Consider the following 51,673-nt stretch of genomic DNA (forward strand, 5'->3'; position numbering starts at 1 on the left):
CCCCAAAACATTTTCCACGCCTATTTCAAATTTTCTTTTGATTTTTAAGCTTCTCATAATCTACACTTCAGCTTTTCTGATTTGGATTTGTACCAAATTTAGCTTCAACCGCAAAACTGACTTTTCTGCTTCTTAATATTTTTGATATTCATCTTCATAATGAAGATTATTACTCTTCACGTATTTTCTTCTTTAATCCAGTGCCCTTAGAAATTCAAACAAAAACAAACATCAATGTCAGTCACAATTTTATTCTATCAATTGCAAGAGAAGACTTGCATTACAATGACATAATAATGCAAAAACAAACATAACCCTACAAATACCAATACATATAATAAAAGAAAAAAACTGACCTACTTAAAATAGTAGTTACAAAATTAATCACTTGAGTGGTTTACATTTCACGAAATGAAAAAATTACTTATGGACATGAAGCATATTTACAGCTTCACTGCTTTGGACATCAACGTGAAAAATCACAAAGTCAATTAAAAATATACAAGTGAAAGAGTGCTAAGGAAATGGAAAATGTTCATTAATTGAAGCGTTCCCTCTTAGCCTATCTGTAAGCTAAAGGATTATTAAGACATAATGCATAATCAGTGATATAGACGTTCTCCCATCCATCAGTAGTACCCGTACTTACGGGGAGAATAGGAGCGGGATCTTGATCGGGAATATCGATGTTTGCTGTAATAAGGAGAAGGAGAATGGCCTCTGTAACCTCCATCTCTATGGCCTCCAAATTTTGGACTGCAAAAAATAAGCTAATGTAAGTAAAAAAAAAAAGTATTTAGCAAAAAATAGTGTGTTAATTACATTTAGGTACAGTTATAGTTACATAAGTTAAACGAAATATTTGACACAAAATAATTATATGCAAATCAAATGTCTGAAATATTTTCTGAAACTCTACCCCATGATTCTGATATCAAATTAAAACCAGCAACCTGTTTTTAACAGACGCTTTACTTCCAAACTCAAAATTTTCCAGTCATACAATTATAAATATGCAATAAATGCAGAGGATATTCAGATAAGTGACTGCACAGAAAAATAACTAAAATCTTACCAAAAGAAAATTCGCTGAAAAAATTAACAGAGAATGAAATACTTAACAGGATAAAATACAAATGTTCAAGTTCATCTCCTTCCCAACATGGAGTTAACATGAAATGGCAATAAATTAATGAAGATCCAAATACTCACATCATGTAAGAAGAAAAGGCTAATAAATGATTAAGAAAAATTAACCGATACTGTCAAAAATCCACTACCTATCTGGAAATTAAATAAAACAATTCTATTACAGCAGCTTCTTACAAACTGCTCCATATTCAAACACTATTATTTAATCAATTAGTAAGTGCTAATGATGCTCATCTTTTTTACTGCTTATTATATCAAACAGATGGACATCAAGTTGGTTCATTCTAAAACTAGTAGAAAAGTATAGCACTGATATAAATCTACAATCTGAATATACAATATCAAGATTTCATATAAAATGCTTTATTACAAAACTAAAGCAAATAAACTGTTCAAAGTACTTTTAGTTAAACACCAACGTACATTTTTGTTTGTTTTAATTAGTAAAATAGAAAGGACAAATACATATATGCCTAGTGCCTTTCCAAAAAATAAAACACATATCGGCATCAAATAAATACAAAGCAGTACCTGTCAACCATCTAGACCACTGTTATATTTATGCTAACTATATGAGACATATATAAGCAGATCTAAAACAGAATGCTTGTGGAAAGTGGTAACACGCAAAGATACGAGTTGCTATGGGATTTGAAAATTAATTTTGTTGCGCCCGTTGCACTGAAGGTTACCTTATACACACTAAGATTCTGAAAGCTCTCTGTAAATTAAAATATAAAAATTCATTTTTCTAGAAGTAAAATTATTTCTGACTAACTTCAAAACTTCATGGGAACCTAATACACAAGTAACGAATACAAATAAATTAAACGATATATAAGCTGTGTTCTAAATAACAGCTTATTTTCTTCAATTAAGACATACAGATATTACAGTAAAAGACCCGACTATCCAGCATTCAACTACATGAAATATTTAAAAAATTATTATTCCCTCAAAAAAAAAAAGGGGGGGAAGAGGTAAATGAGAGATCTGGAACACCATTTACGCTTTCATTCTGGCAAGACGCTGCTGCAATCATCTATGCTCTCTTCTATCACCATAGTATAAAAAATTTAAATGTTATGGAAATAGGCATGATTGCAGTGCCAGGTGAATTGTGGCCACAAATGTGAATTTAAATTAAAAAAATCTGATGTATACACCACATGACTTCCTTGTACTGAATATTAAATTATATGCATTTTTTTTTGCATTTCATTTAAACTTATTGGATTGAATTAAATCTACTTCGCCGACAGCGCATAAACCACAATAGAATAAATGCATTCTTTAAAATTCACTCCAGTATTTGTTTAGCATAGCGACACTCTGGCGCTAGATTCACTTAACAGTACCATATTTTGTTCATATTATAACTCATAATGCACAAAATTTATATCATTTAAAGAATAGAATTATCTAATCGTTGTCACATGTTCTAATCAAATACTATAATAAAGCCAGAATAATGTATAAAAGAAATTAAGCAAACAAAACAAAAAAGAAACAGTTTTTCACAGATGATTGAATATTTCTCATTTAATTAATTCAGTTCTCACTTCGCGAGAAGGCAAAAATACATACAAACTAAAAACATCTATATTAAAAATTACGAAGTAAATCTAATCTCAAATACTTATTTCCTCGATAAAAAAGAAAAAATTAAGCATGATTTAATTGGCAATAATAAATGAATGCGTTATCTTTGTTGTTGCGAAGCAAGGTTTCTCTAGATTGGCAACAAATCCAATAATCCGCTTTTTCAAAAGTAAATAATGCCCGCCATCAGGAAAAAGGCTTAGTGGCACTTAACCCCTTCGCACCGACTGTCACGTATACGTGCCAGCAACGAACACACTTATCTACCAGCCGACACGCAGGCGGGCCAGAGCACTGTTGCGTTTTCTACCGACTGTCACGTATTTGTGCCAGTATCTTGGAACGTTTTTCAAACTATAATTTCTGCCACAAGATGGCACTGTATGCCCATATGGTTTCAGATACATGTACATCAGACCTTCTACTCGAAATGAGAGAAGCATGACTCACATACACGTGTTTTTGATTATACAAACAAACAGGGAACTAAATGTTTCCGAATGGCGTGATTTATGATGTCTCTTTAAATCGCACTTTATTCGCACGTGGTAGTTGTTTATTGTAAGTAGAAGTTTTATATGTGCTAAAGCGTTGAGTATTTCGGTTTACAGTTCAGTTTTTAGAAAATAATTAGATCTTGTTAGACGTGAATTCTTTCTGTTTTTACCATTTCAATGTCGAAGCATCGAAAATGTTTAACAGAGCATGAAATAGCAGAAATGATGCAAAATATTTCAGATATTGATTCTGAAAGATTAACTGAAAGACATTTTCCAAAACTTTGTTCAGAAGAGACTGATAAGAAAATGAGACGACGATGCTTCGTTTGTTCACATTCCCGGAAAAATCCTCCAAAACGGCAAATGAGTTATTACGAGTTCAAGGAATGTAACGTAGGACTGTGTGTAGATCCCTGTTTTAAAATTTTTCATACGAAAAGAGAATTTTAAGTAATATATTTAGTTTTCATATGTATAATGTTAAAAGTCATAAAATGGTGAGTAATTAAAATAAAATGTGTAAAATATGCATTTAAACAAGAAATAAGGTAATTAAAGTATATATATAAAAATATCTATAAAGCATAAGCCATTTAAATACTCTATAGAGCATTATTAAACAATGCGTTGTTACTTCGGAAATTTCATGGATTTAGGCTTAGTAGCAAAAAAGCCCCCGACCCTGGAGAGACGCTCGCGGAAGACACTGCCGGCCTCCGCGATAAGCGCGCGTTTTCGCTACCTGGCTCAAAGGGGTTAAACAACTTTAAAACTGTTGATAATTCTAAAAATATTGCACACAGATTTACTAAAGGCATAAAAACCTTATCCGGAAGATAAAAACAACATAATTCAATCATTTTTTAAAGCAAAAAATGTACAATTTACAAATATATAAGAGTTAAGAAACTGAGATCACTGAGCCGGATAACAGAGTGAATATATATATATAAATATATTTATACACGTTTGGTGTGGCCGATTGCAACCAAAATACGAGGTGCACATCTACATGTTATAGTAATCCTATATATAAAATTTCAACGTTCTGAGGCTACTCGTCTTGGAGTAATACGAGATACGTACATACGTTTATACAGATGCCACGGAAAATTCTCAAGCAGTTTTACACTTTTTTTTGGAGGAAACAAGTCTTTTATTCTGTCCTTACGTAAAGATATCAGGCAAAAACATTGTTAAATTGCATTCGATAGCGGTCAAAATGGATACTTTCATTGAAATATGCGGCCTGAAACTTTTTGCGATTACAATACTTCCTTTTTACTTCGTACGAGGAAGTAAAAAAGGAAATTAACGTGGCTCGACTTTACCCTCTTTAACATGGATCAAGTATCTACGCTAGACAACACTATGTCTCAGTGTTCTTCTTAGATCAGTGCTTTCAAAATTGTGCTATCACAGGGTTTGTAGCCACATTTTAGTTAAAAAAATAAGCACCTAAAAGCACTTTTCAAGCACATTTTAAGGAAAAAATAAGCATCTGTCTAATTACATTATATACAACTGCATAACCTCAAAAGAAAAATTAGACTTGTAATTTAAAATATGAGCAATGCAATATTTATTAAGAAAATAAGCATTACCTCAACCATGGAAAACAATTAACTTTTTTTTTTTTAATTTTAAATAACAGTTCAATTTACAGAATAAATTTACAATGAGAGAAAAAAAAAACTATGCAGAACTAAACTATACTACAAGATTTAATGATGAAATTTCAGTTCAAAATACAGAAAATAAATAATAATAAGCCATATTAATTGTATTCGCTTTGCACCTAATAATAAATATATTTTATTTTTCCACTCCTATTAATATTTAAATAATTTAACTTAAATCAAAATTCTGAACATTTTCTAAATTTTCATTGCATAACAGTTTTTTTTTCCCCCTTAACATATATTCCAAGCAAAGTAATTTAAATAAAAAAGAGGCACATTTCTGAAATCATAAGACGGGAAATTGCTTCATGCAGTCATCCTTTAACAGTAAAAGCTTAACTAACCCGCATACTCGGAAATTGCCAAATATTCCGTATAGTCGAGTGTAACTGGAAAAAGAGGAGGAGGGGAGATAGTAGCCGTTTTTTAGATTGCTCGGCTAAATAAATGATTTTGACATTTCCATATGTGCATCATATAAAAATAGACCAACGGAACTGAGAAATATTCTGCTTAGAAAGCACAGTAAAACTCTTTTAAGTGTTCATAAACAAATCTCGGACTGAACATCAAAATTAATTATCTCTGCCAAATACCGCAAACATTATGGCGCAATACGTGCGGCGTAATTCTTCCACACATGATATTACACAATCGGAATCAACAGCTGCCAGTATTCGGAGAATAAAGAACTAAATAAAATAAAAGAAAGAGACTTACTAATCTGGGGTGTTTCTAATTTTCAACAGACTGCGTTAAATTTCCGGAATAAAATCAATCTTCGCTTGGGTTGCGTAGATCGCAAAAACGTTTAGTCCTATTCAATCCAGGCTGGACAGTGACAAACAAACAAACAAAAAAAAAAAAAAAAAAAAAAGTCTGCTGCTTGGAGAACCTCTCAACCTCCGTACTGTATACAGTCAAAAGTCGTTAATTCGGACACCCATCATCCGGACCACAAAGCTACAAACTTTCTGTGCATGCGTTGCGGCATTTTTAATTTGAAGATTTCTCCTGAAGTTGCCTTTGTGGGAGACAGAATTTATATTTTTTCAATGTGCACACACACAAAAAGGGAGACATTTTAGACATTTTCATTTTTGTCTATATTCTTTCATTTATCCCTCAGATCTGTTTGCATAACCCTAATTTAGGAACACTAAGTCAACCTGCATTTTAAAAAGCACCAAGGCCAATTTATACGAACATTTTTTAAATTAGATTAGCATATACAGTCAAAAGTCTTTAATCCGGACTTGTCGGGACTTCAGCAATTCCGGATTATCGGTTTTTCCTGATTATAGATCGTCAATTTAAATCTGTTAAGATGGCATGCAGAAATTATAAAATTAAAAATATGAAACCGTAATTTATGAAATAAGGAACAATTTGATCTAAAGGGTATCAAAATTTACAAAAAAAAAAAGCTTAATATTTATTTGTTTACTTTATTAAATATTTCTTTCAATGTGCGCATGCATAAAGCATATATTGCGCATAGTCGAAATTAGAAAATTGCAACCAGAAAACTATTTGATGTGTATTCGTGATATTTATAATGACGAGGAATTTGATTTAAATCATGTCAAAGATGGAATAGATCCAGATGAAATACTACATTTAGTAAGGAATTATAAGCCAGATAAAATGAAAACATCTCCCTGGGACGTCGCAGTGCGCAGTGAACTGGAAGTTGATCTGTTAGCACTATCCTTATCTTCAGGGCAGATGTTTTTATTTTATTTGGCTTATAATTCGTTACTAAATGTAGTTTTCATCTCGATGTACTCCGTCTTTGATATGATTTAAACCAAATTCCTCGTCATTATAATTCGCTCCCGATAGTGAAGAAAGTGACACAGAGGTTATTGAAAACGAAAAAATTTCGATTGACAAATTTAGTCGGTATTATCGACACAGCAATTATAGGACTTTAACAGCGGAACTTTGTAACTGAACAAGAAATTATGTCTGTTTATAGAATTAAAGAGAAAGTATTATCACATAAAACGAAGCAACTTAAACAACTTATATTGAAAGAAATGTTTAATAAAGTAAACAAATAAATATTAAGCTTTTTTTTTCTGAATTTTGATACCCTTTAGATCATAATTGATCTTTATTTCATAAATTACGGTTTCATATTTTTAATTTTATAATTTCTGCATGCCATCTTACCAGATCTAAACTGATGATCTATAATCCGGAATCGCCAAAGTCCCGAGGAGTCCGGATTAACAACTTTTTACTGTAATGTATTGGCCAAAGGAAAAAAAAAAAAAAAAGAAAAAGAAAAAAAGAAAAAAATATTTTGACTATTTGATTACTTTCCTTTTATTTAAGCTATTCCGAATATTATTCCTTAGAAAGCTAATCTGTGTAAAAACACACCCATTTTTGGAAGTTTATCTATCCTTCAGCAGTTACTGCAACTATATTATTATAAACATTCATGCATATGCTCATAATATAAGCATGACGATCATAATAAACACGAATATGAACCGACCACGCAGAACGAGAATGCAAATTATTAAAATCTTGATAGAAATCCAAACATTTGTAGTACTTGGGTGGGAGGAAAAGAATGTGGAATTTTCTACCGTTTTCGCAATTCTTTGACCAATAGAACGACGTGCACCTGTCTGTACTCTCGCGCGCACTATAGGTTACGTTAATACAGAGAAAGGGGGAAAAGCAATTTCCGGGAGTATGATTCACCATCTGACATTGCATATAAGGAAGAAAAGTTGTTTATTTAGATTCGGCTTTGGTACGGGGAAAAAATGAGCGTTCATTAAAAAAAAAAGCACTAAAAACAAAAAAATAAGGGCTTTAAAGAAAAAGTAAGCACTTATAAGGGCCTTTATATTTTATTTTCAAACATAAGGACTTATAAGCACTTGTAAGGACCACTACAAACCCTGTATCAATATAATTTAGCCTCAAATAACTTTGTCATCACAGTACAATTTAGCCTCAAAATGGATAAACATGATATAAGAAAAAAATCAAAAGAATTTCGCTTTGGTTTTATGTAAACCCAAATACTTCTCAATAAGGCAGTTTAATTTTTGCAAAGAAGGATATAAGTTGTGTTTTTCATTGCATTTTGGAAAAAAAAAAAAAAAAAAAAAAAAAATTAATATTTGGAGCTTGCCTTTCATGAGACAGCGTGCAATAGGGTTCCTTCTACAGTAACTAAAACCTCAGTGTCGTAACAGCCCTAATGAAGACACAATAACACGCCGAATAAATACTAATTCAGAAGTTAAACAACAAAAATCAGCGTTAATTTACAAAATTTTCACAGGACTAGTTTCGATGGTTTTACCGAACCATCATCTTCAGCTGCAAAACCGCAAATGAACAAGATAGGAAATAATGTTTAGATAAGATAAGAAAGCCTGGACAAGAATAAGCAAGTGGCGCCATCTGTTGGCGAAACCAGAACTAAAACATAATTTCTCTAAAAGCCGAAGGCAAATTTGGATTGGAATTAGGATCGTTAACTAGAACAGAAAGATTTTTATGAATGTGAAATGCCTCTAGAAAATCCAGTTCTCCAATGGAAGATGTTCCATTGGGCACCGTGGGCCCCGGGGTGCGTAAGCATATGCTCTGCACAAGTGGACAGCTTGGTCGCAGAACCCCCAGTGTTTAGTCCCCAAGCGAACTTGGTATTCATTTTATCGATACAAGCCATGGAAATTCAGGGATGAAACACTGAGTCGACCTCGCCCAGCCCGAGAATCAAACCCCGCACCTGTGGTGGTGTTACTGCATGATGCGCTAGCCACTGCGCCACCGGGCCTCATATTAACCAAAACCTGACACAAAAAAGGCATGATGTGTGACCTTTTGGCAATGGATTTTTAAGAGAAATGAAATGTAAAAAATTTCAGTACGCAATTAATGTTTTTATATGCTATATCATAGCTACCAACCTTGAAATCTTAAAAACCGTCAGATATTTTGTTAGAAACAGGAGGGTTTGACACTGCACACCACTTCAAAGAAAACTGAAACTCACTTTAATTCAGTCATAATAATGATTTATGTTTATTCCACTATTTGTAATACAATTCTGATTTAATAATATATATTAGTATTTAATAAAATATTCTGAATTTTATGATCTCTGGTTAATGCTTTACTTATCAAAACTGATGTGTACGCCACATGACTTCCTTGTACGGGATACTAAATTATACGCATTTTTTCTAGCATTTCATTTAAGCTTATTGGATAGAATTTAATCTACTTTGTCGATAACACATAAATCACAATAAAAAAATGAACTCTCTAAAATTCACTATATTTATTTATCATAGTGACACTCTGGTGCTAGGTTTATTTAACAACTTTACATTTCATTCAGTTTATAACTCAGAATACACAAATTTTATATCATCTGAAGAATTATCTAATCGTTGCCACATGTTCTATTCAAACACTATAATAAATCTAAAATGATGTATAAAAGAAATTAAACAAATAAAATAAGCAGTTTTTCACGGATGATTCAGAATTTCTCATTCAATTAATTCAGTTTGCACTTTGCGACAAGGCAAAAATACATAAAAACTCAAAATATCTAAATTAAAAATTACAAAGTAAATCTTAAACACTTATTTCCTCAAATAAATTCCAGAATGGATTAAGCATGATTTAATTCGCGATAATAAATGAACGCATTAGCTTAGTTTCTCCCCTATTCTGCAAAACAAACAAGGCCACCATGGTAATCAACAAGGCTTAGCCGCACTTAAAAACTTTTCTATTGTTGATAATTTTACAATTATTGCATGCAGGTTAATTAAAGACATAAAAATCTTAAACAGAACAACATAATTTAACAATTTTTAAAGCAAAAAATGCACAATTTACAAAGATAGAATAAACTGCGCTCACTGAGCCGAGTAACAGGGTGGATGTATATATATATAAAATACGAGGTGTACATCTACATGTTACAGAAGTCCTACATACAAAATTTAAACGTTCCAAGACTATAAATTTTTGAGTTATGCAAGATAAATACGTGCGCACAGACGTCACGAAAAATTATCTTTAGAATTCATTTTAAATCAGTTTTATAATTTTTTAGGTGGGGTAGGAAAGAGTCCTTTAATGTCTTTACGTGCAGATGTCACGCAAAAACATCGTTAAAATTACATTCGATAGCCGTCAAAATGGATAATTTCGTTGAAGAAATTCAAATTGCGGTTTTCATGTCTTGAAAGCGTGACTTAGGATATATATTAGATTTATATATAGCATTATTATAACATAGGTATTTTGAAAAGAAAAAAAAAATCACGACTTTTTCTGAAATAACATAAATTCTTTTCCATATTTCGATTCTATGACTCAAATTATATTTAGACATTATATTTTTTGGTGATAAATTTAAGCGGGGAAAAAGTAACATTGTTCCTACTTTTAAATAATTTCAACAAAATGCTTAAACCACATCAGATTCCACCCCCCCCCCACTTTCAACAAATATGGCAAATTTCAAAAAATGCCAATTGGAAATTTTGAATAAAAAACTAATTTTCTGCAGGTATGCTTAGAAATATATCTACTTTAAGATGACGGCAAAAATTTTATAGATTATAATTCAAATTTTTATTCAAAAAATTTATAAAAATTATTTTAAAATAAATCAGGAAAAATGGGTGAATTTAATTTAGAATGAACTTAATTTTGAAATGCTAAAGGAAGAATCAAATACGTTTAATAAAAAAAAAAAAGATTAATAAATTTCCTTAACTTTAAAGATTTTCCTTAAAAGGTTTTTAACCTTTTAAGGAAAATCTTTAAGGAAAACTTTTTGGAAAAAAAAAGAAATGATTAAATTTGATTTGATTTAAAAGAGATTTGGTGATCGAGCAGGCGACGTGATGAAAAATGGAATAAGGTTGCTAGTTATGTTAAATGTACAACTATTATTTTGTTTATGTAAAGAGCAATCTGAACTTCTGCCATAATGACTTATAAGTTTCACAACATCTCCACAAAATTTAACCTTTGGTGGGAACTGGATAAGATACTTATCTTTCATGTTTAAGGCATATGAACTACAATGGCTTACATATGATACACACTCCCGTTGCCTCCCCCAATCTTGTATAGTTTTAAATGTAGGCTTTTGATATTCAAGTTGATAGAAAACAAATAAGATGACATATAATTTTGGACCAGAAATTTATTCCACTCATTTAGCTTTTCTTCTTTGAATTAGAGTTTTTATATGCTGAACTGTACAGAATTTCACTGCATCCAGTATATCCCAGGCTTTCCAATCTTTTACTGCATTATGTATTTAATAAGCAAAGAAAAAAATGTAACATGCTACTTACTAGGTTGGTTTCCCCATATATATTCCAGGCGTTGGAGTATGAGCTCGTTTAGTAATTGAATAGTCAACACGTATCTTACGTCCATCAATTTCTTGTCCATTGCATCTTTCTTTGGCCTAAAAAAGTAAAATAAAATATTGACTTTTCCAGGCTTGTGTACTGTTTTGCTTCCCCTTGAAACAAAAATCAAAATAAATTTCAATTACAAGAATTTTCTTATTCTACCACGTGATATTTCGAAATTAAGGAGCAAATTTTACTATTTGTAAAAAAAAAAAAAAAAAGGTTTGCTGCGTGAAAAACTATGTATACATCTTCTATAAATCAATGCATAAAATAAAGGAGGGGGAACAAAGGCAATCTATGTTATGCTAGAACCCCAGAAGCTACAGAGGGTCTTGCTGTACAAATCAGGGATGAATTTGGGCAGCAAGACTTTCTGTAGCTATACAGCTGAATGGAACAATGGATACAAAAATATATTCTTTTCTTTATCAGGGTATGCACACACACTATATAAAACAAAAAAATATAAATAAGTTTTCCTCTTAAACACCCTGTAAAAATTATCAATGCGAACCACTTTCAGTAAAATTAACCTTTTCCTTACCAATGCATACCTGCCAACCTCTAAAGATAAAAATTCATATTTCTCCCCCATATTCAGAAGAACACAAAGAATTAATATCATGCTTTAATATTAAAAAAATAACTATTTATACAAATAGAAAAAAGAAAATTGTACTTACGTTAGTAAATCTCAATTAAGTAGTAGCTAAAAAATTTATTAGGAAACATAAAACAGGAACTTAATGTTACACAAAAAAATTATTGCAATGAATTTAGAGTGCATTTTTTGGCTTTAGCCAAAAACTCTTTGGAAAATTTCCTGTCATAACAATTAGTTTCCTCATAACATTTAGCAATTAAAATGTTTTCTAGAGTTTTTGGTGAAATTGAAGAACGAAACATAGTTTTGTTTTTCTTCACAACACTGAAGACTCTCGCACTCAGCATTACTCTGTGGAATTACGAGAATAGCACATAAAACTCTTGCTAGTCTATCATATTTTGGTGTTCCATCAGCTCTTTTTATTCTTTTTAAGGTACCAACGAGGACATCAAGTCTATCTTCTCCAGACCTGGCAAAGTCTTCAAACTGTGCAGCAGAAAATTGGTTCTGTAGTTCATCTAAAGCATCATTATGGCATTCATTTTCTTTAATTGTTAACAAAAATGGAAATTTATCAAAAAAAAAAAAAAATCTTTTTAAAAGATGAATTTTCAATTTGTTTCAAATTTGCCACTTCAGCATTTAAAAGAACTTCATTTTGCAAAGGAAATTTCCTTACAATGTAATCACAGGCTGAGGAAAAGTACTTTCTAACACACTGAAAAAATTCTTTTTTCTCATGATCTTTCAAAGAATTTACAAGTTCCCTGGTTTGATTTCCAATTATAAGATCATTGTCATCCTTTTGATTTACCAAACTATTATAGGCAACACGAATCAACACACAGTTTTTCACAACGGACGGTTTTACAAACTTAGTATAAAGTTCTTCGAAAAGATCATTAAGAATTTGGATTGTAGAAGAGTAATTTACACTTTCAAAAATCTTAATGGTACTTAACACAAAACTAAAATATGCTTTGTTCAAATCCGAAGAAAGAAGGTAGAAAATCCTTTCCTCCCGGCTAATAGAAGATTGTTTCTTCTTCCCTTCAACTTCTTTAACAAAGTTGACCTTTGAGGAGCCTTCTAAGCATTTTCTTTTTAAAGGATTTGATTCTGTGTAAAGCATTTTGATTAGAAGCAAAGTTGGTTTTAGGAATCTTATATGCCGACAAATTTGATAAGATCTGTGGTTTCGTTTTGGTCTCTTCGTGGAAATATTTTAGCAATGCATCCCACTGTTCAATAAACCTTCCTAGCACTCTGCCTAAGGATAACCATCTCGTGCATACATGTTTCAGAATTTTTCTCGTTTCACCAGAAAACAGTTCTTGGAAATCCTTTAGGTTTTCTTTTGTTTTCACACTTTTTTCCAGATAGAAAAACACATCAATCAGAAGCTGGTCAATATTTAATGGTAAAGTAGCTGCAGCTTTTTCTGCTGCCAAATTAATTAAGTGGCATGGGCATCCAATAACAATTAATTCATTTTGTTCTTTTTTGAGGAAAGAGGCTAACACCCTTTTTGTCACCCACCATGACGTGAGCATTATCTGCACCAAATGAAATGCAGTTTGATAGAGAGATGTTAAGTTGTTTCAACTCATTAATTACCAAGGAGGCAATATTTTCCCCCGTAGCATCTCCATTTAACAATAGAAGACAGAAAAGATGAGTTTTCATTTCATTAGAAACATAACAGAAATATGTGACAACGATGGGGTAAGGCTTCCAATCGCTGTCGTTGCTGCCATTGATTGACACCGAAAATGCTGAATTCTGGAGTGCAGCTATCGTTTTACTTTGTGCATCGCAAGCAATTTCGTTCACAATAGAAGATGTTTTCGTGCGAGCACAAGCATAATTCTGAGCAATCTTGAGTCGGGAAACATCCATCTGAAAAGTTGACCGGCGTGATCGGCAGCGCTTAGCGGCACGTTGTGTTCGATGAGGAATGCACTAAACAAACACTCTGCCAAAATGACATCGGCATCCGAATTCCTAAAAAAATCATCCACTTTCTTTGACGTTATCGAAGCCGAAGAAGCATTAATTCAAGCTTTTTAGACTTAACATGCTTCACAATGTCGCTTCTTCCACCGTGACTTATTATGAAGCCACACACGCACACGTTGCAAAAGGCATAGTTATTTCCTTTGAAAGATTCTTTAATTGTTGGAAATTCGGCTTAGTAGGCAGGCCGAAAATATTGAGAATACGTGTTTTTTTTTAAACTCATTTCGTAACGACGATGCATTAAGAGAATTCATATCATGTGGAGGAAAAAAAAAAGAATGTGACAATCCACTCTCGCTGAGTAATTCCCTTGCTGCTGAAGCGAACGTGAAAAAAATAATCTCGTGCCCACAAAGAAAAGAGTGGGAGAAACAAAACAAGTTCAGCGCATTGGATTGGCTGGTTAAGCGGTGAGTTGGGAGAAACCGCAGCTTACTGGATTCGAAGTAGTCGGTAAAACACGATGCAATTGGCGAAAAATTCTAAAATTTTGACAAAAATCACTAAAAACACTTGAAAAAGGAAAAAAAGGATTACAATCGTAAAATCGTAAAGACAAATGCATTTTCACAAAAATTACGAAAAATTCATACACACCGTACAGGGCGTCGTGCAAACAGACCACCACCGTGCAGTCTTCTGGCCACGGTAAAACGTGATATCGGTCGTCCAGTCGCCTGTGTCTAGAGATTTCTCCCGCCTGTTTCTTCTGGCCTGTAAGGCAATATACCGGTCATCTGTGGGTGTGGTTCCTCGTGGACGACCACTACTAAACCCCCGGATAGCTGTTCCTGTAGTTTGAAATTGTCTCCAAAGTCATGAAACGATGCTGTGAGCAATTCCGAACTCTGCAGCCACACTTGTCACACTGCGGCCTTTTTCCAACTTCCCAATGATTCGACCTCAGGTAAAAGCATCCAGATGTCATCTAACAGATTGATTATTCACCATTTCTCGCTGAGACAGCAACTCGGTGTGATTTTAACTGCTATACGGCATGCAATCTCTTTGCCAGAAATACTGATCTTACACCGACAACATGCTTTATACTACTCAGACACTCCCCCATTACGTCTACCTGCATATCTGCGCATGTGCTACCGTACATCATTTTACTTAATCTCCTGATTGGTCTTCCTGTCTGCTTTGCCTCTTCGTTCAGCTGATATGCTAATTTTTCGACTTCGTCCTTAATTTTTGCACACCAGTGGTACATATAAGCTCTATAACAAAAAAATCGGCGGGCCAAAAAGATGGAATCATTCGATTGCTTTGAAATTTTGTATGCAGAAATGTTTTGACCAAATATGCAAATGATTAAAATTTGGTGTCCAGTGAATAAATAGTGGGATCTCCAGCGCATCGGAACTGAGCATAAAACAGATGTATATAAGGAGCTTTTCTTGAACTGTTGTTAAAATTTTTTGTTTAATTGCAATTTGGATACCTTTCACAGACTGAAAAAAATGCCTCACTGCAGATTTCGAGCTTATTACGAGCAACTATCAGAGTCTGAAATAGGTCGCATCATTGGATTGGAAGAAGCAGGTTGATCAAATCTGAGAATCGCTCGTCATATGAGTCGAATCGATGCAGCGATTAGAAAATGCTGGCAAGAATGTGTGGACAATGGCAGATTTGAGCGTCATAATGGTAGCGGTCAACCTAGGGCCACATTAGATCTGGAGGATAAAATGAATGTCGGATCAGCTGTCACATCGCCTGGTTCATCGTAATCAACCATCAGACGTGCGACCCACACACGAGTGTCCATCATATCCGTTCACAGACGGCTGATAAAGCGAAATCTACGCTCATACCGACTGTTACGCCACCAGCCACTCCCGCCTGCACACTGTCGAGTTAGATTACAGCTGTTCTTGGCTCGATCAAGTTGGAATGATGCTTACTGAGGACGTATAGTCTTTACCGACAAATCCCGCTTCCAACAGTGTCGTGACGATCATCGAAGACGTATCTGGAGACGCACAGAGAAACGTGCTGATCCTCCTTTCACAATTGCACGACACACAGGCCCTGGACCGGGAATTCCTATAATAGTAAAAGCTAAACTAACTGGCATACTTGGAAATTGTCGAATATCTGAAAATTCCGTATAGTCGAGCGTAACTGGTAAAAGATGAAGGGGGTGTAGATTGTAGCCGTTCTTTAGATTTTTCAGCTAAATAAATTTGACATTTTGATATGTGCATCACATAAAAAATAACCCAATGGAACTGAAAAATAATCTGCTTAGCAAGCACAGCAAAACTCTTTTTATCTCTGCGAAATATCGCAAATGCTATTGCACAAAAAGTGCTCCTTAATTCTTCTGCACGCAACATTACGTAATCGGAATCAACAGCTGCCGGTATTCGGAGAAAAAATAACTAAATAAAGGAAAACACCCCTTTGCTTTGTCCAGTTTTATCCGTCATGCGGCCATGTGGCATATTTATCATTAAGCAGGATGCATCACGCGCAATCTGGGGTCTTTTTCATTCTAATTTTGAACAGACTCCGTTAAATTTCTGGAATAGAATCATTCTTTGCTTGGGTTGGTAGACTGCAGAACTTTTAGTTCTATTCAGTCCAGGTTGGAAAGTGACCCCTTCCAAAAAACGTCCGTTGCTTGCTTTGCTGCAAACTGTAACGGTTTCAATATTCGGGATTTTGCAGAGAAAGGGGAGAACCCTCCCCAACTTTCATACTGTATAATGCATTGAAATTATTTCGACTATTCGATAACTTTCACTTTAGTTATACCATTCCGAATACTATTCCTTAGAAAACTGTGTTAAAACACAGTTCCCCATTTTTATGTTTATCTATACTTTAGCAGTTACTGCAAATATATTATTATGAATATTCATACATATGCTCATATAAGAATACCGATCATAATAAATGAGAATATGAACACGCGGAACAAGAATGTTAATTATTAAAATCTTGATAAAAATTTGAACATGTGTAGTATTGGGTGGGAGCAAAAGAAGAATACGGAATTTTCTACCACGTTCGCAATTTTTTGACCAATAGAAAGACATGCACCTGTCTGTACTTGCACGCACCAAAGGTTATGTTAATGCAGAGAAAGCGGCGAAAAGCTATTTCTGGGAGTATGATTCACCATATGATGTTCCATACAAAGAAGAAAAGTTATTTAGTTTAACAAATAAATAAATAAATGCTTTAGAGAAAAGTAAGCACCTACAAGGGCTTTTATATTTTATTTTCAAATATAAGGAATTATAAGGACCACTATGAACCATGCAGGAGTCAGCAACCTTTTCATCATCTAGGGCACGAAATAAAATTTTAAATTCTTAGCGAGCACCTCCCATTCAGGTTTCACATAATCAAACATCACACTTCAAATTTGTTTTGTTGTGAAATTTGTACGCTAACTATTTATAATAGATGGACAAAAATATGGAAACACCTTGTGAAATGCATGTTTGAAAAGAAAGATTGATTTTAATGAAATATGTAGGTGGTGCTGGCGTTTTTGACTACTGACGCCACCTATACAACTTCGTAAATGTGCTAAACAGTTCAGTTGTTGTCGGAGTACTGTTATGTGAGGTTGTCATTGCATTATGTCAGAGTTAACAGACTTCGAACGTGGGCAAATTGTTGGAGCACGTATGGTAGGTGCTTCCATAAGCAAGGTAGCTGAGGTGTTTAGTGTTTCAAGAGGTACTGTATCAAAGATTTATTCCGCATATTTGAAAAGCGGAAAAACATCATCTGCTAAATCACAGCGCGGACGAAAGTGTGTCCTGAGTGATCGTGACAGACGATCATTAAGGGCAATTGTGACGAAAAATAAGAAGACCACAGCTGCAAAAGTTACTGCTGAAATGAATGTTGTGTTACCGAACCCTGTGAGTACCAAAACAATTAGAAGGGAGCTTCATAAACAGGGAATTGCTGGCCGTGCTGCAATTGAGAAGCCACTCATCAGTGATGCTAATGCCCGTAACAGGAAAAAGTGGAGTTTAAGTCATAAAGCCTGGACTATAGAGCAGTGGAAGCGAGTAATATGGTCTGACAAGTCTTCTTTCACATTGTTTCCCACTTTTGGCCGAGTTTACGCCTGGAGAACGCCATCTCAAGCCTATAATACAGACTGCTTGTAGCCAAGAGTGAAACATAGCGGGGGTTCTGTTATGGTTTGGGCAGCCATATCGTGGTTCTCTGCTAGCCCCATGATAACTGTGTCAGGGCACATGACTGCCAAGACTTATGTGAACATTTTGGCCGATCAAGTTCATCCCATGGTACAAACTTTGTTGCCCGATGGTGATGGTGTCTTCCAAGACGACAAAGCCCCTGTTCACACAGCTCACATTGTCCAGGACTGGTTTTCTGAGCACGAGGATGAGTTGTCCCATCTCCCCTGGCCACCACAGTCCTGGCCTTACCTGAATATTATCGAACCTTTGTGGTCTGCATTGGAACAGAAAGTGCGTTCTCGTTATCCACCGCCAACATAGTTATCTGAACTTGCCACCGTTTTGCAGGAAGAATGGTATAATATTTCTTTGGCAAACATACAGGAACTCTATTTATCCATTCCGAGAAGACTGCAATCTGTTTTGGATGCCAACGGGTTTCCTACACCATATTAAGCAAAGAAACATGTTTTTTTAAAGGTGTTTCCATATTTTTGTCCAACCCCTGTAATTTGAGTAACATGCTCTTAAACAATTATCTAAGTGCAAATCAGTAGTTTTGAAGGATACTTATAAATAAATCATATTAAAAAATGTCTCACAATTATAGATATTTGAGCAATAAGAATGAATCTTTACCACACGTGACTTTAAAACAGGACATTGATTTCTGTTTACCAAGCTCCTAAATATCTTAGTTTCATTAAGATTTAAAAATAATATTCTTTTGCATGCTTACTACGTTTTCCATAGTTAAAATAACCTATAACCTTGTTTCTACGTTAGCAATAATAAAAGGATCTATAAAGAATTTTAAAATAGGCTCTAAATTTGAAAAGTCAACAAATCTAGAATCAAACTTAAGTTTGCAATGCAGATAGAATTTTGAAGATATGAGTCTGTATTAATTATGCTCTTTTAGACTTTCTGCCATTTATTGGTAGTGGGGGAAAGCATTAATGATTTTCTTTAGAGATTTATTATTGGTCAGAAGAGCCAAATTTGTTAACCAGTTTTTGTCTCACAGCTGTTCACAGTTTTTTCCTTGGGATGTTTTAAAAACTCTTTTACTTGTGGTGACAAATTGAAAGCATGTCTCTTTTGCTCAGCCAACTAACCTCAGTATGCAAAAGATTGGTAAACTGGGTATTTGTGTGTATTTAATACTTTCCCTACTAGTCATATGAGGTTGTGTTGATAGTTAATGCTATGTCACAGAAATAGGTTTTACCCATATGCATATTTAAAAAATGCCTAATGAATCCTTGAAATTTGATGGAATTCTTGATACGGGCACTGTCTTTTAATTGAACCAAAAATGCAATGAATATTTTAATATTAAAAAATTTTATATACGAAAACACTACAGGTTTTTTTAAAATAAAATAATTTCATAAACTCCAAATAAAATAAAAATTTAACATGAAATTCTTAGGATTTTTGGTTCACAGTAGTTTACAAATGCTTTAAAAGCTATATATTAAATACGAAATTAAATTATGCAACATAATGTTTTTAAACTGCGCACAAGGTAGAAACATAGCCTGAATGCATAAAATATTTTGTCACAAAGCAGATTAAATTATTAAAACATCTGTGGCAACATAAACTTTCTGGTAACTAGTTCTCAAAGCAGCTATATTATATAGTCAGCTGTAAAACATTGGAAGTAATTGATTTTAAAATAAATAAAATATCTCAATTCTTGCAGCAGTCACATATTTGAATATCTTAAGGGTTTTAAGGTTATGAGTCCCATTAGTAAACTTTTCTTTATACACAGTCAATAAAAATTTAATTTTAAGAAGTAACCAATCAACACATATACATCATTCATTGAGCAAGTCATGTTAAGTAGTTAATGTTGTATGTAAAGAAAGAAAGGATTTTAACTGAAAGTTGCAGTAAACAGAGAAATTAAAATTTTAATAAGTGTCTTCCCAACCTCCATAGTGATAACCAGATGTATCTAGTAAGAACACAGAATTACAGATGTTCACAAAGGCTCAAAGATGCTTCACATTTTTTAATTTCAACTACTTACATATAAAAAAGCTACATTTATTTTCATATTTAACAACATTTTCGAAACTTTTTGTTGCATAATTTATAAAAATATGTTAAAAATTGAAATAAATGTATATGTATTTTTCAAGTTTGAGAAAGGAGGGAATAATCTAGCAATAGTGAAAGGGGTGCACGAAGCAACACTGGTTGAGAATCAATGGCCTTAGGGAAAGGATGCTCTTCTACTAGAAACTGTCTTACATTACAAATGGGAAAACTACAAAAACCAAACATGCAGTTAGCTTGTCTGCTTGATTTCGATTCCAGGTCAAACTGCCAGCATTCCAGTCTTAATTACTTAGCCACTTGTGCAGAAAAAGCTTATTGAGATTAATACCACTTTAAATGAGTTCTAGAGAATGCCAATGTTTACCTGAACTATTATGGCATATCTGCAGCAAAATGGATATTTTAGTTTTAAATCCTTCAAACAGAATCTTCACTATTAATAAGAACATCATGAAAGGCAATATTAGAAAATGAATACATCCCTTCATTAAACTGGATAAAAATTACACAATGATATAATTTTTTATATTCATACAGCTACTTATCACAAGAAAAAGAACAACACATACTAATGATAGAATATTTTACACAGTAAGGTAGAAAAGAACAAATAAAACATGTACCATTTTAGCATCTTCGGTATCTTCAAAATACACAAAAGCAAATCCCCTAGATCTTCCACTCTGAAAATGAACAGCAAATTATATAATAAATTACCATCACAATCTTTAAGACACCAATATTTTCCATAGACTCTAACATACAGCAAAATGCAGCAGTAGACAATGGACGAATTTCATTTTTACAACTTTGAATTGGAAATGTGCTCATTAGGGCCAATTTTTTAAAAATTAACTGTTAAATAAAAATTTATTATGCATATTATATAATTTAAATCCATAAATATGAAAACCTGAATAAGTAAAAATACTTTTTGTACATTATGTGTATTTAATTACATACTTTCATTTTATTACTAAAGCAGAAATATCTTTAAATCTTCCAGCATATTATTGAAGCAAATATTTTAAATCACAAATAATCATAGAAATCAGAATGCATAAAGTATATAGCTTTGATGATTTAGGATCCCTAATTTCTACAGGGAAATAAAATATTTTTTTAAAATTTAAATGCTAGATAAAGACAAGAAATATAGGTACTACTATCACAACCATCTTAGTAGAACTAGACAAATTTTTAGAAATTGCCAAACTCTGGCAACCATGTGCATTACCATTCTTCCTGCAACCATGCTCATAACAATCGTTTCAGTCAAGCAATACCACCATTTTCGTATACATTCTAATTTGTTGCATTCCAAGTTCAAGGGTTTTTTTACCACAAATGATACTTTTAGCCTTAAACTTAGTATTAAAATAGAAGCTTGTGGAATTCACCAGCAATGGTCTTGGTTTCGGTTTATTAAGATTACGGCAAAGCACACTAGGGTTATCTGCCTAAAAGGAGGGATGCCTTCGTGGAGGACTTTGTAAGGGAAACTGGCTCGTATACACATTACACATGAGGAAAACCACAAAAACGCCCATGCAATCAGCCCGTTCGCGGGATTCGAACCTCGGACCAAACTACCAGTGTTCAGCGACTTTACCGCTCGGCCGCTGGTGGGCCTAACCAGCAATGGAAAAAACTGTGGTTTAATTTTGACAGTAATATAGAATTTTGCTGAAAATTTTCTAAAGGGAACAATGAGGAAATGCATTTTCCAGAGAGCCACTGTTCCCAAAGATTAAACGAAGCTGAGTCTCAACAAATCTATGATTTTTTTAAGTGAAAACAGATCGCTGTGTACTTTGGTAAAAGAATTTGTATTTTAATTACTAAAGTATGTTTTCTTTTCCTATGTTGATATTGTTTACCAAACTTACTATAAATATCAATAGTTTGGGAATCTTTCTAAAAAAGAAGGTGCGAAAACCCCCAACTTGCACATGCTAAGTAACTGACATTTTCATCCGTTAAAAAAAAAAAAAAAAAAAAAAGGCCTAATTCAGCCAAGATGGTTGTGACAGTATGAAAGCACTGAAATATGCATATAATCATCAATAAAAGTATTTATAATTCATTTATATACACGGCAGCTCACAAAAATAAGCAACAAAAGGAAAATATGGTGTGGCATTACTATACCACATAGCAAACCAGTTCAGCAAAGATATATAAAAACACATGTACTACGATCATCCTATCACAAACGACCAAATGGGTCAGAAAATATGTGCAATGGAAACATGCTAATAATACAGGGTTCATAGCCACATTTTAGTTAAAAAAATAAGCACCTATCTAATTACATTATACACAACTGCATAACCTTAAAAGAAAAATAAGACCCTTAATTTAAAATATGAGAAATTCAGTATTTATTAAGAGAGAATGACTATCATTACTCAGCCATGGAAAACAATTACGTACTTTTTTTTTAAATTTTAAATAACAGGCCGAACATCAAAATTAATTATCTCTACAAAATATCGCAAATGTTATTGTGCAATACGTGCACCGTAATTTTTCCCTACCTGCTATTACGCAATTGGAATCAACAGCTGCCGGTATTGAGAGAATAAAGAACTAAATAAAGAAAAAGAAAGAGACTTACTAATCTGAGGAGTTTTTCATTTTAATTTTCAACAGACTGCGTTAAAATTGCGGAATAGAATCATTTTTTGCTTGGGTTGGTAGATCGCAGAACTTTTAGTCCTATTCAATCCAGATTGGAAAAAAAAAAAAAAAAGAGAGAGAGAGAGAGAGAAAGGGTCCGTTGCTTGCTTTGCAGCAAACTGTAACAGTTTCAATGTTTGAGATTTTGCGGAGAAAGGGGAGAACCTCCCAACCTTCGTACTGTATAATGTATTGGCCAAAAAAATGAAATTATTTTGACTATTTGATTACTTTCCCTTTATTTAAGCCATTCCGAATATTATTCCTTAGAAAGCTAATCTGTGTTAAAACACATGGAAGTTTACTTATACTTCAGCAGTTACTGCAACTATGTTATTATAAAACATTCATACATATAATATAAGGATAACGATCATAATAAACATGAATATGAACTGACCAAGCAGAACGATAATGCAAATTATTAAGATCTTGACAGAAATTCAAACGTGTGTAGTATTTGGGTGGGAGGAAAAGAATGCTGAATGTACCGGAAATTTCTACTGCTTTCGCAATTCTTTGACCAACAGAATGACGGGCACCTGTTTGTACTCTCCGCACACACCAAAGGTTATGTTAATGCAGAGGAAAGGGGGAAAAGCTATTTCCAGGAGTATGATTCACCATCTGACATTCCATATTAGGAAGAAAAGTTGTTTATTTAGTTTCGGCTTTGGTACGGGGAAAAATTGAGTGTTCATTAAAAAAAAAAAAGCACTAAAAGCAAAAAATAAGCACTTAAAAAAAAAAAAAAAAAAAAAAAAAAAAAAAAAAAAAAAAAGAAAGGGCTTTAAAGAAAAAGTAAGCTCCTATAAGGGCCTTTATATTTTATTTTCAAATATAAGGACCGTTACGAACCCTGTAATAGGTATGGCATAGTTCGACCGTCTCAAGTGCAAACCTGGCTGGCATTCTGCCAAAACACATAGACTCATCTAAAAGGGACAGCATTAATTGCTGCAACGTGAAAGGTCTTCTCTTCCCCGGAAAGAGGTATGCTGGAGGGAAATAAAATATCCATCCTCCCACCCTATTTTGAGAATAATTCGGTCTGAATGGCACATGCGTGTTAACATAACATTTCTCTTGTGTCCCCCTTCAATAAAATCAGTATTATATTTTGTATTTTCTGCAGCTCGTAGTTTTTAAGTTTCCACAGAAACTACAGAGAATGCATAGTATGTGGAGTCTGTGTATTTCTCAAGTTTCACAACTTGTGCATTTTATTTACCTGAGCGTCGTATACTACTTGAACGTCTTCAATAGGACCATATTTTCCAAATACATCTCTTAACTCTCGTTCCTGTGTGTACAGACTTAAACCAAAAACACCCAAACATCTGCTAGGTTCAGGATTGTCCTAAAAAGAAAATAATTTAAAAAAAAAATTCAGAAATACCTCAATTATTTTCAAAACAGGTGAAATGCAAAATATTTACAGCATTTCACTAGCTGATATATCTACTAAATACTAAGAATAATGAGAATAATAATTTAAATATCTAAATATCTGAATCAAAGATAAAAGAAATAAAATGTTTTTGTAATATAATAAAAAAATATTTTGTATCAAGGCATATAACAAATATTGTTTTATTTATAAAAATTATCATTTAGATATAGAATAAAATTACAGTAATCAAGTGTTATTAAGAAATAAATCAATAACAAGGAAGCTTATCAAGCGCATACATTACTTTTAAATCTTTTCTTTAATTAAGCAATGTATTTTTTTGATTACATATATAAAAATTTAATAGGCACATTAAACAGCAACACCTCATAAAACTAGAAATCTGTCAAACTACATAAATAGCATATGCTCTGCAAGCAATACTTTTCATGTATTCAAGCAATGCAAAGGTAACAACAAATTGAAAGCCCAAAACAACACACAATTGTCTTTTGTCCATTAAAGTTGCCATTACAAAGAATTTTGAAGAATGGTTAGTCTGACTGAGGGTATTTGAAATTTAAATTAAAACTATAAAAATGATAAATGCTTTTCAGTACAAAAATGCATGAAATCCGAACACTTTAAAATTACATTTCCTTTGCACTGAATACAAGTATCCCTTTTGAATAAACTTTTATTCTTATGGCCTAAATCTCTGACAGCTTTAAATGTACTTAAGAAGATGGCCTTTAATATATTTATGTTTAGCTAGACAGCCTTCTATTTGCAAACAGACCTATTTCTAAAGGACAGCATTTGCCAACTGATAACAATGAGTTATCTATTATAAAAAGGATAAAGACAGTCGGTGCATCTGTCTTTTAAATGGAAAATGCAACCACCATTAATTATTCTGCCCATTCTTGGGTTCAAATGGCTCTTCTCTCATAATCAAAATTTTGACCAAATATACTACACAAGTACTTTCTTTCTATGCAACATATGCATGAATTATTCACACATACATGAACAAATTAATCAGTCATCAGTGGCCTTTATTTTAGCTGAATATAAAATTTTTATGGCCCTTTTAACAATGCTGTTACTCTTCACACTTACTGTTTGTCAGCAGTAACTGCTATCATTTACTTATTAATGGTAATACATTAGCCAACAAATCAAAGGAAACCAATATGCACAGTTGCAAACTCTGCAACAGGAAAACGCTGGAGGTTTTTTTTTATTGCACAGAGATGCAACTTCAAAAGATCATAAAAATTAATTTAAGCTAAGTTCATAAGTCAGGTTATTAATTTATTCAACAGATGGTTTTTCTGTAAAATAAAATTAAAATTTAGAATAATGATTTTTCGCTGATTTTATTTAAAGTTGTGATTTTTAATAATTTCATACTGATAAAAACCAAACTGGAAGGGGACTAAATGCTTTTAACCCAATGAAAATTCAATAATTAATGTGCATATAATCAAGCAGACAACTTTAATAACATATAACTTATGAACTTAAAAGCATAACTAACCCTTCATAAAACACTACAAATTTCTTAATATATTAAAAACAATCAATAAAAATTAGAAAATGACTTAAATGAATTTTGGGCAATGTAAATTTTATTAAAAGATGACAAAATTGTTGTTCATTATTGCCTAATGTTTTTTCATCAAAAGTTCCTTTTTCTTTGACACTCAGTAGCATTTTTTCTAGATTTACATTTCATAGGTATGACCTAAATAAAATCGGGTGATTTAGCAGATGTCATGAAAAATTGGGCGTCTCCTGATTTTATTGGAAGGCTGGAAGTTATGAACAATGATTAATTTTAAAATGTTAAATGACTAGCATAATATTTCTACTGAAGAATTCTACTACAGATCTTTCCAACATCAAAACTTGGGACAATGAAACACAAAATTTAAGATTTAGACATACCCTGTTTCCAATATGCCGTCTTCGGCTGGACATTGGAGAACGGTTGTACCTGGAAGAATATCGACTTTTACCCCCATACCTATAGTAACGATCATCATAGTATGAATGGCGTGGGCTATATTGAGGAGAATATGAACGCCTTGGAGAATAGGAACGGCTATAGGATAAGCATTCAAATATTAAGCAAAAAGGAAGAACATGGTTACTTCTACTAAACACAATTAAAATTACTGGAACGTATAAAAAAATTTACACTTTACAATATCAATCATAAAAAAAATTATATAAAAAATATGCATGCAATAAAATTATACATAAATTTAAACCTACCTCCTGCTTCGGCTTCTGGAACTGAAAATAAACACATGCAGTTATAAATTGGTCAAGCAACAAACTTATTCACATTTTAAAAACTACAACATTATAAATAAGAAAGTTATACAATGAATCGTAAGAAGAAGGCAATTTAGAAACACAACAGCAATATTATATAACCAAATGATTACATAAAACCCTCAGTAGACAGAGCTTAATAAATCTACATAATGCAAGTGTAAATTTCAATAATTCCAGAAATTTCTCTAAATTATCATTTTTTTATTATTAACATTAAGACATTTTATCATTAAAGACAGTAATTTAGCTATATAAGAAAAATTCCTCCATTCTCATTCATACTAGCAAAAGACCAGGTAGATCTTGAGAGTCATGTGAGATAGAATTCAACTTCTGACTGGTTGAACAAGGTACAATACAGCATAAAATGCTGTGCGATAAAATTTCACAAATAACTAAATATTAAAAGCTATTATTATGGATTTTAATCTGTTTAATCATCAACATTTTGTTACTAGGTTGCTTTAGAGATTTTTTTTTTTTACATTGTGAATGGAAGTTTAACTGGTTAAAGATTTTATTTAATTCCATAAAATCACAATAAATGAATTAAGACATGAAGTAAGAAATATAGAACTAATTTTTCACAAAGACCAAAAACTAAAATTCACGATTAATAAATTTCAAATAATCCTATAAATGCAATAAAGAATTTAAAAAATGTTAAAACCAAAATTTAGAGAAAAACAAACATAATAGAAGGGGAATTCAATCAACTTCAATGACACTTCGTCAGGAGGAGGGACATTGAAATAAAAATCCTTGCTTTTCTGTATCCAGAATTAGCCTAGAAACCATTTCAAAGTATTTTAATTATTAGTTCACTCGAAAGTTCGGTGGCTTGGCAAATGCGGTCAAGAGCAAGAGACTGACATTAATTACGAAAGGGGAAAGTAAACGGCTGTGTCAGGGATCATAATGGGAGCTATATTTTTTTAAAAAAGTGTTTTTAGGTCTCATTCAGTATCAGTATATCATTAACGTAATTAATGAAAGTCACTTGAAACCAAAATAGGATTTGCATTAGTAAATTATAGTTAAGAATAATGGCCCCCATTGTTCTGATTATTACTGGAATAATTTAAAGATTAAATCTGATTGTATCTTAAGATGTGATTTTGATTCACCTTTCTTTTCTTTATGAATGACGAATATCTGTTTGCCATACACGTGATCAAATAGGGAATAAGTGTTTAATCCGTAAGATTATAAGTATTGATTAACATTTCCTATAACTACTTCTAATTGAGGCTTTCTAAGAGCAACCCCCTTAATTTTGACTCACAACTTTTAATTTTAGACTAAAATATGAGCATAGAATCTACCTTTAAACAATGGGATTTTTTTTTTAAACATTATGGCATGAGAGTGCCTAGTAATAATAGTTTTAGCGTCGCTAAGAATCATTTTCTGGATTCTCATATATATATTTTTCAAAAAAATATCTATATGAGCAATTGACATAGCAAAGCTGCAATTGACGAGTATGAGCAATGCATAATACAGTATATAACGTAAGCATACCATAAAGAAAAATGAACCCCCAACAAAAGCTGATGGACTGCTATTGAACTCTAAAGAGGGGTTTATCAGAGGGAAAATGGCAATTAAAATCAATTAAAATTCCATTTATTTTAATTATTTACTGTATCGATTTATTACTTATTGTAATGGATTGGAATATTTGAATATGAATTAGCTGAATATTTAAGAAAAATATTATGACTGCGAGAATAGGAAAAAAACATTTTTTGAATATCTGCTTTCTTAAAGAATGCAGATGAATTCCTTTTTACTCAAAGAAAATCAAAATTTAGTAGCTAATTAATCTGTCCTGTATCGACCACTTTAGTTCAGTGATTCGTATTAATGTGTGCTTTTTTTAAAAAAATTTAAATGCTTCAAGAATAATTAATTAGACAAAGGCATAATTCTCTTCTTACCCTTAAATTCTTCAATAAAAAACCTGCATTTTGAGCTATAACCAAGTGAAATAATTTTCTAAATATAATTCAGTGTAGAAAAAAATAAGATACATAAAGGGCTAGGAAATGGAATCAGCGTTGCGATTCTCTTTAAGAAATATGGTGAAGCTTAGCAAAAAGTCTACGAAGTGAAGTAATTCCGTAGAATATTTTCTCTTTATGATTAAATTGCACTCAATTATACTTTATAAACGACATGTAAATACTATTTAATGTATATGTGTGGATGTGTGTGTGTGGCTCACTAGCGGCTGAGCTGTAAAATCGTTGAACTCTGGCAGGTCGATCCGGGGTTCGAATCCGGATCGACGGGGATGGCTGTATTGGCGTTTTCGAGGTTTTCCCCACGTGTAACGTGCATAAGAGTCAGTTTTGCTTCGAAAGTTGTCCACGAGGCACCCTTACCCTTACCCTTAGGCAAATAACCGTCGAATGCTTTGATATAATCAAACAAATAAGACCAAACAATAGATATATAAATAAGTAGCTTAAAAAACTGCTATATTTTATGTATACTTATCAAGTAGTATTTCAATATATATAATGATTAAAAGAAAGGAAAAGTCGGATCCTAACTGATTGTATTTAATGTAATCCCTATGAAGGCCCTAACAATTCTTTCTCACTTAAAGTCGTAACCCAAAAAGAGAATAAATTAAACTTCAGATACGTATACAATACTGAATCTAATACAAAAAATACAAAATATAAAAATAAATTATATATGTACGAAACCTAACTAACTATTTATATTGATATTACGTAAATATATGTATGGTAATGAACATTGTATAATAAAGATATTTTATACCTTGTTCTATAGTGGTTCCATTTATATATACCTATGCATAGATATATATAATTTAAGGATTATAGTAGTAGTTAATAATACTACTACATATAAAACACAAAAGTGCATCCATAATGTATCTTTTAGTATTATTTAACTTAATTCTTAAGGATTTTCTGTAGTCTAGTTTGCGTTATTTTATTCATAAGTCTGAAATAAAAACAACTGCTGTTTATACGTCATTAGAAAATTAAGCAAAAAGCAGCGACCACAATGTAATTGAGAAACAGTCCTTAGCCGTGAAAATGTTGAAAGCCATTCGGTTATGACTATTATCTCACATACTCAGCTACTTCGCATACATGGAACATAGCATTCGAAATGAAAAACTCAATATTTACTACAAGTTCATTCGTGTAACAAATATCTGTCTTTCTACACCCATGGCTTTAAAAAAAGATGTTATTTATCTTACAGTTTATCCTTAAGTAATACATTTTCATTGTACAAAATTGCATTCATTCGAAGAATTCAATTTGTATTTTCCTCTTTGTAAAACTGAATGTAGAGAAGTTAGATGTTAAAACGACACCCACATTTTCTCAAGACCACTCACTAGCAAGATTTTCCCCTACTTTTCAGGCCCCCTGTGAAAAAAGGGGTTCTAAATTTATGACCTGACCACATATGAGGGTATTTCGAAAATTCTGGCCCCTCCCCGAAGCAAGTAAAAAAACTAAGTACATTCTGATTAGACTTTTGTACCTTAAATAAAGAAAATCCTAGTAAAAGAATGAAAACTTAAGTGAAAAAATACTTCAATGAAAAATTCAAATCATCAAAATTTTACCTTTAAACAAATAGCATATAATCCAAAGAATTTAAAACATAAGTGAAAATATAAAACTTTAGTGAAGAGACTTAATTAATACTCACAAGAAGCAATTAAAAATTTTAAGCACTTTCATCAGATCTCAATCGAAACTATGAAATTGTTACAGTAGTACATTAATTCTAAATTTATTACTTTGTCTTTACTGATAATTTTTCAGCAGCTTCATGCACGCAAATATTAGGCATGTTTACATTTTGTTTTTAAAAAATTGTTTTGTAATCATGAAATATTGAATAACTGGCTGAAGCCATAATCCAAGCAGTCATTTAGTGATGAAGAGGAGTGAAAGTTTTATTTCATTCGATTTATGAAACAATATATCTTCTTCAAAAATGAGGCTCTAATATTACAATATTGTACCCAAATAAAATAATAGTGTCAATTGCAGTAGTTCCAACTTTTCTTTGGCAGTAATATTATTGCCAATGTTCTACTATTAGTAAAAAAAGGAAATATTATAGCCACAGGCTCTTTCAAATAAGAACCATCATCTCTGTAGAATACTTAGTGGTTCAGAAAACATAATATACATTTACCATTTTAGATATATCATAATCATGCATTTTGTAATTTTTCTAAACTTTGGCTAGACTAGGTATAGGAAGAACATTACGCAAAAATATGTACTGCACTTTCCGAGACCGATTTGTAATCATACTTAGCTTAGTGTCTTAAATTTTGCGTTTATATTATCCACTTCAGTGTACTATCAAGATAAAATAAGGGGGAAAAAAACACAAGCATACAGAATAGTACAAGTTAAAATATCACTTACTATCGCCGATGTCGGGGACTGCGGGATCTTGATCTGCTGTAATGTCGATACCTATGACCCCTTGAGTGGCTCCTAATATATATTTTAAAAAAAATTCCCGACAGTGAAATTTAAAGGAAACATGATACAACTGCAACATTTAATTCACAAGCAATAATAATCTTTCAATTAATTTTTCTCTACATGTTAAACAAGTAATTGTTCTTTATTAAAATATTACATGCTTTAAATTTAAAAAAATTATTTTAACAGCTACAATTAAAATCTTTCAAAAACTAAATGCCACATGCATGCAGATACATAAAACACTGTCACAAATCTTGTGAAACCATGTCCTCAATCTTCCATTAATAATCTTATGCTCAAGACATACCAATATACATGCAAAATAAGAAAGAAGAATACTTTTATGTACCCACACTGTTATAAGGCTATTTCAATTAGAAGATGGAACAAATGTCTGCTCAAGGTTATACTGTATATAAATTTTAATAGCAAATATTGCATTTAAAACTTCTCAGTTTACATTATTCTGCCAGAAATACATAAAAATTATCAACTCCAAAATTAATAATTATTTACATATGATGACACTTATTAGTCCAATAGTACAAAATCTCTCTGCATGAAGAGTCAAAATATGTACCAAATTGTAAACTAAATAAAATGGGTTATATATATATATATATATATATATAATATTGTAATATTAAGGTTCCTGCCTAGAGTACAGCAAAAAAACAGCAGAGAATTTTTTTTATTTTTCAAACAGCTTTCAGCCAAATTAATGGTAAATGACAAATTTTTCAGACACATTCTTTTATGAGGTTACATGTAAACATGGCCTTGAAAAGTGTAACAATTCAATGTACACTAACCTTTGGCTTTCAGATTCAACTTCATCAGCATTTTCATTTGCTCTACTACACATAAGAAAAATTTTATGTACATAACTTAGGGATATATATATATATACTAATACAAATGCGATTGATGCCAAAAATACTTATCTACATAAAATGAAGCATTTTCATTAATTTTATTACATATCAGATATTACATTCATCTTAATTATTTTAGGTTTATGCATAACAAATGACTATTTACATTTATATCTAAAGAGCAAACTTATCTGCAAAATCTTGGTACTTCATACAGATTATACTATAACATAAATTAATAAAAAATTACAGAATAAGTCACAGCACTTTCTTTGAATTTTAGAAATAACTTTTACTCCATATGGTCATAGCTGCTCTGCTGTCAAAATAAAAAAATGCAAAGCAAGAGAAAATGTATTAAAAAAAAATATTACAAGTTTTTGGCTATTTCAACCTGATAACAATGCTACTGGCATAAAAAGGGGCTAAATTACACTTTACATTAATTTTTATTTAAGACAAAAAAAGATTTAGAAATCTTTTTAGAAAGTAGACTGTTAGTGCATCATGATTATTCAAAGAGATGAAAAAACTAAACTACTTTACTTATAGTATAATATTGACACATATAAAGTGAAACACATAAGAAATTTATATCTCATATACATTCTTCACCTACACTATTACTACTACTAATAATAATAACAATACAATAAATTATTCTGACGATGGGGGAAAAAATGCAGCTATCTTGGCACAGCTTCAGTATAGCCCACCCAGAATTTTAACTTAAAAAATATAGCCAAGAACGGCGATAATGATACGATGTGGTAACCCATACTATTTGTCAAATGCAATGAAAACAAGAGGATGAAATTATGGTTACAGCTAATATAGTAGTCAGTTACATTTATTCAATTTCAATACAAATTACTGAGATATCCATTTACTCAAAATTAAATGCACGTGCCAATGTATTCTTACTTTTCCAGCATAGATTTCTCCTAAAATTTGTCTCACGCTGCATTGCACGGGGAAATACAACATTTTTAATCAGAATTCTACTAAAATTAATATTTAAATACACTTGAGAATAAAAAACGATCTTCATCATCACAATTCATAACACTGTTATCAGGCTAAAAAGATGTTTCTACATTTTGACACTCGAGAATAAAATACGATCTGTTGTGCGATTGTTTAACGTTCAGTTACCGTGGAAAATACTATTTTGGATATATTTTTTGGCTACTTTGGAGGTGAGATTTTTGTATTTAGTTATGGCTTGCTCTAAACCTGCTGTTAGTGATGTTGTATTTAAGTATCAGGAGATTTTAAAGGAAAATTTAAGGTGGGAGTTTTCAAACAAGCGTAATAGTTTGGGAAAACCAGGCATTTCAAACAGATATTTTATGTATGAATTAACAAGAGAGAATTACTTAATTAACAAGAGAGAATTAGACTTTTTAGAGGATTTTTGATGGATTGTGGTTTATTGAAGGATAACGTTTGTTGTGAAAAATGTAAGATACCATGCGGGTTAGTTAATCAGAGAAAGTCATCGAATGGTAGTATTTTGAGATGCAAGAAGTGTAGGGCTGAGAAATCAATTAGGCGAGGATTTCGGTTCGCCTGTAGTAAGCTCAATTTACAGGAAATCTCTTTCTTAACATGGGGATTAATTAAGGGTACAGCGTCTTGTAATATTGAAGAGAATTTTGGCTTTTCTTGTTCGACTTTAGCAGACTGGCATCAATTCGTTAATGAACAAGTATTGGATTATGTTGAATTGATGTCAAATAAAATTGGTGGGGTAGGCAAAGCTGTGGAAGTAGACAAATCAAAATTTGGTAAAAGGAAATACAACAAAGAGCATGATGTCCAAGGTCAGTGGGTTTTTGGGGTGTAGAGCGTGATTGGGAAAGGTGGTTTTAGTGACTGTTTATGAGCAGAGTCAAGAAACTTTAATTGCATTAATTAAACAATGGATAGAGCCAGGCACTACTATTATTTTGGATTGTTGAAAAGGTTATAATCACGATGTGTTGACTAAAGAAGGATTTAAACATTTAACCGTTAACCATTCATTGAATTTTGTTGATCCAAGTACGGGCGCTCACACCAATACAATCGAAAGCACTTGGAGACACGTAAAAACACATTTCCCAACATATAATATGCAAAATGATGCATCTTTCCACTTGGCTATGTTTATGTTCGAAAAAAGTTGCTATGAAAAGAAAACTGATTTGTGCAACGCATTTTTTGAAATTATCAGATGTAGATTGGGAAAATTTTACTTATAACCTTTAGAGTGTTTTCATTGCTTGGTAGAAAAAAAGAAACCTTAAAATCAAACCAAAATTACACTTGTTGAAAAATGGCAAGTGCATAAAAAAAGAATGGAAAAACATTAAAATTAGGGAAAAAAAAGTTAAAAAAATATTCTTAAAATATGCAGCAAAAAATGTCCATAAATTTGTAATATTGCAATATAAGTGTATACATAATCAACCATTATAATAGTTTTTATGTAGACACTTAAATTGCACAGAGTGGAGTGACACCTGAATCAGGGTCCTCATCCCTCACTCTGGAAACTGTGCATTAAATATGATTGCACAGGCTAATGGTTTCACAAATTAAATTTTTTTGTTTTTCCAGGGGAGGATCTCGTAAACTTCTGTTTTTATTTTTTTTATAGCCTATTATTTATGGTTAGAATTATCGGCTCAATCCTAGAATAGGCTATCCAGTCGATACGTTGTTTACTTGTCATAGGCTTGGACACACCTTTTTATGACGTAATATTGTTACGCCTTTTCTTAAAAACAAGTTATACCTATGCTATAGCTTCTTATTTAAAGGGTTATTCGTGCAGCATTTCTGAGTATATAAGCAATGAAGAGTTTATTCAATGTCTTAATTTTTAAGTTAAAAGAGACTGCTATGTACATGGGCAAAGCCAATGTAGTGCACGTTGCCATGTTTGTGCAATCCTCTGATGTTTTTTTTTAAGTGAAAATAGATCGATGTGTACATGAGCAGAGCCAATGTAGTGCGCAATGACGAGTTTGTGCAATTCTCGAATATTTTTTAAGTGAAAATAGAGATCGATGTGTACATGGGTCGAGCCAATGTAGTGCGCGGTTCCTAGTTCGTGCAATTCTAGGTTTTTTTAAAGTGAAAATAGATCGATGTGTATATGGGCAGAGCCAATATAGTGCGCAATGCCGAGGTTGTGCAATTCTAGGATGTTTTTCTAAGTGAAAATAGTTCGATGTGTACATGGACAGAGCCAATGTAGTGCAATTCTCGGAATTTTTTTAAAGTGAAAATAGATCGATGTGTACATGGGCAGAGCCAATGTAGTACGCAATGCCGAGGTTGTGTGCGGTGCCTAGTTTGTGCAATCCTAGGATTTTTTTTAAATGAAAATAGATCAATGTGTACATGGGCAGAGCCAATGTAGTGCGCAGTGCCTAGTTTGTGCAATTCTAGGATGTTTTTTTAAGTGAAAATAGATCGATGTGTACATGGGCAAAGTGAATGTATTGTGCAATGCCAAGGTTGTGCAATTCTCTGATATTTTTAAGGTGAAAATAGATGGATGTGTAGATGGACATCGAGTTTGTGCAATTCTTTGATGTTTTTTGGGCGAATGCGGATCGTCGTGTACAATGGAAAATGAGATAGTGTGTGATGCCGAGCTGTAATGTTACGTATTTTATATACAATGTTTAACATATCGTTTGTGTATTTTAAATTTGTATTGTTGTTTTAATTGTGAATTATATTTAACACATCATTTTTCATTTAAATTAAATTGTATTTTTAATTTTTTTGGTTTTGATATGTTTATAATGCTTTCCAAGTTACGATATATATCGATAACCCGAAGATCTACTTAACAGTAGCAAAACTGTAAACTTGGACCCTATAAGTAACTTTTACATCATTATTATAATACGTAGTGTTTGCTATCGTAATTGCACTTGATAATATGAGTTCTTTGATAATATGTGTGTGTGTGTATGTGAAGCATTGCTTAGTGTTCCAAATTCGTATTTATTTTCTTATATTATTTCTTATATTTTTAATATTATATTTTCTTTCATTGTGAGAAATTTGATTTTTTTTATTTATTAATGTGTAGAATTCTAATATGCCTGCCTACAGAGAATATGGTGTGATTTAGGAATTTAAGAACACGTTTTTCATTAATGTGAAGTTTAAAATTTTTAGAAAATAATGAAAATTGTCTAGTTACTGGTATATGTAAGGGATTATGTCGTTACGTAGCAAAAAAGTTAATTTGTAAGTATGATAAAATTAATATGTTCCAGAGTATTCACTTAAATTTTAAAAAAATCTTTTTTTTTATTTGTATAAATACTGAAGCTCAAAAATCTTTGAAAATACTGAAGCTGTATGAAATACAGGTATGAGAGACTGCAACGTTCTTTATCGTTTTAATAACTGGTAGAATTCGCTTACTGTATCATAGTAATTTTAAATATAAACAATTTATTATACTTACTTTCAGTTACACCTAAGCTTAAATGTCAAAAATGTAAATTTTAAGTAAAGAATTTGATGTTAATTTACAATAATGAACAATTCATTATTGTTTTTTAAAGAGAAAATAGAAATTACGCGTACAGGGTTCATAGCCACATTTTAGTTAAAAAAAATAAGCACATATAAGCACTTTTCAAGCACATTTTAAGAAAAAAAAAAAAAAATAAGCACCTGTCTAATTACATTATACACAACTGCATAACCTTAAAAGAAAAATTAGACTTGCAATTCAAAATATGAGCAATGCAATATTTATTAAAAGAATAAGCATTACCTCAACCATGGAAAACAATTAACTTTTTTTTTTTAAATTTTAAATGACAGTTCATTTTACATAATTCATTTACAATGAGAAAAAAAAAAAAAAACACTATGCAGAACTAAACTATATTACAAGATTTAATGATGAAATTTCAGTTCAAAATATAGAAAATAAATAATAATAAGCCATATTAATTGTATTCGCTTGGCACCTAATAATAAACACAACTTATTTTATGCATTTAAAGAATTTAACTTTAATCAAAATTCTGAACATTTTCTAAATTTCCATTGCATAACTGTTTTCCCTTAACATATATTCCAAGCAAAGTAATTTAAGTAAAAAAGAGGAACATTTCTGAAATCAGGAGAGGGGAAATTGCTTCATGCAGTCATCCTTTAACAGTAAAAGCTTAACTAACCCGCATACTCGGAAATTGCCAAATATTCCGTATAGTCGAGTGTATCTGGAAAAAGAGGAGGAGGGGAGATGGTAGCCGTTTTTTAGATTGCTCGGCTAAATAAATGATTTTGAAATTCCGATATGTGCTTCATATAAAAGTAGACCAACAAAAGTGAGAAATATTCTGCTTAGAAAGAACAGTAAAACTCTTTTAAGTGTTCATAAATAAATCTCAGACTGAGCATCAAAATTAATTATCTCTGCAAAATACCGCAAACGTTATTGCGCAATACGTGCGGCGTAATTCTTCCATACGTGATATTACACAATCGGAATCAACAACTGCCGGTATTTGGGCAATAAAGAACTAAATAAAGGAAAAGAAAGAGACTTACTAATCTGGGGTGTTTTTGATTCTAATTTTGAACAGACCGTTAAATTTCCGGAATAGAATCATTCTTTGCTTGGGTTGGGTAGACCGCAAAACTTTTAGTCCTATTCAATCCAGATTGGACAGTGACCAAAAAAAAAAAAAAGAAGTCCGCTGCTTCAATATTAGAGATTCTGCGGAGAAAGGGGAGAACCTCCCAACCTCCGTACTTTACAATGTATTGGGAAAAAAAATCTTCTGACTATTCGATTACTTTCGTTTTATTTAAGCCATTCCGAATATTATTCACTAGCTGTACCCGCCCGGCGTTGCCCATGCATTTAGAAAATGCAGATAAGTGTGAAAATGCAGGAATAGTAGTGTAGGACATGTAGACTGTCTCTCTCTCTTCCCCCCCCACAAGCTACAAAAAAGAAATGAATTGTAATTAATCGATTTAATGTATTGTTAAAACAGCAAACTAACGCTAGAATAAAGAAATCAATTGTTACAATCGAACGTTATTTGAAAACAAATAATAATATCAGTGAGTCAAAAAAACCGTGATTAATTAATTATAAATAATTTTTTTAAAATTTTTCTAATTCAAAAATCGAAAATCGGGCTTCGAGGTCTGGTGGCCAGCCCCTTTGTGCTTCCGTATAAAAAATTCCAGGTCCCTGCGTGCGATAGATTTGGCTGGAGAGCTCGGTCAGACAGACAGACAGACAGACTTACACTTGCTTTTATTATTATAGATTAGAAAGCTAATCTGTGTAAAAATAAACCCATTTTTGGAAGTTTATCTACACTTCAGTAGCTACTGCAACTATATTATAAATATTCATACATATGCTCACAATATAAGCATAACGATCATAATAAACACGAATATGAACTGACCACGCAGAACGAGAATGTAAATTATTAAAATCTTGATAGAAATTCAAACATGTGTAATATTTGGGTGGGAGGAAAAGAATACCAAATGTACCGGAATTTCTATGGTTTTCGCAATTCTTTGACCAATAGAACGACGTGCACCTGTCTGTACTCTCGTGCGTACCATAGGTTACGTTAATGTGGAGAAAGGGGGAAAAGCTATTTCCGGGAGTATGATTCACCATCTGACGTTCCATGTAAGGAAGAAAAGTTGTTTATTTAGTTTTGGCTTTGGTATGGGGGGAAATAGCGCGTTCATTAAAAAAAGCACTAAAAAAAATAAGGGCTTTAAAGAAAAAGTAAGCACCTATAAGGGCCTTTATATTTTATTTTCAAATATAAGGACTTATAAGCACTTGTAAAGACCGCTACGAACCCTGGTGTACCATGGAGAATACATTGTGATGTCACAAGCTTATTCCAGCCCATTAATGGACGTCACACAGCTCCGCCTTCTCAACTTTGTTGATACAGCCTATTCTATGCTTTTACCAGATTATTTATTATTAAAGGTGAAATAGCTAAAGGTTTCCGGTATTGTTTTTAAAATTACACCCTTTTATAACCTTAATCATTTTTTAATATTCTTCTGTTAAAATCGTGTATAATAGTCATAAATTTATTTCTATTATCCACGTTCTTCCTGCGAAATCAAGATGGTCGCCATTTTTTTTAAACACAGTTTCGTCGAAAATATGGATGGCAACCATTTTTCAAAACAACGCATTTCATATGCTTTGGCGCCAAAACAAATTCGGCAAACTTTGAAGGTGAAGCTGTTCCGCTATCTTTATTTGCTAAAAATTATGACAGCATTTATTTAACATTTTTATGCCAATTCAGAGCTAAAAAGGAAGGGAAGTATAACTGGTCTCACTAATTTCACTAGAAAAGCTCGTAGCTCTGAAAACTGAGAAGGTGTTAATTCAACATTATATTCATATGATTTAAAAGACATTTTTAGCACTTAAGTTCTCAAATCCTGTTTTTAAAGCTTCTTTTTATTTTTTAATTATTACTTGATTTTATTCTGAAAAATACTTTAAGGAGAATGCCCCTTTTTTAACAAAAAAGTAATGTCTTTTATACTAACTTACGGTAACATTTTACAAATTTACTACATATTGCATTATTTACATAATGAAAAGTCCATGTCACTGCTAATGTGCTCCACATATATCATATTCAGATGAGTAGTATTTTATTGTTGCTAACTTAAAAAATCTTTCATTACATACCTCAATAAAGACATTTTTATGAGAAAGAGATGAGCTTCAGAAACAGTGATACTCTGTTATCAGAATCGGACTCAGGAATGAAAAGTGTATACACACATGCATTTCTGAATGTGATCCTGATAACAGAAAAGTGCTAAAATTGTTGCATATTGTTCATCAATGTAATGATTTACTGATTTCACCACCAACACTAAAATTTGCAATGAATGAGCTAAATGTTGATATCACACATACTGAACATTTCCATGTCTAAGCCAAAAATGTTTACGTATTTTTTTTAATTACTGATATTTAAAGACTTAATGTACAAATTCAATAAGATTTACAATAATTTGATCACAGTAATGATACTGTAGGCTAAATTATTTGGAAAAAAATATTTTAAATAATTCTCGTATTAGGATCAGAGATTAGATAAGTCTTATTCTTCATCTTCTATTATTCTTTTAAAGCTTTAAACGAATTTCATAATGATGTCTAATACAGAATTTTCTAGCAATTCTCTAAGGCCTTTACTTGATGCTGATTTATATATATATTCATTCTCCACTTCAGTCACATCAATGTCTTACTTGTGTACTTACACCAAATCTTACTTGGATTACACAGGGATTGACTCATACTCGAAAACTAAAAATATTTATTCTTTATTTTCTTTATCACACAAAATGATAAGTTTTACTAAGAATTATACAGAACAAGCAATTTTTAAATCACTTAACTCAGGATATAGACACAATCCTTCTCTTACTATACAAAAAAACATACTGGTTACATTCACATATTTCTTCATTAAAGTTGCGATTCAACAGAAGCTAAATATATATTACTTTTAATAACAAAACACATAATAAATAAAAAATTTCAACAGTATGTGTGATTGAATTCACGATTTTCTGAAAATTATTCTGGTACTTTTTTGTTAACAGGGTGTCAGTTGCTAAATGTGCACCAAAGTGCTAAATGTTGTAACTTATTTACATTATGTCGTGAATAGCTGTGCCATGATGTTGTTGCAAATGAATTAATAAGCATCATCTAAGTAGCTGCTTAAATGGATAACTTAAGGGCTGCCAGATATATATGTCTATAAGTTCACAGTAATTGCAACACTATTAATATGGAATGGCATGGTGCAAAATAGAAAAACATCAGCAGGTTGTCACCATCTAGATACCTAACAACAAATTTATGCAGTGGCAACTGCTTGAAAAGATAATTGTTTTCAACAAAGTTACATGAAATTAAAATGGTAAAAACTATTTTGTATTTATCTTTATCATTTTGGATAGCCATTCTTTCCTACATATCATAACAACTGCTGTATCTAATTAGATTTTATGCAGATGTTTATATTTGGCACTAATAGCACCCCTGTTAAAAGAAAAATTCATTTATTTTTCAGGAATCTTAATTCAAATGAGAAAATGCACCATGTATTTTTTGGCAAAGTGACTATATCAGAGGTACACCAAGGCATATATTTAAAAAAAAATCACTTATTTCACATGCAACACTTATATATTTTACTTCACACATTTTCATTAATTATTAAAATTTAAGCATTTTTAGTATAGATAACATCCAAATATTATAGCATAAATGTAATAAAATAATAAAACTTTATTAAAAATAAATAAATAAAACTTTCTTTCCAGCATTCCACATGTATGATTTGATGAGCTAAAGCACTACACCTGTCACTTGAAATTACACTTTAAAATAATTATGAATAATTAAATAATAAAAATGCTACTGTTTTCAAACTCTCACCATTACAAATATCATCAAATTCAATTTATTTTACCAACCTGGATCTAGAATATGATCTACGCCTTCGAAAAGAATGAGATCGTGAACGACTGCGACTCCTACTGTGAGATCTTCTTTCTTCAACTTCAGGTGGTGTTGGGGATCCTTCAGCTGATGGAGTCTTCTCTTCTAGAGATTGCCGTTCCGGACTGCTAATTACAGCATCAGAATTATTCTGAAATACCAAAGTAAAAGATACTTTCAATTAAAATATTAATAGTAATAACAAATAAAAATAATAATTTTATTTAAAAACAAAACCCATTTTCTGTTGTAGTCGAAGAAGCTCTAGAATATGTTCAAACAGAATTTATTGATTTACAAACTTATGCAAATCCAGATTCCGTGATTTAGATATTCTGGACTTTTATAGTACTCCCACCTCCCGAATTTTTGCACTTAAAAAATTACGCAAGCAGACGTGCTACCACATTTGGTAGTACTTATATATGTGAACAAAGATTTTCTCTTTTGAATCTAAACAAGTCAAAATTAAGAAATAAACTGACAGATTAACACTTGCAATCTGTCTTGAGAGTATTTAGCAACTAACTTTCAACCAAATACAGTACAAAGTCTTTAATCTTGACTCGTCGTGAGGCGATTCCGGATTAGGGTTTTTTTCCAGATTATAGAATTTCAATTTAAATCTGGTAAGATGGCATGCAGAAATTATAAAATTAAAAATATGAAACCGTAATTTATGAAATAAACAGCAATTATTATCTAAAGGGTATCAAAATTTACAAAATTTACAAGAAAAAAAAAAAAGCTTAATACAGTCAAAAATCTTTAATCCAGACTCGTCGGGACTTTGGTTTTTCCGGATTATAGATCATCAGTTTAAATCTGGTAAGATGGCATGCAGAAATTACAAAATTAAAAATATAAAACCGTAATTTATGAAATAAAGAGCAATTATGATTTAATGGGTATCAAAATTTACAAACAAACAAACAAACAAAATTGTTTATTAAACATTTGGGCTAATCTTTGGAATATGGTAACAGGTAGTTTGGCGACATTTTGGTAAGGCAATAAAAGTTACTAGCTAGGACTTAGTAGTGTACATGGATAAAGTCAAGAGTGTGCGAAATGCCATTTTTGAGCAATTCTGGGATGTTTTTAAATGTGAAAATAGGTCGACATGTACACTGATTACATCGTGTATGTGCAATTCTTAAAAATGCGGCAAGCAGTTTGCAATTCTGTACTTTCTTCCAATTTCGCACCTAACCTTCATTATGATTAAGCACTTTTGTTCCATAAAAGTTCTAGTATAAGCGTAAATCAGCTAGCTGATTGTTGGAAAAAATGTTGAGTAAAAAAAAAAAAAAAAAAAGCTTTACTTCGTGAAAACAAAATGGCGTCCAAAACAAAACTAGCAGGTTGCTGTAGCAGGGTTGGTCGCCAAATTTTCGCCAAGTTACCATAATCCAATGATTAACCAACATTTCTTTCAGCGCACGCTTGCGTAAAGCATACATTACGCATAGTCGAAATAAGAAAATTGCAACCAGAAAACTATTTGATGTGTATTCGTGGTATTTATAATGACGAGGAATTTCATTTAAATCATATCAAAGGAGTACATCGAGATGAAATACTACATTTAGTAAGGAATTATAAGCCGAATAAAATAAAAACATTTGCCCTGAAGATAAGGATAGTGCTGACAGATCAATTTCCTGTTCATTGCGTGCCGCGTTGTCCCCCCCAGAGCAGCGCGAATATTCGTAATTCGCAGCCTCCCAAAGCAGCGTGAACGTATTTCATAATGATTAGAGAATCAAAGGATATGCCTTTATCCATTTTTTGCAGCAATTCCACTTTTTGTTTGATAGACATCGAAACATGCTTTCGCTTTGCAGATCCTTTGGTAGCTCCAGAATCGGAAATTCTTTTTGACATAATCAAAAGTTCACTTTTGTAAAATTGCTCCTAACAATCTGCAAAAAATAATAAGCCGGATCCAGTTAGAAGACTAAGGAACAACACAATCTGCTACATTAACTGAAATAGGGCCCTATTCATGACATTTTTAACCAAAGCGCTAAGTGAGATTTACGGAATCACGTGGTATTCTGACGTTACAAGTAGTTAAATTGCAAGTATTGGTATTCTCATCAAAGCTAGCGTTAAATTGACGAGACGGCTGTTAAAGTAAGGACAGGTCTGACCCTTCGTGTTAAATAAACAGATGGTTATAATTGCGGCAATAAATATGGCGGAAGGTTTTGCGTCAGTTTTAGCTGAAGCATATTTGGATGAAATCAATCGAATTTCTCTGCGCTGGCAGGGAATTTTCCGTGACTGAAGCAATGCATTCGATTTACATACAATATAGGCAATGGATAATTAATTATCGTCAACATTAATGAATTCCTGGCCCAGGAGAATGTTGTTGGTGAGGTAAGTTCAGCTTCGTATTCTTCCATAGATAATTAGAAAAATTACTCTTCGTAAATATATTCTGTATTTCTTCAAAATGTGTATTTTTATTTCACTGTCACTTATTGACAATCAATTGATTTTATAAATACAAAATCAATTGCGGAATGTGCATGTGTTTGTGCAGTAAAATATCGCCAACACTGTTTGTGATGTTTCTTTTATTATCACAAATAGTTTATACTAATTGTAAAATTGTATCCTACATTTCATGTAAACTTTGTGCTGGGTTATCACAAAGGTTAAAAATGTGATGTGCCTTATTTTTATTTAATTTTACTGTACGACCGGTAATTTAAAGTAGCATTCTATTTTGATTCTAATATATTGTCGCCAAATCTGCTAGTTGGCGTTAGTGTTAAAAACTTGATAGTGTGATCTAAATTATGAATAATTTTTTTTTTCTTTATAGTAAGATAAATATATTCTGTATTTTTCAGGAATTTTGAAGAAGTTAAGTATTAATTTAAATATTCGACAAATTGTTTTGAGCCTATTATCATGCTTTATCTAGTAGTAAATCTTTACGTTGTATTTTTAAGCATACTTTAAATTTATATAAATGTGTGAACAGGAAATATGTTTTAAGTAGCTTTACAAAATTAATTCTATTTTTGTATAAAAATTAAAATTTATCAGAAAACTGCATTCTTAAAAATGTGATTAAATTCATTTAATACATGTAACTGTTGTTAAATACTAGTGCTTTAGATTTTAATGTTAAATTTCATGCATGCTTTTGTTAACTTTGCAAGTACATTTTAAAGAAAATCAATTTGTTCATAAATTTGTCGTGGAAGATTTCACGTTCAGCTAAATCAAATTTACTTTTGTGTGACCTTAAATTGAGGCACTGATAGTGAATCTGTTTTGGTGTATTCATGATTTTGCTTGAAAAACTTAATGCTACTGTGAAAGAATGATCAACTGATTTTTACCTTATTCTTGTAATGACTTGCAGGATTTTTCATGTGATGTTGCATGTTTTACTCTTTGTTATCAAATACATAAAAGAATATATTCCTAATCTGATATTTCTTCTTTTGTAAGAGTGTAATGTATCATAATGTGATACTTGGGATTTGTTTTTAAGAGCACATAACAGCATTTTTTTTTTTTTAATTGTTGACATGCTAATAGAACCAGTTATTTACTTGTTGCTTTAAAACAGGTTTTAAATCAAGGCTATTTTTTTCTGCTTTCTCAGTATGCACATAAAACTTTCTTAAGCTATATTTTTAACAAATTAATGAGATATATGTTTTAGGTTAGCTGCTTTAATAGAAAAAGAACTAAACTAAACTGATATACCTTGAAACATTTTACTGAAAATAAGAATATTATCTTAGCAGTGTTGGCTAAGATTTATCCCCCCCCCCATTTATTTTGATATTTCCATATACAATCATTTAAATAAGAATCCAGTAAAGTAAGATAATTCTATATAAAGCTGTTGATTTATAATAGAAAAAATATCAAATTACTGCTGTATTTTAATATAATGGAATAATTGCACTACATTAGAAAAAGTTTTCACTCTTTTTCCTAATGTAGTGCAATTTATTTTTATTTTTGCATTATTTTCATTGTATGTGTTTTGCATATGCTTGTTACAAGAAGCCTTAATCTATAGATCTGTAGCTAAATGATATTTTTATGTTTTTACATATGGAAATTAATTAATAAGAACTGTGATTTAAGCGTTGTCCTTGCAGTGGTATAGATTGAATCTTATATAGGTTATGGAATTATCATTAAATATTCAGATAAGTGTAATATTAACAGCATATGTATGTTTTTTTCATCATTTAATGCATGTAAATTCTTATAAATTTATCAGTATTTTTTCTATGTATTATAAAAAGTAGCTATCAATAACAAATAATTGATTATTAAATATCTGCAAATTTCGTATGTAAAAGTGTTATTTTTATTTATGTATGTATTATTTTTTAATTTCGTTTTACCTAAATAAAGGTGAAAAAATGTTTTTGATGTGGAATTTTTACTCTACTAAATCTATACAAAAATTAATTTTTTTGCTGTCAGAGAATTGAAGTATTTTTTACAGCATTCTGTACTTCAATCTAAGCATTATAATTTAAGGTGCATGTCTTGAACCAGTATTTAAAATCCTAAAGCCTTTAGCTGCCTTTTCTGGAAACACATGCAAAATAACATTTTTAACCAGTTTGCTACAATAATAGATATTAGATTCCATATAAGCAAACTTCAAATAGCATATTTAAAATAAAAAACATGCCTTATATGCAGACATGCTATTAATTTCTTTCAGAAGTTTAAACTGTGAACTTGCTACATATATTAAAGCGCACACTTGCACTTATGTATTTATCATGCAAAAATTTATTGACAATTTTAGAAAATTATCTGTTGATTCAGGAAAACTTTAGAAACTTTGAAGTTGTATTCATACCAATTTGTACCCACAGCTTTAATGGCCTCTAAATATTTTAACATGTAATGTAAATAAAAGTAATACGCTTAACTCCATCAGTACTGAAATGCCATAGCTGAGAAATTAAGAATTATCATACAATTAGAGCACTGAGAGACTTCCAATTTTTATGACATGAAATTACCTTGAATTCTAAAAGGAAAAAAGTTAAATAACTATGAAAGTATGATTATAAATACAGTACAACCTCATAAAAATTTAAGCATACAGCTAGAAGAAATTTATTGTCAAAAAATAGATTTTGAGATGCTTAACATTATGCATGCATTTAAAATTAAAAATGAAAATTCAATAAAGAAAGTATTTTTAACACAAATGGGAAATATAATATATGAAAATGTTATAGAAACTTTTAAAATAACTTAAATCATATGAGAAATTTGGCAGCTTAAAAAAATACAAGAAAGAAGCTGAACTGCAGACAAGAAGGGGGTCAAAAGCCATACATCTTTATATGAATGCAAAAAATCGAAGTTTGGTCCATTTTAGGATAAATTTGCGGGACAACATTTCTTATAAGTTTCCAAACATCTTTTCAGAGGTGGACTTGCAAGATTCAGATAATGAAGATATTGTAATATTTTGTTATTTAACAAATAAATATATATTTATTATTGAAGTAGCAATGCCAGATTTGTATGATGAAACCATTGCTCAGCAATGTAAGGAATTGTTTAAAATGAGAATTCTGAAGTTTTACCAGCTAGTAGTTGTATGAAAATTTTGCCACTAAAGAATTTTATTCAAATTATCTATCTCCCTAAACTAAAAATAAAATTTATGTTTTATTAAGATAATCTGTTATTTCGTCAATTAATGCAAAATACTTTACAATATATTTAGTGATCATCAGTCTGAATCGGAAAAAGAGTGCGACTTTACATAAGACATTCCTTGTGATCAAACTGACTATTTTGTAGGAAAAGATAAAACAACAAAATGGAAGAAAGAATACTTTCAAATTCAAAGATTCCCATAATATCATAAACAAATTGCCTGGCAATACACATATATCTAAAGATGTGGCTTCACCCATCAATGCATGGAAGCTAATATTAATGTCACAATGATTGTGAGAGGCTCTAATATTTATGTAAAAAATATTTCAGGAAATTTTAAGAGGCGCAAAACCTATGGAGAAAGAAGAGTTTCTTGCTTTTTTAGGACTCGTACATAGCTCAATTGCACAAATCCTTCCGTGTAAATGCTAGAGAATTATGGGGGACTGATGGAACAAGATCCGATATTTATCATAAAACAAATGAACCATAAGCGTGGCTGATCTTTGGAATATGGTAACTGGTAGTTTGGCGACATTTTGGAAGCGATAAAGGTTACTAACTAGGACTTTGGTTATAATGTTAGAAGTACTCAGTTCCGATTACGCATTATTTTGTGTGAGGGAAATGAGACATCATGAGATATGTCATGTGACATTAATGGACGAATTACAGTTCTTTAATCGGAAAAAGGGGGAAATCCGGAATTTTGTATTTAGCTTTATTCTGTGTTGTGTGAAACATGATTAAAAATAAAGTTTCCAATACCCAAATTATGGGCTGAAAATATTAAATTGCCGCTTAAAATATTTAAATAAAGAGAATGATTCCTTATGCCATCAATAAATGCCAAATTATCTAGTCCTGATGCTGTCATGCCCCCCACACACAAGAACTCCACCGCCATGCTTAACTGTTCCAACTAAGTTCTTAGAATGAAGTTCCTCATTTTTTCTTCTCCATACAGTTATTCAACCATCGGAACCAAAAAATGTTTAATTTGCTTTCGTCAGCAAATGGGACATTATTCCGGTACATTTCAGGCGTATTTAGATTTTGCGAATGAAAGCTTAAGCTTTGTTTTTCTGACTAACAAAATTTTTTTATGGGCAGAACGCCCATGTAATCCAGTTTTTCTGAGAACTCTTCGAACAGTTTAAGGTGAAAGTGAAGTAGAAAACTTTGCATTAAATTCTGCAGAAAACTTTACAGGAAACGTGGATTTTTCACAAATTTTCTAATAATAAATCTCTTATCATGTTTAGTTAACTTTATTGGTCGATTTTTTCTTACCTTGTTTTCGTTCTGATCTTCTTCTTTAAAGCGTTTTACTGCACTGTAGAATTGGATAAATTAACAAATTTAGCGATATTTTGAATTGATTTACCACTACTATGGTGAAAAATTATCAATTATCGAATGCTGCTTGTAATTTCTTTACAACTGCGACCCATTTCTCAATAATAAATAGAATATTATGAAGTAAATAATAAAAAATTAAACCAAACGATTTTTTTAAATGCCACCACAATGCAAAAATTAAAAAAAGAGCGGCAAACGATAATTCTAATTTTGATTTTAACCAGAAGTATATCAGTGCACGAAGACTTTTGTGAGATAAAATGTTTATCATTTTTTGATTATTAATTTCTTAAACATAAAGTTTAGTATTTCTTAAAAATATTTCATGTCATTTTGTTACGAATGGATTACAGATCTTATTAATAAAATCTCATTCAGAAAGTTAACTTTTAATTAATGGATAGAGCCCTGTTTCAATGAAAATCATAAGTGTACGAACACTTTTGGGAGCCACTGTATGCAATATATAGATTCACTAACCATGATATGAAGTATAAAATTAAATTATTGGAAAACAAGAGTAAAAGATCATTACAATCGTTCGCTAATAAGCTTTAAAAATAGTTAATATTCAAATCGCTATTGATAAGAAATCGTTATTAAGTCCTACAGACAAAATCACTAAGGGAAACTTATACATCAGTAGTCCAGAAAGTTTCTAACTCCCATGCACAATGGAAATAAGATTCCAGCGATTACGATATCTTTTTCTTTCTTTAATAATTAATAAATATTACATACCTCACGATCACTCATTGCTAGATATGTCTTACCACCTAAAAACAATGCGATTATCTTTACAAATTACACCGCACAAAATAATATTATTCTACCAATACAATGCACACTACAACGTACGTTCACTCATTCAAGAAAAATGGCTTCGCAAAATCGAATGAACAGGCTCGCACACAAAAAAGCGGCAATCACAAAATATTTTACAAGTGTCCAGGAGACTTAATTATGTAGATATCCACAATATAAAAAACGCATTTAATTTTATGAAACATATTTTATATTTTTAGTTTGTATAATTATAAAATAAAATACCGCAAAATAAAATCATTTGATAAAAGATGATGCCAAACAAAATTGTATATATATAGGCTATTCGACCGGTATTTTTTTTTTTTTTATCAAAATAGCAAAACAATTGTTATCAAAATAAGAAGAATTAAAATTTAGTAACAAAATACGAATAAATTTAATAGACAAAATAACAAGAACCTAAAAAACCAAATAAGAAGAAAACTGCTTTTCTTTCCATTCGCCACCTATGTATGCCAAATATGCTCATCACATTCAGAGGTTAGCGTCGCTGCGCGACGCACGTATCCTGATTTGCTCTGTAAGTATTTTTTGCTTTCTCTCCTCATGGCGGCCAAAAAACCACCAGATCGTTTTTGGAATAGGCATGAAAGCGACAGCGACATGGATCACGACTCAGATTATTCGAACTCATCTAAGAATAGCGGAAAATTAAAACTTAAAGACTTTCTAAAACCCTCCAGTTTAGAAACTAAATTGCAGCAGCCTAAAAGAATAAAGAAAAGTAGCTCCTCCAGTACTGCGACTCCAAAAACCCAAGATTTTCGCGACACCATGGAAAAGTATAAACATATTTTCCCTAACTTATTTCAAGGACTCGGAACTGAATTAGATAAAGATCCCAGATATCAAATACTCAGAAACGGAGCCCTAACTGAAATCTTAAATAAATCCCAAGAGCGTATGATTGAACAATCGAACTTAATGGACACCGGATCGATGGACGAGAAAGATTACGCAGAAAATGTGAAAGAACACGAAGATTTAGTGAACTCTATCAAAGAAGTTTATAACAATTTAACAGCACCAGAAGCAGATAATAATTCAGAACAAAATTGGTCAATCCCCTCAAAAACATGCAAACCTAATCTAAAACCTAGCGAAAAAGAAGAAATAGAACAAAACAACAGATTCGAGCCTTTAAATGATAAAGAAAATAATGAAACTACTGAAGTTAAAACTAATCATAAATCTGAAATAAAAATCCCACCAATAGTCATCACGCAAGTTGAATTAGATTGGATTGATCTACAGAAAAACTTAAGTAATAAAATCCTAAAAAACGAATATGAAACCCAGATGAAAGCCAAAAACGTTTATTTAAATACTTCCACCGAAGAGGATTACAACAGCGCCATCGAATTTCTAAAGAAATCTTGCATAGAATTCCATACGTATCAACTTTATTCCAAAACTAACATTAAAGTTATTCTAAAAAATATGGCCAAGAGCATCTCAAAAACTGCAATATTTGAAGACCTAAAACTTAGAAAATTCCCAGTACTAAAAGTTAAGCAGTTCACAAAGAGAATAGAAAGTGATTTCATAAAATTACCCATTTATTTCATTGAACTTGAAAGGAATAAATTAGGAGAAGCGATTTACAACTTAAATAATATGTTTAACTTCAATATCACTATTGAGAAATATGCACCTAAAACTAAAAGACCAATTCAATGCTTCAAGTGTCAGAGCTATGGACATTCACAGGCAAATTATTATAAAAAAGAAATATGTTGTAAATGTTCCCAGAATCACAGATCTAATACCTGCTCTTTAAAACGTGAAGAAAAACCCATCTGCTATTTTTGCCGTGGGGAACATGTATCGTCTTACCGTGGTTGCCCGATTTATAAAAAGCGATTTCAAACTCCTAAACCAGAAGAGAAAACCCAAGAGATTCCAAACCTTAAAGATTTCCCAGCACTCGCAACTAAATCTGAAACTGAAATTAAAGAAATTCAAAGAAACATCCCATTCAGCGCCGTCTTTAAACAGCAGAAGATCCCAGCAGATAATGATAATCCAATATCCCAAGTTTTTTCAAATCCTAAAGTTTTCAAATTCATTCAAGATATGAACAATATTGCAGTTAATATTAAATCCGCTAAATCCAATACAGAAAAACTTTCTATCGCTTTCTTAGCGGTGAAGATTGCTCTTG

The 51,673-nt window shown here is 31.7% G+C and overlaps 1 protein-coding gene across 5 annotated transcripts; it reads right to left on the reverse strand.

Annotated features, from left to right (window-relative positions):
* Positions 1–231: 231 nt before the first annotated feature.
* LOC118195321 (transformer-2 protein homolog beta-like) lies at positions 232–49,579 on the reverse strand. 5 transcript variants are annotated; one of them, XM_085810989.1, is made up of 10 exons: positions 49,423–49,579; positions 41,610–41,785; positions 32,001–32,042; positions 31,123–31,194; positions 26,612–26,632; positions 26,282–26,438; positions 24,167–24,295; positions 20,877–20,936; positions 11,305–11,420; positions 232–756 (listed from the first exon to the last, which is right to left on the reverse strand). In XM_085810989.1, the coding sequence occupies exons 1-10, from the start codon at positions 49,435–49,437 to the stop codon at positions 630–632; spliced, it is 915 nt and encodes a 304-aa protein (XP_085667115.1). In that variant the 5' UTR covers positions 49,438–49,579; the 3' UTR covers positions 232–629. The 5 variants fall into 5 exon arrangements, with proteins under 5 accessions (XP_085667115.1, XP_085667117.1, XP_085667113.1 ...); XM_085810991.1 differs by having other exon boundaries at positions 26,282–26,330; positions 32,001–32,045; XM_085810987.1 differs by having other exon boundaries at positions 32,001–32,045.
* Between the last annotated feature and the right edge of the window lie 2,094 nt (positions 49,580–51,673).

The sequence above is a fragment of the Stegodyphus dumicola genome, chromosome 2 (genome assembly GCF_044657685.1).
Source record: "Stegodyphus dumicola isolate Sdum_Otavi_A_Nest chromosome 2, ASM4465768v1".
Lineage (NCBI taxonomy): Eukaryota > Metazoa > Arthropoda > Arachnida > Araneae > Eresidae > Stegodyphus > Stegodyphus dumicola.

Excerpts from the sequence above, each read along its gene's own strand:
- LOC118195321 (XM_085810987.1), bottom strand. Across the intron at positions 31,195-32,000 it reads GTTGAATCTGAAAGCCAAAG|GAGCCACTCAAGGGGTCATA; the intron begins GTTAGTGTACAT and ends AATATATATTAG. Across the intron at positions 20,937-24,166 it reads AAGTAGTATACGACGCTCAG|AGTGGAAGATCTAGGGGATT; the intron begins GTAAATAAAATG and ends GTTCATTTTCAG.